General features: G+C 42.7%; 1 protein-coding gene across 3 annotated transcripts; it reads left to right on the top strand.

Annotated features, from left to right (window-relative positions):
- Nucleotides 1–19,068: 19,068 nt before the first annotated feature.
- LOC127417339 (liprin-beta-2-like) lies at nucleotides 19,069–51,897 on the top strand. Of its 3 annotated transcripts, none has more exons than XM_051657307.1 (4): nucleotides 19,069–19,160; nucleotides 43,428–43,539; nucleotides 50,772–50,960; nucleotides 51,415–51,897. In XM_051657307.1, the coding sequence occupies exons 2-4, from the start codon at nucleotides 43,468–43,470 to the stop codon at nucleotides 51,613–51,615; spliced, it is 462 nt and encodes a 153-aa protein (XP_051513267.1). In that variant the 5' UTR covers nucleotides 19,069–19,160; nucleotides 43,428–43,467; the 3' UTR covers nucleotides 51,616–51,897. The 3 variants fall into 3 exon arrangements, with proteins under 3 accessions (XP_051513267.1, XP_051513265.1, XP_051513268.1); XM_051657305.1 differs by having other exon boundaries at nucleotides 19,075–19,240; XM_051657308.1 differs by lacking the exon at nucleotides 43,428–43,539 and having other exon boundaries at nucleotides 19,075–19,240.
- The last annotated feature ends 20,192 nt before the right edge of the window (nucleotides 51,898–72,089 follow it).

The raw sequence follows: 72,089 nt of genomic DNA, 5'->3' as shown, positions 1-72,089 counted from the left end.
TTAAGTGAGCAGTCTCATAATGTTTGCACTTTTGTGAGCATTATTATGTTTGCACTGAAGTGAGCAGTCTAATAATGTTTACAATTTTGTGAGCATTCTTGTGTTTGCACTTATTAAGTGAGCAGTCTCATAATGTTTGCACTTTTGTGAGCATTCTCATGTTTGCACAAATTAAGTGAGCAGTCTCATAATGTTTGCAATTTAGTGAGCATTCTCATGTTCGCACTTATTAAGTGAGCAGTCTCATAATGTTTGCACTTTTGTGAGCATTATTATGTTTGCACTGAAGTGAGCAGTCTAATAATGTTTACAATTTTGTGAGCATTCTTGTGTTTGCACTTATTAAGTGAGCAGTCTCATAATGTTTGCACTTTTGTGAGCATTCTCATGTTTGCACTAATTAAGTGAGCAGTCTCAATGTTTGCACTTTTGTGAGCATTCTCGTGTTTGCACTTTGTAAAAGACCTTCACAGCAGGAGGACACAGGAGAGTGGTTTCCTCACAAGTAAGGCTTTAATTAACATACTCCAGTGCTTTACAGCTTCACAATAACTCAGCAGCTTCACAATAATAACTCTTCAGCTTCACAATAATAATTCATCAGTTTCACAACAATAGCTCATCAGCTCCACAATAAGGTTTCTTGCCCCTGACTCTCTCTCCCCAGACGGATGCTCGACCACGCCCCCGCTGCCACATATCCCCACCGCCCAACTCAGGCCGGGGAGCCATCCAGCCTGTCTACCACTCCCCCACCATTTCTGGAAAGGAAGTCGCGACAGCCATCTGCGCCCCCAGTCTGTGGACCACCTTGAATTTAAAGGGCTGGAGAGCCAGATACCACTGGATGATCCGCGCATTGGTATCCTTCCTGCGGTGGAGCCATTGGAGTGGGGCGTGATCTAAGCAGAGGGTGAAGGCCTGCCCCAGCAGGTAGTAATGGAGAGTGAGGACCCCCCACTTGATGGCTAGACACTCCTTCTCCACGGTGCTGTACTTTGTTTCCCTCAAGGAGAGCTTGTGGCTGATGTACAGCACCAGGTGCTCCTCTACCTCCACCACCTGCGAGAGCACGGCCCCTAGCCCCCTGTCTGTAGCATCCGTCTGCAATACAAAAAGGAGAGAAAATTAGGTGCATGTAAAAGCGGCCACCCACAAAGTGCGGCTTTAACCTGCGTAAATGCCTGTTGGCACTGCTCCGTCCACTGGTCTGGGTCTGGAGCTCCCTTTTTAGTGAGATCAGTCAGCGGGCTGGTGACGTCCGAATAGTTAGACACAAATCTCCTATAATAGCCAACCAGCCCCAGGAACTGTTTCACCCCCTTTTTGGTCTTGGGTCTCGGGCAGGTCGCAATCACTGCCATCTTGTCAATTTGGGGACGCACCTGCCCGTGGCCCAAGTGGAACCCCAGATACCATACCTCCACCCGCCCAATCGCACACTTCTTAGGGTTTGCTGTGAGCCCCGCCCATCACAGCGACTTCAGAACCGCCCTCAGATACTGCATATGCCGCTGCCAATCATTGCTATAAATGATGATGACATCCAAATAGGCAGCGGCGTAAGCCAAATGCGGTCTGAAGATTTGGTCCATGAGGTGCTGAAACGTGGCCGGAACCCCAAAAAAGCCGAACAGAAGTGTCACAAATTGGTGTAATTCGAACAGTGTGGAGAAAGCCGTTTTTTCACGGAAAATTGGTGTCAAGGGGATCTGCCAATAACCCTTTATCAAATCCAGTGTCGAGTAAAAATGAGCAGTGCCTAACCGATCGAGCAACTCATCAATACGAGGCATTGGGTAGGCATCAAATTCAGACACTGCATTGACTTTTCTATAATCCACACAGAACTGTACAGACCCGTCACTCTTAGGCACCAGAACAACCAGGCTGGACCAGTCGCTGTGGGATTCCTCTATTACTCCCATATGGATTCCATTTTTTTTTTAATGTTCGGGCAATCAATAGGGACGGGTACATACCACCACCCCGGCTCAGTCTCGATGTGGTGCTGGATGAGGTTCGTGCGAACCGGTAGAGGGCAAAACACGTCTGCGAATTCTTGTTATAATTTGGCAACCTCTGCGAGTTTGTACGGTGAGTGGGGGTCTCCGCAAGTGACCGGGGTGACGTGATTGTGTTTTGGGTATACCTCCGGCCTGAGCTCTGCCCTCTCCGGAACTACCGTAGCCAACATCACAGGGGCCACAATTTCAGGAGGTTGAGGTGACAAATTTGACGCGTGCCCCCTCTATCGGTTCGCTTTACCTCATAATCGAGTTCCCCCACTCGACGACCATTTCCCGGTGGCTCCGCAGTATTAAGAGCTGGGTTGTATCTTCCTTAGTTTGAGAATCCTGCATTACTTGTTTATAATTGTGAAATAGGGATATGAAAGTGCGACATTCGGCTGGAGTTGTTGACCATCGATCACTCTCACTTGGTCGAAGGCGTGCTTGAGGGTTTTGTCTTGTGACTGCTCCAAAGGGAAATCCCCTTCGGGAAATCCCCCAAGGATGGGAGGGGCTGCAGCCTCTCCCCCCCCTCACGTCATCTTGACGTGAAGCTGATGAAGATGGCCCCGGCTCCGCCTCTCCTGCCAGAGCATCGCACATTTCACATCCCGTCGCTTTTGTGCAGGACCCATCCGCGAATATTCTCTTTAATACATTTCTGAACTCAATTAGTCCCCAAAATCAGCGGATGGGTGAGGCGGGAACTAACTGTGGCCTCCACTCTATGCTTTGTTCCCTGAAATTTAATAATGAGGGTCACCACAGGGTAGTTGTGAATATCCCCATGTAAACATTTCATCCTCACCCTTTTAGTTGTGCCCAAAGCCTCATGTTGAACCAAGCATTGGTGGATAGTGGTCTGGTTACAACTCGTGTCCAGCAAGGCTTGGTGTATACTCCCCTTGACTCTTACCAGTATCCTGTACCCTCCAGCCTGATCGGGGGCAGCCTGTGGTGCGTCGGGGATCTGGACTACAGTTCCCAGCTCCATCACAGGACACTGATCCCAGAAGTGTTCCGGATCCCCGCAATGCCAGCAGGCCGGCCCAGGCGCTACGCCCGCACTTGAAGGGGCAGGTACATCCACCTGAAGGGGAGAGCGGGAAGGCACTGAAGTCGCTGGGAAAGGGATAAACCGGCGCAAGCAAGGAGCCGGCTTCGGCGGCGGGTTTCCACGCCTCCGGGGTGCAAGAACAGGGCCTGGAGAGAGGACAGAGTGAGAGGGGAGGGGGGAGTGGGAAGAGATGGGAGGAAACACAGGGGGAGGAGAGAGAGAGAGGGAGAGGGCTCTTCCGCCCTTGGGCACGCCACCATATTGGTCCTCCGCCAGCTGGACTGCTTCCTCCAGCAACGCTGGGTGATGGCACTGGACCAATTTCGCCATCCCTTCTGGAAGCCGATGGATCAGCTGTTCCAGCACCACTTGGTCGACCACTCCCTCGACGTCACGGTCCCCAACCAGCAGCCATTTCCGGCAGGCATCATGGAGCCACTGAGAGAAGGCGAACGGTGGCCGGCTCCTTCCAGCTTCATCGTGCAGAACAGTTGTCGGTATTGCTCTGGGCTCCGGCTGACCCGCTGCAGAATGGTCTTCTTCAGGTCGCTGTAGACCAGAAGATTAGCCACCGGCAGTTGTTGTGCTGTAAGCTGAGCTTCCCTGGACAGCAAATGGATGAGCCGGGCCGCCCACTGAGCATGCGGCCAGCCCCAGATTTCAGTGGTGTGCTCGAACAAGTCGAGGAAGGCTTCCGGGTCATCTTCTGCCCCCATCTTCATCAGCATGGGCGGAGGCAGGGGGCTGCTGTTGTCTGGGGTCCCTGCCGGGGGTTTCTCCTGGTTGAGAAGGCTCAGAATGGCCTGCCGGTCCTCTGCCTGAGCTCTAAGGACCTCATGGAAGCGGCGTTCCTGATCTTGGTGGAGCTTGTTGGACAGCGGGAAGGACTCCATGGGGCGTGTGGTCTTTAAACCAATTCCCGGGTTGCGGCACAAGCGTAAAAGATCTTCACAGCAGGAGGACACAGGAGACCGGTTTCCTCACAAGTAAGGCTTTAATTAATATACTCCAGCGCTTTACAGCTTCACAGTGACTCAGCAGCTTCACAATAATAACACTTCAGCTTCACAATAATAATTCATCAGTTTCACAACAATAGCTCATTGGCTCCATAATAAGGTTTCTTGCCCCTGACTCTCTCTCCCCGGACGGACGCTCGACCATGCCCCCGCTGCCACACATTTATTAAGTGAGCAGTCTCAATGTTTGCACTTTTGTGAGCATTATCATGTTTGCACTGAAGTGAGCAGTCTCATAATGTTTGCAATTTTGTGAACATTTTCATGTTTGCACTTGAGCAGTCGTGATAAGGTTCTAAAATCTTGTATGCTCATTCACATTTTATAGGCAGTCTCATGTTTGTACTTACTTTTTTAATGTCTTGTATACTCATGATCATAATTTATTGCCAGTGTCATGTTGGCACTTACTACAGCAAATACATGTGTTTTGTAGTAGCATTGTTATTACATTCAAAGAAATTATTATATACTCAGATATTTCTGCTATGGGAACTGTTTTGCTCTATGTTGAAAACAGATAGTCAAAGAAGAACATTGGCTTGTCTTTTAAATTGCTCATATACACTGCAGGTTTGAACAAAACTTAACACCTGTCACAAATACACCAGGCTCCCCAGTCATCCAATCACAGCACTCGAACTCACCAGAGTACTAATCACTCGCACCTGCAGCCAATTCAAGATACCAATCAGCACCACTATAAGAAGCACACAAAACCCTCACTCTTGGTCTGGTCACCAACATGTTCACAGACTCTAACTCCTGTTCCAGTAAGCTTCCATGGAATATCTAGCTGTGCTCCAAGCGATCTCCTGTGGATTACTCACCCATTCTCCAATGTCCTCCTGTGGGTCACTTGTCAAAGCTCTGGTGCTCACCTGTGATACACTCACCTGTGGATTCACTCTCGCCAAGTGAACACCTCCCGTGACATCAGCTCACCTGTGTATTTGGCTTACCATTCACCCTCCATCTCCACCAAGAAAGGTACTTCACCTGTCTGCCTTCATTTGTACACTTTTTGTAAATAAACACCCCTGTGTGGGTTCAAAACTCCATCTTGTGTCCGTGGTTACATAACACCTAGGCCTGCATAGCATATTTTAACACCACTAAAGTAGGTTGAATTTTAAGCTACATTAAAAGGTGTTTTTTTTTTTTTTTTTTTTTTTTTTTTTTTGGGGGGGGGAAATGTAGTTGTGTGGAAGTTTTCCTTAATTTTAAGTTCAGTGAACTGTTGAGGGTGGTCCTATAAGAGTCCATGGAGTTGACTTGCACCCTTGTGTTATCTCTGTTCCTGAGCCAGAGATGACTGAAACCCGTTCTCCCATGACCCCACAATCGAGGGCAGAATCCTTTTTGAGTAGGTTGTGCATTCTGGTTGTGTTAGAGGTCTCCCATCCTAGTCTGCAAGAGACCAAGAATGTGAATGCTGAAAACCTTGTGTCAGCCACTAATGCCCTTTTATGTGAACCAGTATTGATTTCAGGAAACATTGAACAGCAAGGTTTGATACCAGAGAGAGTTGAGTCTAGCAATGACCGCTCCTAGAGTGTCTGGTCCAGAGAGAGTTGAGCTTTGACACTGGCACGGCTCCTAGAGTGTATGAACCAGAGATGAAGCCTGTACCAGCACCAAGAACTAAAAGAACCAATGCTGGCATACACAAACCCTTTTAATGAGCCAAAAACAGCATGCAGTGCTGTTTCACTCAGTCCTGAAGTCTTCTCTCAAATGTTAACAAGACTGGGTAGTGTTCTTTAGAGAAGCTGTTAAAGAAGTGAAAAATATGTATTAAGTCATCGGGGACAATGACTTTTAACAGGGGAGAATGTAGCCAAGTGGATAAATTTAATGTAATTTAACTCTGGTTCTTAAAGGGGCCTTGTCCAATTTATGACTAGAGTTTTGCGACACCTGCTTTCCGGCACTCTCTCGTGTTAGAAATGTGAGAACATGCGTTGGGCAAGAGAGCTCCCAGTTTTATTCATCGGTTGATAAATCTCATTTCACACAAGATGCTTATAAATTGCATTAAATATGTGTTCAGAAGAGTATGTTAAAATTGAATATTTGTTATGGATCATTTTGAAGGATGCATATGGATTGCGTGTGGAGTTTGACCACGTTTTGGTGCACATGCGAGGACTGGGTATGTCAATTTAGTATTAATCATATCTCACTTTAATGACTTATAGCTCATAGCATTTTCTGGTTTAGTGCGTAAGTGTAATACGTGTTATGTGATAGTATGAGGATTATATTGTTTTAAACTGTTATGCATGTCCTTTAAATTAGCCTCTTTCATTTTCATTTTTGAATCTCATTCTACCATATTTTAGTTTCTGTATTTTTATTTATTTTTAAATACAAATACATCGACCACTGCTTTTTTCCCTTAAATGTCATTAGATAAAAAATAAAAAAAAAAAATAGTCTTGTGTCCTGTGTGGTTATTTTGCAGTCTACCGTCTACATTATAATGTGATGGTTTTTTTTGTGCTTTTGCTTCAGCGTCATCTTTCTTTATACATTTGCAACTGTACTGATGAGGTGATGCTGAAAGCCCTTATGTAAATATGGTTTGGAAATATTTTATTCAAATTGCTAATTTTTTTTTTTTTTGCGCACACTCCATTTAGAATAATCCAGATTCAATACCATCAGAACCAGGATAAGAACAAATTCATGTGCATCTGTACCTGTTGTTTATCTTGTGGAATTTTTTCATAAACTTTTCTGTGTAAATGTATGCAAAATGCATGCAATTAGTGACTGAGGCCCCTTTTTTTTTTTTTTTTTTTTTTTTTTAAGATTCTGCTTTCATTGCAGGTTCTGTTTGTGTCTCATTTCATTCTTGAAGAGGTTTGTGTTTCTCACGTGTGTTGCAGATAGTATACTCTTAACTCTTTATTAGTGTGGTGTTTTTTTGTTTTTTTTTTGTCATGGCAAAATTATGCCACATTGTTCCTCCATGGCTTGACATTCTGTCTATTATAGAGTGCCCCCTGATGAATTCATACCACGTGAAGGCTATTGTCAACAGCCACTGTTACATATATAATGCAGTCCAGGCAGGCAGGTACCGCCATATGATCTCAAATGGATGCTGCGGCCTCTCTAAGAGGGGCTCTGCTCCACTGTGGTGCCCACTTCATACACTTTCTCTGTATGTGTTTGAGAATGTTTCCCCTACAGAAAGCCCCTAAACATAGCACTTGTTAATAAGAGAAGTGAGGGTGAGGATAAGTTTAGAAACAAGAAGAAAAATGGTTTGGCAGAGGAAAAAAGGGAGGAGGAGAGTATAGGGGGAATATATAAGGAAGAAAATGACAAAAAAGAGCAGCTGGCAGGAGTGAAGCCTATTGCAGAGCACTGCTCCAAACATGCTCAGGAGCCTGAAACAAAGACTAAACTCAGAGAAAAAGAGAGGGTGTGTTCTTGATTGAAGATTGGGAAGAAAAGTATTATCACTTTGTATTTCTGATCTAGCAGTTGTGAAATGATCAGACTGAGGGGTGTTATAATGGCACTGCAGAATGGAATGGGATGTTGATATTTACAAACATTTTGCATGGCTTAAAAAGGTAAGCATATATATTCCTGGTGTATCTGCTCTTCTACTTTTTTCCCCTTTCTTTGCTCTTTGTCATTAATTTGTTTTGTTGACTTTGTTGGTTATTTTTCAATTTAACGCAAAGACCGTCAAATACTGTAAACCCTAAAAAGCTCTATATACTTCAGTAATGAGTGGATTTTGTGGTTAGATCAAAAAAGTTGTTTCAAATAGAGCGTAAACTCTGATACACTATTAATTGTATAGTTATAAGAACAATTACTGTTCTTCTGCAAACTTAAAGTAAACTTACTTTAATCGTCAGTGTACAAATTATACATCAACAGAGACACTATTCATCAAAATGGTCACTTAAAAAGACAACTGGAAGAAAACAATATCGACACTTAATAAATTGGATACCTCGATTTGATTCTTAATTACAACTATTTACATGTCTCCATGTTTAAATGGTAACATTTACTGTCCAGTAAACTGGACTGGTCAGATTCAGTCGGAATGTGTTCTCAACTCACACGTGTTTGGCCAATTAACTAATAAGACGCATGGCAAACAGTACACTCCTACAAAATATTTTGTTTGTTCAGCTCACAAAAATGAGTGTCTGTATTTTTAAACTACACAGTATTCAATAATTGTCTTCAGTAGGTGGTGAGAACTAATCACATCCTGTATTTTAAAAAGTAAATAAAACAATATTCTTATAAGTAAATCACAGATTACAGTGGAATGCTTTATTATAAAAATAAATGAATACAGTACCTTCACACTCTAAACCTTAAGTTGAGTTTACTCAAACCAAATTAATTGTTTAATGGTGTCTCTCAAAACAGGTGTCTTTAAGTTTACCTAATGTGGTATTCACATAGAGCAGGGGTGTCCAAACTTTTTCAGTCGGGGGCCAAATGCAAAAAAAAAAAGTTGCCACAGGCCACATCACTGTAATAATTTTAAAAATGGTAGAAGCTGGTAGAAGCTACTAGATTGCCACTATACATAATCTTAATATTATACACTTAAAATTATACAAGTTTTAATCATAATTTGTGCTCTATGGTATGCTTGTGTAGGCTCTACATGTAAATAAAGGATAGGGTATTTCACTCACAAAGAACTCTTATAATGGAACAGTGATGCGTCTTATACAAAATATTATACTCATTTATTCACATTTTTATCATTTTGACATCCATTCAGTGGCACTGCAAAGAAAATATAGATCTGCTACTGAGTGTTGGGTGTGACCCATCACAATAATAAGAATCGGATTACATTTTATCACTTTAAGTGATGCAAGGAATTACTCTTTATAGCTATTGTAAGGCTGGCACCGGGATGTCTACACTCAAAAGGCGCCATTTCCGGTAAAAGTCAAAGAACTCTGCGAGAATCAACATCATAGAACTCTCTCACAAAAGCTGAAATCTACACCTGAATATCACCACGTGTGATAAATTGCAAATCACCTCGCTGCCCCCTCTTCCCTCTCCCCTTCAACAGCTCTGGACCAACACAGACACAAGATTTATATGTAAAATATAACAAATACCATGACAACAAAGAATGCAACTATGTGTTTGATATCATTTAAGAGGTCTCTGTGCGACTGGTATAGTGGTCTCTTTCCCATGTTGATAAAACTAATGGTAAAAAAGTTATAAGGTCTTTGCCAAATACTGCATAATTCTGGAGGTCTATCCCCCTCCTTGGTCTACAATTGAAATGATCTCCTGTATGTTAACAAGGTTAAACCCCAGGAAGTCAAGAACCCATTCACCCCCAAATTCTCATTGTATACCAAATGGTATTATCCTTTGAAAAATGTTTATTCTGTCTGGGTATTTAAGGAAAGTTGGCAAGAAGCTCGGGGAATCTGTAGACAGATCTCCCGCATGATCACTGTGTGTAGTTTTCATTGCCAGGTAAATATTCTTAAATTCCTTGATCTCTGAATTGTTGATATTGTATGTGATTGGCTAATGATTTTATTCTTTGGATTTTGAATTATTTTGTTACCTGGTTAATAAATTATGTTTCAAATTATTCTAATTGACCTTGTGTTATTAACTCTAGTAGATTACGTTAAGTCCATAACACCACAAATCTACGCTCAGGTTAGTAATGGACTAAAATACAGCTACGGTGGAGCAGAGGGGCACACAGACTGATGTTTTAGAGCTCCGGCTAACACATTGGCATTAGTCATGTATACTTAGACTGTAGAGGCTAATAATGGGTTTTTCCGTTTAGAACAACGTGTTGTCAAACCAATCTAAATAGAGGTGAATCTCAACCTCTGATTATTGTAATATTTTAACTAAGTGAATGTGGGAAACCATGGCATGATTATACAAAGTTACCATTAGAAGAAGTTAAGTTGGTCAGCTTAGTTCTATGGTAATGGTCATGACCTCTGGTTAGATATAGTCTTACCTTAATTAAGTGTGTTCAGATCAATGGGGACTAGATAATATATTCTAGAATGAGCAAAGTGGAGTATGGCCGTCTAGGATATTAGTCACTCGCCTCTGTCTAATGACCAAGACTGACGAATTTGTGATTATGAGATCGTATACCCGGCCGGTGCGAGACTCAAAGTGTTGTAGGAATCCGGATGAATGAGTGTAGAATGTAAAGTAAAGTGTTAAATAGAATAATCAAACATTCACCTAAATTTAATGATTAACAAACATAATTTAAACCTTTTTTCATTATTGGAGTCAGATGAAATAAAGTAATACATATAAGGAAATGTATTTAATTTAATCTTGTGGTGTTGCTCAAAAGGAAAACAGTAACACACAGATACCCTTCTACCGTGCAATTTGCTGCCGTCCTTGGACCAGTGGGCAGACCTTACACTATACAATTATAACTTCTGTCCTGTTGTTACTTGCTTTACAAATAAGGTTTTAATTTGATCAAAATTATCGTGCTTCATTTTATTTTGTAGACGTGCATGTGCAAGCTGAGCGTGCATCAGGCACAGATGTGCAAATGTTTTAAGCGCTCTCTTCTACAGTCTAGTATGTCCTTACTCAAATGGTTCTGGGAAGCCCGTGAATCATTTTTCTTGTTTCAACAAAACATCAAAACGAACCAGTTAAAACAGTGTACTTCCCAGTGCTACAGAGGACGTTGTAGAACAGTATGCTTGGTTTGCGTGTCTCTGTGCACGCTCAAACTCTGTTCAGCCACTCGCACAACAGCTCTACTCAGTTGTATGATGTGAGGTATCGGGACATTTTAACAAGAACAAGTACATGAGTAAAGTATCTAACCTGATGTCAATCCTTTAATAAATGCATCATTCTTTCTGCGGGGCACTTCATCCTTTGAAATAAGGAGTATTCAAATCTCCTGTTGAACTCTGCCAGTGGATGAAGCTCGTGACAACAGAACGCACTAGCAGAGATGATGCGCTGTGAATAGCGGCTGCACGTGATAGCAACATCCAGTGCCCAGAATATGAATTTCATATAATTTCTCCATAGCAGGCCTAATTCTGTTCTATTTCTAAAGTCCCTCACGGGCCGCATTGTAACAGTCGGAGGGCTGCAGATGGCCAGCGGGCCAGAATTTGGACACCCCTGACAAAGAGTGAACTTAAGCATTTAAGTTAACTAGATGCAAGTAGACTTAAACTCCAGATTTGCAATTGAAAAAGAACTGTTTCTACTTGTTTCTAATTCAATTGAATTGACCGATTCAAGGTTTAAAATTACAAAAACTTCCCCACAGAAATGCAAATAAATCTGGACCTCCGTTATGCAAAGGCAAAGGTGTAAGGAGAACTGAATACTCTTTCTAAAATGTATTCAGTAATGTATTCTGAATTCATCACATAAACAAAGTATTCAGAATACAAGAATACATTTAAAGTACATCATTATAAAGGCAAGGCACAATTGGAAGAATTATGTGTGATGTCATTATCTAATCTGAACCGCTACATCTCCACTATTGACATGTAAGTTAGGGGTTACATTTTAGGTCATGGGTCTGATTGGACCAAGCGACATTGCTTGGGGGCGGAAGTTTATATTTATAAATTATATATACTGTGTGTATGTATATATCATCCCGCGCCCCGGAGATGACTCCTTGGTTAGCCAGATCCGGCCTGCGGGCCATATGTTTGACACTCCTGATCTAAATGAATCTGAGCTAGCTAGCTATTTGTCAGCAAATTTTATGAACTTAGCACTATCTTGTGATAATTCTTTAAACTAGATGTGGAGTTGGATGCTGATGTTTTTTCTTTCTAGAATACAGGCAGTTTGTGGTCAACTATCTCATCCAAATTCAAACATGCTGCCTGTATCTCCTAGACCCAAAAGCCCCCATAGCTGTGACATTGTAGCTACCAAGCAGGGTTGTTTATGAATGTTTAGAATGGCCTTTTTTTTTTAATTGTATTTAAATTTCTTTTTAACCCATTATTTGATTGAACTGAAAAATATTAATACATTTTTACAACAAATTATTTACTAAATGCATATTAACAATATTTTCCAGATGATAACTGGATGCTACTTAAACATGCAACATAGAGGTCCTGTGACAACAATGTAGTATATGAATGCTTTTAACTAGTCTTGCTTCCATAATTAGGCCTATTTATTTTATTTTATTTTTTTTTGTGAATAACTTAATGATGTTAAATACATGTATTTACACAGCAATTACGATTGCGAGAAACCATGTTAAAAAGTAAAAAAAAAACATGTTAATTATTTTGAATATTTTTCAACATTAACACATCTGCTGGTCAATTCACTTCATTTTAATTTAAATTTTATATTTTTTGTCATTACTGTACAATACGGTTCTATTCATTAACATTAGTAACTGCATTCCTATATATTTACTGTGAATTTTCACATTGAGAATAAATATATTAATGTAAAAACTGAAAAATGTTGCTTTCAGAGGCTTTCTATGGAGTTAGGATGAAAATAAGGTGCATTTCTAACTGTACTGAGACCAGTGCAGACAGACAGCCCACTGGAGGTTAAGTCATTCACTAAATGGGGAGCAAGGGTGCATCCTATAGCTTTCTATGCAGCTAAGTGCGTTCACTCCTAAAATCCAATCAAAAGTTCAGTTTCAGGCAGCAGATGATGTTTGGACCACTCAACATGTTTGGCAGACATGTGACATTGATAATCAGTACATGGATTCAGAATTTATAATGCAATATTTTTTAACATGGATGGTAGTGATTTGATGATGCTAGGCCATTACTTTTAATAATAATTATTAATTCAGCTTTATAGAAAATCAGCTTTAATGTCTATAATGTCTCAAACACGAATAACCAACTCTCCTGGACACATAATAAACTATTTGATGATAAAAAAAAAATCTGCCTTTCTGTAAGTTGGTATTACTTAAAATTTGTGGACATTAACTTTTAGGAAAACGATTTGCTCTAAATTTAAATTTTTTTGTATTAGGTCCTACTAACTACAAATCAAAGGGATAATGAAAAATGCACACAGCAGTCACGCGAGGGACTCAGGATGTGTGCGGTGTGTGCTTCTGTGCTGTTCTGAAAAACAATCAAGTTTTCTCACTTGATTTGGAATTTTTTTTTTTTTTTTTTTTTTTTTTTTCAGCCTTGTTTTGTGATCATCATGAGAGAAGTATTCTAAAAGTATTCTAACAAAATTCACAATGCTTCATGGGATTGTAGTTCATGGCCTCCTTAAAGATGTTAAGATCACAGTCTTGTACCTTTTGACTTTTGTTTGATTTTCAAAATCTTTTTTGCTTAAAATCAAAGTTTGTAATGTTGTGATTCACCTCGGTGCTGATTGGTTTGGTCCATAGCTTAGAACTCTTTTGTAAAATCCTTCATAAAACTCTATGAAGAAATAAATGGGAAAATTCTTCCAGAACCAAGACTGCTAATAAAGTGGGTGGGCAATGCTATTTTGAAGAATTGCAGTCCTGTATAACGCGCACACACACATGTTGGGTTTTCATGTTTTATGAGGACTCTACATAGACATAATGGTTTTTATACTCTACAGACTTTATATTCTATCCCCTACCCCTAAACCTAACCCTCACAGAAAACTTTCTGCATTTTTGCTTTTTACATTTTCCAAAAACATTTAGTATGATTTATAAGCTGTTTTCCTCATGGGGACCAACTGATTGTCCCCACAACGTCAAACATTTCAGGTTTTACTATCCTTGTGGGGACATTTGGTCCCCACAATGTAGGGAATAGCTGGATAAACACGCACACACACCAGTGTTATTATAGTTAACTAAAACGAAAACTATCTGAAATCATTTTTGTTAACTAGAATAAAAATAAAAACTTAAATTATTGGAAAAAACTGAAAGTGGGAAACTATTTTAAATTTAAATGAATTATGATCCAAATGCCACACAACATTATACACTACCATTCAAAAGTTTGGGGTCACTAGCCTGAAATGTTTCTCATGATCTTAAAAACCTTTTGATCTGAAGGCGTATGCTTAAATGTTTGAAATTAGTTTTGTAGACAAAAATATAATTGTGCCAACATATTAATTTAATTACAAAACTAAAATTGTATTAAAAAATAAAGGTTTTTGAAATGGATGACTTGGACTGAATAATTAGATGGAAACTCCTTCAATACTGTTTAAAAAGCATCCCAGGGTGATACCTCAAGAAGTTGGTTGAGAAAATGTCAAGAGTACATGTCTGCAAATTCTAGGCAAAGTGTGGCCACTTTGAAGATGCTAAAATATAACATAGTTTTGATTTATTTTGGATTTTTTTTAGTCACAACATAATTCCCATATTTTCGTTTCTATTATTCCATAGTTGTAATGACTACTATTATTCTAAAATATGAAAAATGAGTAAGTGACCCTAAACTTTTGAACGATAGTGTTTTTTTTTTTGTTTGTTTTTTTTGAAGAAATCTTATATGGTCTTCTTAGTCAAAAGCAAAAATGACATTTTCAATATTGGGAAGTAGAACCTTTTGAAGACCCTCTTTTAACCAAATCCCAGATTTTTTTAAGGAGTACTGAGTAATATATTTTTACATTTTCTTTTACACTTTCACATCATAACATTAAAGGTGCTATATGTAATATTTTTACTGTACTAAATCATAAAATGACCATAATGTGTCATTAGAGAATTAGGAAACATGCTAAGTTGAAATACTGGCTTCTCCTATAACAATGCTACAGCCAGTATATTCTACTTTGAAGTTTCCATTCCTGGCCGGAATTTCTGTTTATGTTTTGGCCTGTGTGATCCCGCCCACTGCCCACTCACCAATAGTATTTTGACAGCGCCGGGTTGCCAGATTTGAACAAGTTTATAGGCAAACAACACTGCGTGCAGCAGCCATGGAAGCCAGCAAATGAACTGGATCAGAGATAACAGATTCCACCCGACCTAAAAAACCTTGCCATCCGTCTAAAAACCACCATGACCAGAGGCGTAGTAAAACAAGGATAAATACTGAAGATGGAGATAGCTTAAAGCCCAGAAATCCTTTTAAACCGATGCTGAGTTGGCTAATTCTGGAAACCTACATGAGCTTCGAGTCTGGGGCAGGGCAGACAATTCTCCAATACTTAGAATTTGGACTGCAGTACCCATTTCAAACGCTTGTTGTCAATCTTACATATAGCACCTTTAAGTTAATTTTTACTTAACAAGATTCAACTCAAATTTCTGCCATTTTCTTTACCATTGCTTTTCCCACCAGTGGTCATGAAATGAGCTCTGCCACACATCCCAAAGTAAAATCGTCAATTTAAAACCTCAAAAAGATAAAGGGATAGTTCACCCAAAAATTAAATTCTCTCATCATATACTCACCCTCATGCCATCTCAGATGTGTATGACTTTCTTTCTTCCGCAGAACACAAACAAAATTTTAGAGGAATATTTCAGCTCTGTAGGTCCAGTGCAAAAAAAAAAAAAAAGCACATAAGGTGGGATAAAAGTAATCCATAAGTGGTTTAACCCATGTCTTCTGAAGTGATCTAACCTGTTTTGGGTGAGAAATGACCAAAATGTAACTCCTTTTACAGTGTACATCTTGCAATTGCAGTCTACAGGAACTATCATGATATCAAGATTGATTACACTTACTAGTAGAGTTCACAGAGTGCTAGATGGTGCTGGGAAATATAATCGATCTTGAAATCATGATTGCCAGGGAGATTGCTGATGTCAAGAGTTACAGTAAAAAGGACTTAAATAATGATCTGTTTCTCACCCACACCTATCATATTGCTTCTAAAGACATGGATTAAACCACTGGAGTTGTATTACTTTTATGCTGCATTTATGTGCTGTTTGGAGCTTTAAAGTTTTGGCCCCTACTGACTTGCATTGTATGGACCTACAGAGCTGAAATATTCTTCTACAAATCTTCGTTTGAGTTCAGCAGATGAAAGATGGCATGATGGTGAATAAATGATTTGAGAACTTACATTTTTGGGTGAACTATTTGTGACGAGGAGGAGGGCGTAGCCGGGCCGTGAGAGTGCACAATCAGCGGGAGAGAGATAAGAGGAGGAGTTGGGGATGCCAGTGTGAGAGAGAGAGAGACACACACGGAGTTGTGTGTGTGTGTGTCGTCGACATTTGTTATTATGTTCCAGTTCAGATTGATGTTAAGTTATAATTCAAGTCTTGTTGAATGTTGATCCGGTTCCTGCCTCCTCCTTTCCCGAACCCCATTACACTGGTGCTGAAACCCGGAACTGGAGGAGGATGTGCCGTCGGAGAACCCTCACCGCTTACGGGGAATCGCGACGCCGAGGAGGTGTGATGTGGTGGTGCTAGAACGGATCACCCGAAGACAGAGGAGCCACTGTCGTCCACCAGGGGGCAGGGAAGCTCGCTGCTGTCCACCAGGAAGTGGAGAAGCCGCTACTGTCCACCAGGGGGCGGGGGAGCTCGCAACCATCAGCCGAGAGGTGGAGCAATCACTGACGTCTGCCGGGAGGCAGGGGAGCTCGACGTCATCCGCCAGGAGGCGAGGCCTATTGCCATCACCCAGTGTCATGGAGGACCACTGCCCAGCTGGCCGAGGACCGAATGGTGCTCTGGTCGGGAACCAGAGTTTTTTTTTTTTTTTCTCTCTACCTCTCTCTCTCTCTCCCACCCTCTTTTCCTCTCCCCTCCCCTCATCCTGATTCTCCCCACCCAGGAGGCTTGGCGAATCAGCCGGCGAGGACAGGGCCATGAGGGTGCACTCCTGGTGCTGAGTGGCTCAATCAGCGGGAGAGAGATAAGGGGAGGAAACTGGGATGCCAGTGAGAGAGAGACACACACGGAGTTGTGTGTGTGTATGTGTCATCAACATTTGTTATGTTCCAGTCCAGTTTGATGTTAAGTTATAATTAAAGTCTTGTTGAATGTTGATCCGGTTCCCGCCGCCTCCTTTCCTGAACCCCGTTACACAATTCCTTTTATTGTTTACTCTCCAGTGATTAGTTTAGTTATGATTTATAATCATTTTAAGAAAATATATATGGATACAATGTGGATCAAGCTTAAATGTCCTTTGTCACTTTACCCATATTATAAAATTTGCAACATTTACAATCCACTGACACACACATTTATGCATTTGGCAGATGCTTTTATCCAAAGCAACTTATAGTGCCCTTATCACAGGGACAGTCCCCCTGGAGTTAAGTGCCTTGCTCAAGGACATGGTGGTGGCTGTGGGGATTGAACTAACAACCTTCTACTTACCAATTCAGTGCTTTAGTCCACTATGCCACAACAGACAGATAAATGTTCTTACTGACACAGAGCATTCACTGTGCCTTAGATTACATTGAGCAGAAATTCAGCCTAAAATCTTTAGTACATTTGCAGTATTTCATACATTACCAGCCAAAAGATTAGCCACACCAACTCATTCTTTATTATTACTATTTTCCACATTTTAGAATAAAAGTAAAGTCATCAAATCTACAGTATGAAATAAATGGAACAAAAATGGAAGTATGAGAATTGTGTAGTGACCAAGGAAAGGTTAAGACATCAAATATCACATGAGCTTCTTTAAAGTGACCACCCATAAATTCAGTCAAATGAGTCCAGTCATTTGGCTAGTAGTATTTTCCACAAAATCTGTTGAAGCCTACTGCACAGAGATCGTGCATCAAAACCCGATTAGAAAAGTAACCCTCTTAAGAATTTCCTTTCTAACACAGTACACTGTTACATATCCTGCAGAAATAGTCATTCATACGGGAGATTTTTTTAGAAGGTGCAAGCGGCCAGAAGTCCGTCTCTTCCAGTTACTGTTTGGGCATCTGTAACAGTGGCTGTGGGCCTCGCGCTTCACAGTTTACAGGGTTTGTTCTCCTCTCTGCTGATTGTAAACGCAACTCTAAACATGTGTGAACTGCAGATCAATGTAAAAAGCCCAGGCAACGGCAAGATCTATCAGGAGTGACTGTCTCGTCTAGAGGGGGATAAAGAGTCTCTTGCGTTACAGGTAAAACATGCAGGCAATCTGTAACAATTTCTTTTCTAATATGGATCCTAATTCCTTGCCTTTGATCTCTTTTTTTTTTTTTTTTTTTTTTTTTTTTTATTTTATTTTTCCTGCCTTTAAGAAATGTTTTAGACGTCAGTATTGTTTAGGCTGTATCACAAATGTTTTAGCCAGCTTCACAACCTGCTACCATTTGTATAAAAAAACACAAAGTTCATAAATTCTGTCTGTACATAATTAAAATTTATTGTACCAATTATTTCACAGATAAAAATGGAAAAAAAAAACAAGTGGAATATAATTCTGGTCATTGATATCTAGTTTACTTGTTACAATTAAAACAAAGAGAGCTCACTAATGTCACCAGTTCTGTTGTATTTGCCTGATATTCCAATATATTTCCTCTAATCTCAGATACAGTTTATGTCTGCTTGCTTAATCAGCACATCTATGCATTTTTTGATGGGTCGGTTACATGTAACAGTAATGCGTAAACGCATTAGACATGTCACCCATTTGTAAAGACATACTAGAAACAGTCTTGGTTTGTAGGTTAAGATAACTCAACAAAGCCTTTGTGCTATAAGTGTACAAAGAGTTCCTAGCCAGGCCAGAACAGATGGCTGTGGTGTTTCATGGGAACTGACAGCGCTTTACACATTATTCCTGTCCTGGCTTGTTGGGTTTTTTGATAGTAAATCCATGTGCTGCTGTCTAAGTATGAGCACTTATATGCTTATTCCTGATAGACTGGACTGACGACAATATCCTAGACTGGAGTATACTGTCTCAGTGGTTTATTTATTTAACCCACTGGTGTCATCATTCTGAGTAATAGTGTAGTACAGTACAGTAATGAGCATGTCAAGATGTATTTCAAATTTTTCTCTTAGACCTGGAAGCATGTTTAAAAGGAGGACAATGGACAGAGATGTACTCATCTAACTTGAACCTGTCTCTCAGTTGAGTGTGTTGGCGGATCAGGTTGAAGCTCAAGGTGAGAAGATCAGAGATTTGCAGAGTTCTCTTGAGGAATATCAACACAAGCTCAACTCCACTGAGGAGATGTTTCAACCGGTACTGTCAATATTTATTTCAATTGATAACAAAAGTTTCTTTGACTTTGTTCAGACTGGCGTTTTGTCTGGGGGGAAAAAAACCCCACATGAAATCTGCATTTTTACATAAATGTTTACAAACCAGATCATAAACAATCCATATGTGCTTTGAAATCTGAGTCTGAAAATTTAAGTCTAATTAACACTGTCTGAACAAATCCAATTTCATTATCCAATATTTATTACTTGCAAAAAGATAGTCAGTCCGAAAGATCAGATTTGAAAAACAAATCAAAATTGGGTGCAGTGTGAACGAACACAGAATTGTTTCTAAGCATACAGTCTCCATTCATGCTTAATAATGAAAAACAAGAGTTTTATTGGTTCAGCCAGTAAAAGCACTTTTTTTTATTGTTGGTCTTATTGTTAAATATAATGGATTCTGTGCACAGCGCTGCAGTCTAATGTAATTAAAAATAAATTAGACAGTCAGAGGTGAAACCTCATAAACAGTGAGGCAGTGCTTAATTTGTCAATTCTGAGGTCCTGGAGAAAAGAACGGTGATAATTCTTGTTGGTGAGTGAAGTTGTGTGTTTAACACCCAGTTGACACTTTGGAATCTCAAGACAACAGTACATAATTCCCAGTACAATAACACTACAGTGCGAGCAGTGTAGACAGCGTTGTTGATGGTCAGCAATAGTTTTGTTGTGCATCACACTCACTTGCAGTTTACAATACAATTGTAGTGAGTTCCCTAAGAACTTGCTAAATTAACTTATGAATAAATAAAATAAATGTATAAAGAATGATTATGTTCCAAGGAAGGAAATCATCCATGAATTAAAAAAAAAAATAAATAATAATAAATAATAAAAATTAAAAAAAGACACTGGTTGAGATCAACTTAGCAGAACTCAACATTTTAAGTTAAACAAATCAACAGTATTTTTGTGCCATGATAAGATGTGAAAGACTACCCATTAATAAAATAAATAAATAAATAAATTAAAAAAAAAAAACTGCATCTCTTTTGTTTTATGAGGATGTTTCAGTGGGGAATTATTTGCCATATGATTAGTAGTAAACTTTATTTTTCATGAAACATGTTCAGGTCATACCTCAAATTACATTAAGAGGTGTATTAGGTGTCTGACCCACTAAAATAGGTGTCAGATCCAATTCCAGAGGTCCAGGATCCAAATATGTTTTGTTCAGGGTGATCTGAAAAACTTTTATCTGTAGGCTAATCAGCTTGCTCACATGTGATATGTCAAGCCAATCTGCTCACATGGTGGAAGCTGATTGGTCCTTTGAAGTGTAATCAGGTAGCCAATCAACTTGCCTACTCTCTCTTTGTCTAACATTTACAGGTGCATCTCAATAAATTAGAATGTCGTGGAAAAGTTCATTTATTTCAGTAATTCAACTCAAATTGTGAAACTCATGTATTAAATAAATTCAATGCACACAGACTGAAGTAGTTTAAGTCTTTGGTTCTTTTAATTGTGATGATTTTGGCTCACATTTAACAAAAACCCACCAATTCACTATCTCAAAAAATTAGAATATGGTGACATGCCAATCAGCTAATCAACTCAAAACACCTGCAAAGGTTTCCTGAGCCTTCAAAATGGTCTCTCAGTTTGGTTCACTAGGCTACACAATCATGGGGAAGACTGCGGATCTGACAGTTGTCCAGAAGACAATCATGTAAGCCACAAACTTTCATTGCCAAAGACGCTGGCTGTTCACAGAGTGCTGTATCCAAGCATGTTAACAGAAAGTTGAGTGGAAGGAAAAAGTGTGGAAGAAAAAGATGCACAACCAACCGAGAGAACCGCAGCCTTATGAGGATTGTCAAGCAAAATCGATTCAAGAATTTGGGTGAACTTCACAAGGAATGGACTGAGGCTGGGGTCAAGGCATCAAGACCACACACAGACGTGTCAAGGAATTTGGCTACAGTTGTCGTATTCCTCTTGTTAAGCCACTCCTGAACCACAGACAATGTCAGAGGCGTCTTACCTGGGCTAAGGAGAAGAACTGGACTGTTGCCCAGTGGTTCAAAGTCCTCTTTTCAGATGAGAGCAAGTTTTGTATTTCATTTGGAAACCAAGGTCCTAGAGTCTGGAGGAAGGGTGGAGAAGCTCATAGCCCAAGTTGCTTGAAGTCCAGTGTTAAGTTTCCACAGTCTGTGATGATTTGGGGTGCAATGTCATCTGCTGGTGTTGGTCCATTTTGTTTTTTGAAAACCAAAGTCACTGCACCCGTTTACCAATAACTTTTGGAGCACTTCATGCTTCCTTCTGCTGACCAGCTTTTTAAAGATGCTGATTTCATTTTCCAGCAGGATTTGGCACCTGCCCACACTGCCAAAAGCACCAAAAGTTGGTTAAATGACCATGGTGTTGGTGTGCTTGACTGGCCAGCAAACTCACCAGACCTGAACCCCATAGAGAATCAAGAGGAAAATGAGAAACAAGAGACCAAAAAATGCAGATGAGCTGAAGGCCACTGTCAAAGAAACCTGGGCTTCCATTCCACCTCAGCAGTGCCACAAACTGATCACCTCCATGCCATGCCGAATTGAGGCAGTAATTAAAGCAAAAGGAGCCCCTACCAAGTATTGAGTACATATACAGTAAATGAACATACTTTCCAGAAGGCCAACAATTCACTAAAAATGTTTTTTTTATTGGTCTTATGATGTATTCTAATTTTTTGAGATAGTGAATTGGTGGGTTTTTGTTAAATGTGAGCCAAAATCATCACAATTAAAAGAACCAAAGACTTGAACTACTTCAGTCTGTGTGCATTGAATTTATTTAATACACGAGTTTCACAATTTGAGTTGAATTACTGAAATAAATGAACTTTTCCATGACATTCTAATTTATTGAGATGCACCTGTATATTGTTCAGTTTGCAAGTAAGCCATTTCACTGCAGCGCACTTCAAGAGTTTTCTCTGAAAGCCTCATCCTCCCCAGCTCCAAACGTCTAGATCTGCTACAGGGGGATTGAATTGATGTCAATTGTGCAGCAGCATGTGATGCATGCTTGATGCAGCATGTCCTTGTGTTTTTTTTTTTTTTTTTTTTTTTTTAATTGTGCAGCAGCAGCATGTCCCCATGCTTAAATGAGTATGTCTGTGTATATTCTAACAGTAACAAGTCTCTGTACTTGCTCTGCAGCAGCAGCGTTGCAGATCTAGTCCGCCAAGCCCAATATCTTATCAATATGTCATATCCACATTAACATGCTAAATCATTCAGGGAGTTGTCATGACTGAACTACTTTTAAGTCCATGTGAAATCAAAATTCACTCAATTTACTTTCTTAATGCATATTCCTGGTCTTAGTGCAAATGATTTATCGATGCATGTTATTTCAAAGAAAAGCACAGGGTTTTTTTGTGATCTTTAATCAAAATCTAAAATGACTCTTTTCCCCACTGCTGGCTGTTAACAATTGTTTAGCAAATTCACCTTCAGTCTGGTTCTATCCTGGTATGAAACGCCCACTTTTCATGATCCTATCAAATCAGGGGGCAGTGGTGGCTCAGTGGTTAAGGCTCTGGGTTACTGATCAGAAGATTGGGGGTCCAAGGCCCAGCACTGCCAAGATGCCACCGTTGGGCCCTTGAGCAAGGTCCTTGACCCTGTCTGCTCCAGGAGCACCGTATCATGGCTGACCCTGCACTCTGACCCCAGCTTAGCTGGGATATGTGAAAAAAAAAAAAAAAGAATTTCACTGTATATGTGCAAATGAATAATGTGTGATAAATAAAATTACAAATAAAAAAAAATTAAATTCCTGACAGATAAAATCATACCCCTCCCAATTTTTTTTTTCTCAAGATTAATATCCTGTTTCACATGGAAGTACATGACATTACAGAAAACAAGCCATTTGTTTAAGGATGGTAAGTGTTGGGCCTCATGTATTCAGATAGAAGACAAAGGCAGGCCTAATACAGTCGTAAAAACCTAACTCAAGCCCCCACCTTCCAAGTCGTAAATCTTACTGATAAAAATCACACCAAAATCAAACAAAGGGAGTCCAAAACAGACTACAAATCCACGAAGCCTTGCTCACTAAAGGATCGAACTCTCAACTCCTATTGGATGAGGCACACAACAGAACGTCCCTCAAACATGACATCATCAGGAGTTGAAATACCTCTGAAATGCTTCCAGAATTCGCTTCCAGCGACTTTGTTTGCAGCGTGTGGACGCAGCTCTTTGCTGCTCTCAGGTGCAACCTCGTGGCACAAGGAAGTAACGTCCGACTTGAAACTGTGGCCATACAATCTCCATCTCGCTGGACGTGTTGAGATTACTCTGTGTTCAACCGAACACTCTAACGGATCCGAAGGAAATCGCCGAGCAATTCGCATCTTCATCCATTTGCCTACAGAAGTGAAGAGATTAAAGATTTCTCTTCCATCTTCAATCAAGTCTACATTTCTGAGTTCTCCACCAGCCCGCCGAGAATCAACAGCCCTACCACCCGCTGACAGAGCGAGGAAACGGCCTCCCGTCATCACCTGAGCCTCAAGGAAACGTGTCAGAGTTAAAGGACGGAGGAAAACACATTCTACCTGTGTCCTCATGCGATTCAAGTAAGAGGTTTACGTCTGGGCAGAGATAGAATATTATAATGTGTTATTCTTGTGTTTCAAGGTTTTTGCTTGTACAGTTTACGGACCGCCATGTCCGCTCATTATTAATACTCGGGGTATTAATTATCATGAATTTGTTTTGCTGTATTGTGGTCCAACCAAATTGGACTGTTGTGCAATTTCGCCATCGCTGGGGTGAGACAGCAACTGAGTTCATCCATTAAAGAGTCAAATAACGCGGGACTTTTATGAGCCCTGCTCGTAAAACCGCGTTTCTGAGTGATAAACTGAGAGCTGCTTTCTCTCCCACTATCGCGAAATCGGCTTTAGGGCTGTCACTTCTCCCTCTCTCTCTCTCGTAATAACCACGCTGACACACACTGTCACACACACACCTTATGTGTTATAGGATTATTTTATTTCCATATCTAATCATATCACTGTTTAGTTTGTAGTTGTAAATCGGAAGTTTATTGACTGCATTGTATTAATTATTAATTGATATTACTGCATAAATAAACTTTGTTTATATTACAAAGAAGTGTTTTGGTTTGTTTTCCATACGCCTGTGTCATGCTGATGGGATGTCAGTGCTCGGATTCAAACCTTCATTCATTGTTTTTTTTCCCCGAAAATCGATATTCTTCGGATGTCGATTTTCCTAAGAAAACAATATAATATTGAGACTGTTTTACTATCTGGTTATTAGTCCCTGATTTCAGGGTGGTGCCCCGTCAATGTTAATCCTTATTAATATTCTATTGATTTTTGATAATTGATAATTATCTTTGATGATTGAATTTGAATGATCAATAAGCTAGTGTTAATTTTAATTAATGTTTCATCGATGTTAACAATTAACGATTATCTTTGATAATTGTTGATTTAAATGATTTGAAAAAGCTAACATTGATTCTCATCAGTGTTCTATTGATTTTAATAATTATCTTTGATAATTATTAATTATTGCTAATAACCAAACTTGCTCCTAAACATAGCACACTACATTTACTGGAGCCCCATATGAGGTTTTAATGAGTTAGATTCAATTGATTAATTTAGATATTAATTAATAACTACAGAAATAATTATTAATTATTAATTATTTCTGATAGTAACACTGATCTAAACAACCAGTAAAGCCCTACATAAGCAGCTGGCACACTCTGTTTAATGCAGTGCAGATCACAAAGGAAACTGTTTGTCTGAAAGAATACATAATTCACAGAGGTAATATTAGAGTTTCGGCTAATGTATAGACATATATTCACTAGCCATACTCATGAAGGATACATGATTATATGAATCAAATGTTTTTGCCTGTAATGAAAAGGCATATGAGGTAGGGCAATGTAGAAAAAAAAAATCTGCATGACCCTGATGCACGCTTGTTGTGAGTAGCACATCCTGCGAGGTTGGTTAGAGTTTGAGAACAGTCACCCTGCCTTGAAATAAAATGTTTTAACTTATAACTTTGTTTGTGTTTGATCATTCTCTCTGTTTATTGTGCTCAGATGAAATGCACTTGGGTGTAAAAAAAACTACTAAGAAATTATACTTCAAGTATAGTTACTATGTTAAAAGTATTTTGTCTGAAGAATGCTCAGTGCCTTAAAAGCAGAGACTCTTTAACTTGAGATGGAGCGCTCCTATTAAAGTGAATGGGTTAGCGTTAGGCTTAGGGTTAGGAAAACACATCCTAACTCTAACACAGGATGCGTTCCCAAGATGGCCACTGAGTGAACTGACTTGCCTTGAAAGGAACTTAAAAGTCAAATTATCTTGTCAAAAATAAAAAATAAAAATAAAATAAATAGAATAAAATAAATTAAATTAAATACTTGAGCAAAAGTAAAAAAAAATAAAAAAAGAACTAGAGAAGATGTTCCTTTTGAAAGTAACTTTAATAATAGTAATAAATTTTTTTATAGCACTTTTCATTTGCATAGCAATCTCATTGCACTGGTCAAAAGAAAACCATGAAGCCCAAAACTTTATAAAGCAACCAGTTTATTCGCAATTTTCTAAGTGTCTTGACTAGGTAAGGCTCGAGGACACATGAGAAAATCAGGTTGATTGTTTGGTCTGTGACAGGAATGAATGTGTCCTGAAAGGCACAGCATGTCATATTTTCTGAAAATATTTATAGTAATTACATTTCTATAGTTCTGACCTAACCTTAACAGTACTGAGAGCAAAACTGCATTCTTTCGCTTACTACTTTGCAAATGTAGTATTTCCCTAGCTGATAAAGGATATAATGTGCAGGCAATTTTTGGGGCATGACAATTCACTGCATGGTGGAGTTTATGCTTAATTCAGAACATTGAGTCCGAAATTGGAATGAAAAAAAGTAATAATTCTGAGCCAAAACACCGATTTCCTGTGTGATTACCGGATGTCCTAGATATATTTTGAAACATGTTACCTGAAATTGTTAAACGTAAAATTCGGACACAGCTGACTTGATAGTTGAATATAATTGTTCATGGACTGATCACCAGTGTTGGGTGAGTTATTTAAAAAAGTAATCTACAACAAATTATGTATTACTTGTTTTGTAATCAGAATACTGATTGTCAACGAAAAGTAATCACATTACTAATTAGTTTACTATTTAAGTTGGTTTCTAAAACGCTTTTCAGAAATGTTTTTGCTCAACAAATTCAAAATAATGGCTATATTTCCTGTAGAACCCTTCATCTTTCACAGAAGCACAAACAGACATGCATATGAATTCATATTTTAAATATATTATACATACACTGTAAAAAATGTCTGTAATTTTAGCGGTAAAAGTCTGTAAAAATGCTACAGAAACAAGTGTTAATTGATTAACGAGTATTAACTGTAAAATATACAGTAAAAATTGCCATATATTTTAAAAGACATTACATAGTTTTTACAATAAAATGTTTTTAGATGTAAGAAGTATGATTTTCCTGAATAATTAATGGTAAAAATGTACATTTTGTTTAACAAGATAGTACATGTACTTTTTACAGTAAATTATTGTTAAAATTACAGTGAAAAACAATAATCAAGTGTCAATAATGTGAGTGACACTGAGCACTGTCTCTACATGTTTATTGGTCATTGCTACTGGAAGGGCCACTATTGGTGAACTTCATGTCATCATGTGTTCTTCTGTAATTTTTACAGTGATTAACAATACCTTATAAAGTAAAAAGCAGATTTTTACAGTTTCAGAAGGTTAATATCAAGTTTGTTAATTTTTTTATTTATTTTTATTTTTTTTTATTTTACAGGGACAGCGTGGTCATGTAAACTACAACAGTTAAACTGTAAAATTTACAGGTTGTTCTGTAAAGTTGTTTTTAAAATTTGTACTGTATTTTTTACATAATTATTCTGGCAACCACAGCTTTTTAGTTTTTAGTTTTTAGTTTTACAGTGTACATGATGTTATTTTAGAAATACAGTATGTATTATGCAAGTAATTTACTTAAAGGTAAGTCAGTAACTGTAACCTGAATACAAACATTTTAAATGTAATGCGTTTCACTAAATTTGACTTAAAAAGTAAAAAATAACCATTATTTATTCATTTGTAATCAGAGTTCACCCAAATCTGCTATTCACCAATCATGCAATGATCATAGCCACATTTCACATCGAAATTGATCTCTCTTCTTTACAAGAATTTTTTTTTTTTTTTAGAATTCATGGAAAAGTGACTTAGATCAGTAAGACAGACGTAAATGTATATTTCTATTAAGGGGATGAATTTAAGCCATTATTACTTTAAGTATGTTCTGAGTATTTATTTATTTTTTTCATAGAAATGTTATTGTCTAAAATGTATGCAGTTTCAGTATTATGAAAATCTGAATTAAGTAATGAAGTGCAACTAAAAAGTTCTTTAACAACAAAACAATGGGCATGTTGTTGTGAAGTGTTGAATGAGTGTTTTTTTTTCTTTATTTTTTTTCTTGGTAAACATTGTGTCATCACAGGGTGTGAGGCAAAGGACAGGAAATGGAGAACTGGGAATTTTTTGCAATTTAAATTGTGCAAATCTTGAACTTTCTCAAATTTCAGAGGCTCATACAAGGGTACATAAAATACAAGAATAAGCTAAATTAACACTCAAAGTTTCAAATGCAAGTGAAAATGGTTTCTGCAAGAAAATAAAACTTGATGACTGGTTCCTGGGTCTGGAGCGCCGCTCATGGCCAAGCCCCGCCCCGGTTCCATTCTTCCCGGAGGTGCATGAGGAACTCACGAAGTCATGGCGGGCACCGTTTACTGCCCGGACCCGACTTCTGGGTTAATCCGCTCTCACTACCCTCGACGGTGGGACAGCCAGGGGGTACACGGAGATTCCTCAGGTGGACAAGGCGGTTAGGGTGCACTTGTGCCTACAAAACGCCACCACCTGGAGGAATCACCCGAGACTCCCGTCCAAGGCTTGTAAGTCTGCGTCGTTTCTGAGAGCCAAGGCTTACAGTGCCGCTGGACAGGCCGCTTCCGCCCTGCATGCCATGGCCCTCCTGCAAGTACACCAGGCCAAGGCATTAAAAGAGCTGCCCAAGGGTAGTCCTGACCTGGGAGTGATGCAGGAGCTGCGCTTGGTGACCGATCTCGCCCTACGGGCAACAAAGGTCACGACGCGGGCTCTCGGGCAGGCGATGTCCACCATGCTGGTTCAGGAGCGCCACCTATGGCTTAACCTGGTTGAGATGAAGGACGCCAACAAGGTTCGCTTTCTCGACGCCCCCATCTCCCAGACTGGCCTGTTTGACGACACCGTTGAGGACTTTGCCCAGCAGTTTTCAGCGGTGAAGAAGCAGACGGAGGCCATTCAACATATCCTGCCTCGGCACGGTTCAAGGTCCCGCACCCTGTCCCCCTGAGGCAGCAACTCAGGTGGCTCTGCTGCAGCCCGAGCCAACCGCTTGGCCCCAGCGTAGAGCCCTCCATAGGAAGCTGACACCCCCTGTCTCACAATCCAGCACTAAGAGCCCCAGGAAGGCCTCCAAGCGCCCCTGAGACGGACGACCCACGGATGAGGAGACCCGCCGGAAGCCCGGAGGTGGTGCACAGACCACTCCATACCCTGGTGGAGGGCCAGGAGGAGAATCCCGCATTGATTTTGCCGCATGTCCAAGGGGCTGCGGCACCCACATTAAAAAAAGAGTGGTTTCCTCACTCCCTGGGTCATACACTCGGTGTTTACGGCCATCGTTGTCACGATCATCATACATCGAACATTCGCGGCCAGGGCTCTACGAAGCCCCACCCCACTTTGCTCCCCACCTTCGCACCCGGCCGTGGCACACACACCCATGGTCAGGTGGTTGTGACGAGCTGTGAGGGCACCCAGCCTCCTCCCCTGTTGCTGACCGGTCCTATGGTGGGTATGCGGAGGGAGGTAAGTGCTTTGACATTTCCCTCAGCACAGCCATGAGTTCGGGACACGAGGCTCCTAGACGTGGCAGTTCCTGCTCCTCCCTGCCGTGAGGACCCACCCACAGGTATGTCAAATGTGATCGTCCACTTGGTGCCCCTCGCGGCATGGCTAGCCCTCTCCAACCCGTCGCGCTGGTTGGCCAGGACAATCCAACTCGGCTATGCAATTCAGTTCGCCAGGCACCCGCCCGGGTTCAGCTGCGTCCGTTTCACCTCGGTGAGGGGCGAGAACACCGCTGCCCTGTGTGCAAAACTCCCTCTAGCCGAGATGAAGGGGTTCTACAGCCCCTACTTCATGCCAAAGAAAGGCGGTGGGTTGCAGCCAATTTTGGACATGCGAGTGCTGAACTGGGCCCTGCACAGACTCCCGTTCAAGATGCTGACTCGGAAGCACGTTCTGTCACGCGTCCAGCATCAAGATTGGTTCGCGGCGGTAGACCTGAAGGACGTGTACTTCCATGTCTCGGTTTAACCTTGGCACAGACCCTTTCTTCGGATCGTTTTCGAGGGCCGGGCATATCAGTACAAGGTCCTCCCCTTCAGTCTGTCCCTGTCGCATCGCATCTTTACGAAAGGCAGCCCTTGCCCCGCTAAAGGAGGTAGGCATCCGCATCCTCAATTATCTCGATGACTGGCTGATTTTAGCTCACTCTCGAGATCTGTTGTGTGCGCACAGGGAACTGGTGCTCAGACACCTTAGCCGGTTGGGGCTTCGAGTCAACTGGGAAAAGAGCAAGCATCTCGGGATGGAGTTTGACTCGGTCACTATGATAGCGCACTTCACGAACGAGCGCACGCAGTCGGTGCTGAACTGCCTGAAGTCATTCAGGTGGAGAACAGCGGTCCCACTGAAACAATTTCAGAGGCTCCTGGGGCATATGGCATCCTCAGGTTGATGCACATGAGACTGCTTCAGACTCGAGTCCTGAGACGGGCATGGTGCCACGGCATGCATCGCATGGCTATCACGCCAATCTGCTGCCCCATGTTCAGCCCTTGGACGGACCTTGCATTTCTGCGGGCAGGGGTTCCCTTAGAGCAAGTGTCCAGGCGTGTCGTTGTTATGACAGACGCCTCCAAGTTAGGCTGGGGGACTGTGTGCAACGGGCACGCAGCCGCGGGTTCCTGGACAGGACCGCGACTGCATTGGCATATCAACTGCCTTAAGTTGCTGGCGGTATTGCTGGCCCTGTAGAGGCTTCGGCCGTTTATTCAGGGCAAGCATGTGTTGGTCCAAGGCTATTTACGCTCCCATCACTTGTCGCAACTCGCCCGCTGCCGCCGCCTCTGGAGTCAGCAGCGACTGAAGTCATTACGGGCCACTCACATCCCAGGTGACCTCAACTGCGCTTCTGAGTCAGACCTCTGGAATCTCCACGTCTGGCGCCTGGACGGGAAACAGAAGACCTAAGTGGCCTACCACTGGTGGTGGTAGACACTATCACTTGGGCCAGGGCTCCCTCTACGAGGCAGTTGTATGCCTTGAATTGGCGTTTGTTCGCAAATTGGTGTTCTTCCCGAGGTGAAGACCACCAGAGATGCACAGTCGGGTCGGTGCTTTCCTTCCTCCAGGAGAGGCTGGAGGGGTGGCTGTCCCCCTCAACCTTGAAGATGTATGTGGACAGTAAGTCCCTGGGGACAGTAAGTCCCTTAGAGGTGCTAGAAGGTTGAATCCTCCTGTGCCGCACCTCGTTCCCTCGTGGGATCTCACTGTGGTCCTGCTGGGCCTGCATAGAGCCCCGTTTGAGGCTTTGGAGTCAGTTGAGTTCATTCGAAGCTGGGCCCAGTACGTGGGGTAGGTGCTCCACATGTGCTGGTTACCTGTGGTAACTCCTTGTGATGTATTTTCCACAGTACAGTTTCCCTGAGGGCAAATCCGTGTCTCCCTTCGGCAGGGCCCCCCCTGCCACCGGCAACCGTGCTGTAGAGTTCCTCTCCTCTGGGTAGGACTTGCCACGGGGCTTCTTCCACATGCAGCTGGTAAGTGTGACGTATTCGCCACATGTTAACCTCCCCTTCGGCAGGATGTGGTCTCTGTGGTGTCCTTCCCCGATGTGAATACATATGGCCCCAGCTGAATAAATGTCATTTTTGTGGGAGAAAAAAAAACAAAGAGAAAAGGTCGCGGCAGGCGCGGCCTGCTCTCATTGTAAATACGTCTTGCCCCCCCCCCCATGCAGCAGCTTGCCTGCACCTGCACCACCAGTCCATGTAACACAGTTCAGCTGATTGTGGCATTTTGTATAGGGACCCCTATTGTCCCTACATCGACACAACGTTGAGTGAGTGACAGATAGGGAACGTCTTGGTTACTGTTGTAATATCCGTTCCATGATGGAGGGAACGAGATGTTGTGTCCCTCTTGCCACAATGCTGAACTATCCCCTGAAATGGCCAAGAACTTGTCTCGGCTCCTCAGCGCAAAACCTGAATGAGTGGTTTCGAGCCAGCTCTTTTTATACCCTTATGTCCGGGGGAGTGGCATGCAAATTCCACTCGCCAATTCCCATTGGCCTTTTCTCAAAGATCAGAGGTGTTTGGGGCTCCCAAGAGTGACCCCTAGTGTCACTATATCGACAAAACATCTCGTTCCCTCCAACAGGGAACAGAGGTTACGACAGTAACCAAGACAAACTTTATACAAACAGGTTTCTAATGTTGGCAACTCCTAAATGAATCCTTATTATGTGTCCACTTTGCATTAAGGTACATTTTTATTGATTACTAGTGTTGAAAAAGAATTAAGCATTTATAACCTGTAAAATGGCTCACTATTTACCAAATTATATGAAAGTCTATATTTGTATTCATGTTGTTACAAAAGCATTTCAATTATTATGCATTTGTTAATGTCTTATTAGTCATTAATGAACTCCCTTTATAAACACTAAACAAATGGAAAAGCCTAACCCCCAAATTCCGAAAATTCCATTCTGTGCCAGAATATGATATTCAAATCAAAATTCATATTATATTCATATAACATTACACACCTGAACTGTATATACCATATTGAAGAGAAGAACTGGGGCTTTCAAATGATATAAATATATGTATGATTATTTAAGGCTAATCATCTTTTATCAATAAGATTTCACACAGCAATTTTTACAAAAATCTTCTCCAGCCACCATACTTCATCAGACAACTGCATTTTCAACCATTTTAATTATAAGCTAGAGGGAAACTTAGAGTGTATGAAATATACATAATTTTGTGGGCAATGTAGAATAGCAGACAGATTAGAAATATAATCTATTGCTTAAAAGTTATGACCATTCTATTGATTAGTGGGAAAACTGAAAAAAAAAGAAAAAACAAAAAAGAAAAAAAAAAACATTTAGAATGTTAAGATACATTTCACATGACCACTAATCAAATACTCCTTTTGAGCAACTGTAATAATAAATTGAGATTGCATCTGAAATTGAAGGACACAAACACTGAAATATACATTTTATGTGTTCAATAAAACACACACTTTATTTAATTTGAACATTAGAATTACACACAAATTATACAGCAAAACATACAAAATCAAACTTTCGAGCTATCTACAGTAAATACATTTTGAATAAAGAGTGCAGGAACAGAATATATAAAATTAATTAATACTCAACAACTGCAATACCTGTGGAGAGAAGAGAGGGAGAAATGAGGGGAGGGGCAGGACAATACCAGTAAACACAACCCAACCTAGGCCTCTTCGTGAACCTGGTCACACTCAGCTGAGTGCCAAGACTGAAAACAGTTCTTATCGTGAACCAAGCAAAGTCTTTTGCCATTACATTCCGGCACGCAACAAGCTACTTTAGTTTTATTTTCAGTCCTACTTTTCCGATAGCATAGTCAACATCTGTCCGAATATGATGGACAGTTTAGGACGAGCTCCCACCCCTGACGTTTTGTAAAGCTGCATATCTTAGCAACTACAACCTGAGTAAAAAACAGCATGAAAATGTCAATTTCTCGCAACATCATATTGGAGGTTGACCGCACAACCTGATGTACGCTACTTAAGTCAATACCGAATGGATGGCTAGGCTTAAATGGGAGAAGTTTTGGTGCCTGTGAATCGATGTCAGAGTACGAGGGATAAGAAACAGAGTCAGGGAAGCGTTTACGCTTTCTAGCTGACTTGGGACCTGTGCGACAATGGCTAGCCATACCCAAAATAATAAGAGTAACAGTGTTGGTGTTACTGTGAGTATCAGTCATATGATAAATAGAAACAAACAATACATACACATTCATACATACCCAGTTGATGGTCTTGGCTGGGGATGAGGTTCCATCTCATCCTCCATCTCCTCGTGGTCTGGGTCTTCCTGCAGTATTTCCTGGTCCAGCAGATCTTCCTCCTGTGTGCTCATGCCCTCAAAAGCAGGGAGCTATAGTCTCTATCCACCTCTACAACAGAAAAAAAGTACACAATTGGTAGCCAGCAGTGTGTTCTTCACAAATCCATACACTGAATAGTCACCAAAGGCTTGCAGACTAAGCAGAATGTCCAACTGCAGACAGCCCTCTCACACTTTCCTTGTGAACAGGAAGCTACACACAATCTAAAATCATGTCTGTGTGATGGATGGGTAACGCTATCTGCTAAATTATAGAAAGATATCTACCATTTTTTAAAATTATTATTACATAGGAAAATCAACAAGCTAGATAACTTATCTAACTAGCAGGCCAGTTTCCAGGCAGGTCTGAACAGCATAAAAAAAAAAAAAAACATCTGAACAGTGTCTGCTCTCTGCCTCACATTACTTCAGGTGGATTTTTCACAAGCGACAAAATTGGCAAAAAAAGTTATTGGTATTTAGTTAAAAAGGTACATAGTATTGCTAGTTAATGTTTATTTAGCAAGTTTCGCAGAAACTGCCAAAAATACGTTTATATAAAAAGAAGAGGCTCGCCGACGACGGTCACATTTTTTTCCAGAAAAAAAAAAAGTTAGCGCTACTACAAATAAATGCTTCGTAACTAAAAAGGTTTGACCATCTTCCACAAAATTGGCCAAAGTTATTGATATTTAGCTAAAAATGTACATAGTATTGCAAGCTAATTTTTATTTAGCAAGTTTCACAGAAATTTGCTTAAAAATAGAGGCTAGCTGCCTGTCCGATGAACGCCGACGGTCATGTCATTTTTTCCAGAAATAACTAGTGTTACTCCTACAAATAAATGCTTCGTAACTCAAACATTTTGACTTTCAATAGACAATATTGACAACACGTTAAATAACTTGTCTTACCTCGAAAGATCACCTCAGTTTTCAATTTGAAGCAGTAAATCCAACACTGGAGGTAGTCTCCCGGCGTATCCTCTCTGGCTCCGCCCAGGCAAATGGAGGATGACGATGATGATGATACATTTATTATTCCCGCCCAGTAACCCCTTAACCAATCATATGTGTTTTTAGCTTATATTCTCATGAGTATCTGGCAGTTTTCAGAAATAAAATCGGTGATTGGACGGCGAAGATACTGAGACAGGAACCATGGGAATAATTTTTCCTAAATTTGAACGCTCCAGCTGGAAAAGGTTAATGTAAAGTTTTACTAATAAATCCATTGAAATGAGGCAAATAAATATACAAGTTAACTTTAGACCCTGACCACATCTATCCAGACAAGACTGCTGCATTAAACATGTAAAATGAGGAAATGTTTAGAATTTTACAAACATTTGTTGACACTATTACATGTTTTAAGTGTTACCTATCAAAGTGGCTTGTGGAATATCATGCCTGTGTTTTATTGTGGACATGTCAACAGATTTGGCAAATTTGAGTCTTTTAAATGACTGTGGGCTATGTTCATGTACTTTGTTCAGAGAGACTGTTATATAGAGAACTGTGTTGGCTGATGCCTCTGGATTTACAGTGTGCTGGCATGAGTTATCTGTGTTTGTGCGGTTATGTTGTACCTCTTATTTAAAAATACTAAGGGAACATAGACGTTTTAAAAGTGTGAAGGCCGTTTTTGTCACATGACATTTAGTCCTAAGAGAGATCTAGAAGCCGAGTGTAACTGACAAATAGCCAGAGACGTCTTAACATGAAAGATATTAAAAACGAGCTCAGCATGAGTTATGACAATTCCTGGACTCCACACAGAGAAAGAATGACACCAATCTGCTCGTGAGAATTCCACCAGCATGCCATGCAATCTATCTGTCTCTCTCTCTCTCTCTCTCTCTCTCTCTCTCTGTTTCTCTCTTATGGGGTCTCACTCTTCTCTCTGCTACACATAGACCAGCCATCTAGTTTCCATGTTGTTGGTTTCTTGTGGCATCTCACATGAAAGTTTGTACGTCCATGTGCTGGACACAGTACACAAATGTTTACTCCGTGACAATGCAATTTCATTAGTGTTCATAGGTACTCATACACGGTGTGTGGTTTTGGTGGGGATTTAGCACATGTACAGTTCTGTATGTGCAGGGCCGGAGTGGCAATCGGGAAGATCGGGAGAATTCCTGCTGGGCTGGTCAAAAATTGGGCCGCTTAGGTCCGCATGTTGATTGACAAACTTTCATCATATGTTGCATAACAATTGGCAACAGTCCGTAACATCCTGTATTTAAAGGATCAGAGTTGCGTTCCGTATTATAGAGAACGCAGTCTGTATTTTATCATCTCACACCCAAACAAATGAGAGAGTAGCCTGTGAGAGCAAAACTGATGTTGCGCCGCTTCACTTGACAGCGCGGGAAGGATCACAGAAGATCCACCGAGAACAGATAGGCTACTAATAGCTGAATGGATGAACGTGCTTCAGGTAGCCTACAACATCATCACAAGTTTAATACTGACTGCAGTCTCACAATCTCAATCAATTAATCTCTGAAATCCTCTTCCCTAGCAATGCAGAATGATAATAGCAAAATTATTTTTTGTCACAAAATAACAGAATACGTAAAGTAAATGAATACAGATGCAACAGCACGACACAGTACGAAAATAATGGGACTTTACAGCTCTCAAAAGATTAAACTCAATGAAACAAACTGCACAGAGTGCCTTCAATGTTGTATCATGCGATTAAAATCCTCTTAAAGAGACAGTAACCATTTTGCCTTTGTCCTGAACATTTACATTCCAAGTAGAAGAAAAGTACAAATGTCTTTTATTTCACTCTTATCGTTGTAAAATGACACGTTTTTGAATGGCATGTAAAAACAATCACTCAACCTTAATTGTTTCACTGGATCTGTTGCTATTTTAATTACCTAAAATACAAAGCACTGACCATTTAAAGTGTGAACCTGCACATCTTGAAAGAGTTATAAACATTTACAGTTCTACAGTGTTATTATGTGCCTAGATAGTCTTTAAAATAAATTTAGTTTACCCAAAAATGAAATTTCTCTCATCATTTACACACCCTCATGCCATCCCAGATGTGTATGACTTTTTGTCTTCTACTGAACAAAAATTAAGCTTTTTAGAAGAATTTCTCAGTTCTGTTGGTCCTTTCAATGCAAGTGAATGGTGATCAGAACTCAGAAGGTACAAAAATCACATAAATGCAGCATAAAAGTAATCCATACAACTCCAGTGGTTTAATCTATGTCTCAGAAGTGATATGATAGGGGTGGGTGAGAAACAGATCAATATTTACATTTTTTCCCCCCCCTATAAATTCTCCTCCCTGCCCAGTAGGAGGCGATATACTTATGTAAATCACCAAAAACAGAAGAAGAACTCTTTAGAGAGAAGAGCGCTTCTGAAAGTGAAAGTGGAGATTTATAGTAAAAAATTATTTAATTATTGATCGGTTTCTCACCGCTTCTCATTTACTTGCATTGAATGGACCAACAGTTCTTCTAAACATCTTCATTCATGTTCTGCAAAAGAAAGTCATACACATCTGGGATGGCATGAGGGTGAGGAAATGATCAAATATCCCTTTAACATTCACTTATTTTTACAACACATACAATGATGTCTTATGACAAAGTGAAAATCTTAGTGAATGCCATACGTGGTATAATGACATGGAGAGCTTAAATAATTTTCAAGTAATTACATATATTGCATATTTTTGATGTGATCTTGTTTTATTGTTATCACCTTCACCTCCAACCCCCCTTTTGGGTGTGGGCTGACTTGGACATGACATCCTGGGATGAATATGAATCCCACTCCGGCCCTGTGTATGTGTCACATATTTTTTCATTACTTCAAGGGTTAATTATAATCAAAGCTCAACAAGTAACTTGCTTGATGAGCTTTGATGGTAATTAACCCTTAAATGCATACCTCAGATGTTAAGTGTCCCAGGACCTCTTTCCACCCCCTGTATCTCATCCAAGTTTTTGGATTTATGCCCCCATGTCTTTAGTTTTCTTTAAATGTTCTCTTATGAATAAAAATAAATAAAAAATTTGAATTGCTTAATAAAAAGTGTACACGGTCCCGAGATATGTAATGGTATCAAAATATATTTGCACTTCCAAAAGTTCACTATCAAATTATATCTATTTCTTTGTTTATTACAAGACAAATAAGTACTATACTCATGCAATATGTATACCAGTATTTGGGACAAATTAAAGGGAGCACACACACACACTGCTCTTGACACTTTAGCTGTAATAAGCCCCTTTAAGCTGAACATTACACAAAGAAAGGTCAAAAAAATTGTTCAGATACATTTAATTACTGGTGTGCTTCTCAATAAAAATGCCACAGCATCAAATGTGAAGCCTATTAATACATCAAATATAATAATCATTCACCTGAGAAATCCACTTTTTATTTCTTATATTTTTCCTTGCATCTGTCTTGCCATGTCTTGCATCTTGCCATGAAAGGGTAAAAATTAACTGGGTTGCCCTATGACAGTGCCGCTGACAGATCCTATAACTGTATGTGAGAGACTGCGACTGCCGTATAGTGCCGCTGGACCTTACAGGCTGAGTGTTTTACACCCCTGATGTAGAGTGTAAACAGTAGGTGAGGATATTTGGCAGATGCTGTCAGTGGTTGGCCACAATTTCTTGTGCTGTGGAGGTTAAGCACCAGCAAACCCCAGAAGTGACTGTATTCTGGAAATAATCCCAAAATACGCAAAGTAACTGTTTATAAATTCTGGCGGGGTGAGCAAGAGACATTTATTGAAAATAATAATAAACATAAAATGTCCAAAAATGGGGAAAATAGCGTCCAAGGGGGAAAGTGTCCAAAATAAAGGGGAATCTGGCGTCCTCATGGTGAAAGGGGGCATCGTGTAGGATGGGAAGTGTCCAGAGGAGGATCCAGGATGTACGCGTGCTCCAATCCCCCGGTGTTCCCGGGGGTGCGGGTTCAGTGCGCATCTAACTCGGCCAGACCTTCCCCACTCTGCTCCTGGATCTGCAAGGAATCCAGTGTGTTCACACAAGGAGATAGAAGCCAGCTCCCCAAGAAAAGGCACACTCTGCATTTATATGTCACATCAGGTGTGACTGGTTCAACACCTGCTGCCCAAATGAGGCTTATTAACTATGCACCTCTTCTCTCTCCTCCCCACTCCCATCATGAGCCTCACTAAAGGACAGCCCTCAGAGGCGGGGCGATGATGACGGGGCGATGATGACTGGGGGTTGGGAGTCATTCTGCTACAAAGTGGATATGGCAACACTTCCTGGGTGGGCCTGAATGCATAATGGGTGGCCTTGCACACCCAGCCCACCCCATGGTAACACCAGTGCTTCATGTACAAATACCTAAGAATATGAATGAGGTCACCCTGGCCTAGAACACAGTCGTCTTAGCTCTGAGGGATGCTACTGGAAGTTGTAGTTTAAGTTTAAAGCTTTATTGACAGTCTAAGTCAAATTTAAACAAAATGTACTCAAATTACTTTTTTAAATACACATTCCTGTTCTTGTGCATGTTATTCCATTAAGCCATCTTATGAACCCCTCCTTTTCAAGAGCCTCGCTCCATTATGGTATGGAAGACCCACTTTTTTTACAATACAATCAATGCCTAATAGATACAATCAAGTATTGCAATGAATATTTTTTTCTTATGTTGACTGTAGATGCTTAAATTTGATACATTTTAACTTAACTTGAAAGTAACAATTATTTCTGTCACTGCTTTTGGTGACACACTAAAATATTATTGAGCTATTACAGAATATTAAGCTATTATGGTACACACAGGAAAGCCAAGTTCCCCAGCTGACGACAGCTTTATGCTTGAAATTATATGTTAACTTGACATGTTTTCAAAAATTAGTAACCAGACGATGATGTTATTTCAAACAATACATTGGGAGCTGGTTTGTGTTCAAATTCTGATTGCCCACACTCTGTATCCTGGAAAAGAAATCCAGTCACTTGGCTCTTTAACAAAGACTCTTATATTGGAGTCCTTGGCTTGTTTGAAATGGGTCAGCGAGATATTTACTCTAAAGTAGATGTGGAAAAGATATTTCAAAATACTACACAAATATCAGTTTTCATATTTTGAAGCATATATTTTCCCAAATACTAGTGAAACTTGTGGAATGTATGTATAAACTATTATTATTATATAAACTATAATTCTGTACATACTGTATACTCATAAATGGCCATATCACATTTATTTGTGGGTTTTAAAATATTATTAAGGTACACAGAGCCAGACTTTTTTGTCATCTGTCTAAAAAAAAAAACCCGGCTTTTTATGTCACTTTCATCACACTACATCAGCAGTATTTTTCCCATTCATTTTGTCCATAGGGATTTAAATGAAAATGTATTTATATATATAAATAAATAATGAACTATTAGAAGTAGCACATTTAAGTAGTTTGAAAGTGTAGGGAGATTAACTTGATTACATCATTCAAAGTGCTTCATGGAAATGGGCTGTCACTGCTGAACTCTTTTGGTGGTTCTTGTTTCCATGGTAACTGGAACTTCTCTGATTGGTGGATCTCTCTTTAGCATTACGGGTAGTGTAGTTCTTAGTGTTGGGCCTCATGTATTCAGACAGAAGACAAAGGCAGGCCTAACACTGTCGTAAAAACCAAACTCAAGCCCCCACATTCCAAGTCGTAAATTATACTGATAAAAATCGCGCCAAAATCAAACAAAGGGAGTCCAAAAAAGACTACAAATCCCATGAAGCCTTGCTCACTAAAGGATCGAACTCTCAACTCCTATTGGATGAAGCACACAACAGAACGTCCCTCAAACATGACATCATCAGGATTTGAAATACCTCTGAAATGCTTTTGGGATTTGCTTCCAGCAACTTTGTTTGCAGCGTGTGGACGCAGCTCTTCGCTGCTCTCAGGTGCAACCTCGTGGCACAAGGAAGTAACGTCCGACTTGAAACTGTGGCCATACAATCTCCATCTCGCTGGACGAGTTGAGATTACTCTGTGTTCAACCGAACACTCTAACGGATCCGAAGGAGACCGCCAAGCAATTCGCATCTTCATCCGTTTGCCTACAGAAGTGAAGAGATTAAAGATTTCTCTTCTATCTTTAATCAAGTCGACATTTCTGAGTTCTCCGCCAGCCCACCGAGAATCAACAGCCATACCGCCCGCCGACAGAGCGAGGAAACGGCCTCCCGTCATCACCCGAGCCTCAAGGAACTGGGTCAGAGTTAAAGGAAGAAGGAAAACACATTCTACCTGTGTCCTCATGCAATTCAAGTAAGAGGTTTATGTCTGGTCAGAGATAGAATATTATAGTGTGCTATTCTTGTGTTTCAAGGTTTTTGCTTGTACAGTTTACGGACTGCCATGTCCGCTCATTATTAATACTCAGGGTATTAATTATCACGATTTTGTTTTGCTGTATTGTGGTCCAACCAAATTGGACTGTTGTGCAATTTCGCCATCGCGGGTGAGACAGGTAAACTGAGTTCATCCATTAAATAGTCAAAGTACGCGGGACTGTTTACGAGCCGTCCACCGCGTCTCTGAGTGATGAACTAACAGCTGCTTTCTCTCCCACGATCGCGAAATCGGCTTTAAGGCTGTCACTTCTCTCTCTCTCTCGTACTAACCACACACACACACACGCAGGCACGCGACCCCTCACAAACATTCTGGCACACATTTTGGCTCATAGTTAGCTTAAATGCTAAAGCCCAGCTTTGTCCCTAAGCTATCGTACAAGCGGATACACGCAGTAACTGGTAGACGCCAGTCACCATTGACTGGTTTCTCTCCGCCCCCATTCGTGGTCATATTCCCTGGCCGGAAGTCTCGCGTGACATACACTCCACGAGAGTCACGTCCGCCATTTTGTGCGTGTCCCTCCTTACACACACACACACACACTGTCACACACACACCTTATGTGTTATAGGATTCTTTTTATTTCCATTTCTAATCATATCACTGTTTAGTTTGTAGTTGTAAGTCGGAAGTTTATTGACTGCATTGTATTAATTATTAATTGATATTACTGCATAAATAAACTTTGTTTATATTACAAAGAGAAGTGTTTTGGTTTGTTTTGTATACGCCTGTGTCATGCTGACGGGATGTCAGTGCTCGGATTCAAACCTTCATTCATTGTTTTTTTTCCCCGAAAATCGATATTAGATGTCGATTTTCCTAAGAAGACAATCTAATATTGAGACTGTTTTACTATCTGGTTATTAGTCCCTGATTTCAGGGTGGTGCCCCGTCAATGTTAATCCTTATTAATATTCTATTGATTTTTGATAATTGATAATTATCTTTGATGATTGAATTTGAATGATCAATAAGCTAGTGTTAATTTTAATTAATGTTTCATCAATGTTAACAATTAACGATTATCTTTGATAATTGTTGATTTAAAGGATTTAAAAAAGCTAACATTGATTCTCATCAATGTTCTATTTTTTTTAATAATTAATAATTATCTTTGATAATTATTAATTATTGCTAATAACCAAATTTGCTCCTAAACGTAGCACACTACATTTACTGGAGCCCCATATGAGGTTTTAATGAGTTAGATTCAATTGATTAATTTAAATATTAATTAATAACAACAGAAATAATTATTAATTATTTCTGATAGTAACACTGATCTAAACAACCAGTAAAGCCCTACATTAGGGTGGATACTGTTACTAAAAATGAAGGTAAAATCACACTGATTCTACAGAAGCCTATCTCATTAACAACCTTAACAATCTCAGAGTTTATGTTAGGTCAAGAAAGGTTTATACGTTATTGTTAAAAATGCATTCCTCTATGGAAGAAATAAATGGGATTTTTAATTTCAAAATGCACTACAGTATATCGAGACATCTAGCAAACCCCCCCCACCTTGAGGAACACATAGAAAGCAGACCAATGCATGCCTGCTTCTATCTTTTCCACTTTCTCTTCCCTCTTTTCATCTGTCCTGTCTCTGTGCTTCCTCTCCTTCATACTTCTCCTCTCCGACAGAGTGTAGTGAACCTGATTAGCGAGCTGCAGGATCAGATGTGCAGGATTTGACAACAGATCTCTAGTAAGATCCCTGAGAAGCTAGCAGAGATGGACCCAGAGGAGGGTTCTGCCCGTGAGCCAGCGCAGGCTTATTTGACTGATCCAAAGCCAGCAGTGGGTCAGAAATCTGCAGGTTTAGACTCAAACACTACCAGTGTGGAAGAAAAGTGTAGACACCGCATGAATCTCACAGGCTTAAAGTCGCAGTCTTTGTTTTTGTGGTTAGGCCAAACACTTCAATCGATTTATCGAGCAGGGATGGGCTTTAATCATAACATTATTCCAAAAACATTATTCCTGCTCAAAGCTGTTTGTTTTGGCACCAACTTTATTTCCTGCCAGTTGCTGGTTGCACCTTTAAAATTTGTCAGGTTGATGCAGTGACATTGCCCTAATATCAAATGATGTATTACTTAGATAATATTTATAACTGTTAAGCATTTGCTTAGTTTTTGCTATTTGCCTCAAGTAAACATAATTTGAATGGCTTTGGCTATATTACCCAAGGGCGTAGATTTGGCTTGAACATTGGGGAGGTTGCAATGACATGCTTCCAGTACGATCATCTCTGAAATTTTTATGAATGTTCACACTGCTTATTTTAATACACAAAGCATACATTCACCAGGGCTGTAAAAAAAACAAACATAAAAAGACACCATAGCACCCTATTAGTATCATTAGTGTAATCCATACGACTCTCTCACACACAGGCAGAGATCATGAGTTTACAGCAGTTGTTGAGCTGTAAGAATGCTGAGATCGAGAATTTACAGGCTCAGCTGCTCTGCAGAACTCCAGTGTCTGTGGACAGTACAGAGAGAGGTACACTTACACTCTCACATCACAACATCTTTACTCATTCACTCGAGACTAATGAAACCAGCAGTTCAGCTTTGTTTTTCACTGTTGTCTAAAAACTGATGAGTTTGAACTAGTGGTAGACCCATATGTGGCTGATCAGTGCTTGTTCCTCTTGTGCCAGTTCGAAAATCTGTCATTGGATAATGCACATTGTTCATTTAATTTCATCATATTTGTCTATAACTCATTTGCTTTCTTTACGTGCACAGTAAAATGTGTGTTTATGTTGTTCGGCGTAGATGCAGCATCACACAAAAATAACTGTTACCATTTCTACTACAACGGTAGAATGGGTTTTTAATGGTCAGTGCTGACATGATATCAAGCAAACAGGGTTGCTGATGGCCAGTCTAAAGTTGATAGAATTTAAAGGTATTACTCAATAGTTGTTTGTTTGTTTGTTTTTTAATAAACAAACTGGTAATAGTAGAATAGTATTTTTGAAAATTATTTAAAAAATAATGTACTGTACACTCACATGAGATGAAGACTCTAGTCAAATCAGTCTTTGAGAAAAAGCTGCTTCCCTATCTGTCACTCACTCGACGTTGTGTCGATGTAGTGACACTAGGGGTCACACTTGGGAGCCCGAAACACCTCTGGTCTTTGATAAAAGGCCAATGAAAATTGGCGAGTGGTATTTGCATACCACTCCCCCGGACGTACGGATATAAAAGGAGCTGGTATGCAACCATTCATTCAGATTTTCTCTTCGGAGTCGAACGGTCGATGATCACTGAGCTGAATTCCCACGGCTGTTCATTCACCTCTGCTGGATCTGATGGTGCATTTCAGCGGCTTCAACCCCCTCTGCACTGGTGCAATGCAGAGAACGCCCCTGGGCACTTCGACAGAAATAAAAGAGTATATTTCTCTAAAAGAGCGGCACACACGGAACGTCTTTATAAAGATGCGTCTTTTTAAAGATGCCTTTCAGTTTGTGTGTTATTCCTGGTTGCAGTCGTTATCTCTTGCCTTCTTACGGCCACGATCACTGTCTTTCGTGTCTGGGCGCTGCCCACACGGGAGACAGCATTTGTGGTTGGGTCATGTACTCTTTGCGAGAACATGTCCATGGCAACGATGCGGTCGCGGCTTGCCTTCGTAAGAAAGCAAGCCACCCCAGAGGCTCCCCACCTCGGTCCTTCTACCCACGGGTATGAGGCCAGCGCGGCTAGCACTGGGGGTGATTTGGGGACCCCAATAGGACCACCTCTGCCGGGTATCCCCCCACGGACCTCCCATTCCCCAGCACGCTCATCTGCCCCGATCGGGCTTCCGGATGAGTCTGCTGGCTCGTCTCACAGCGAGTTCGACCTCTTATTCAGAGCCCGCGAAGGTGATGAGCTCTTGAGTGCAGCATCGGAGAGCGGGCTCCTCCAGTCTGGCGCGGAAGCCTCAGCAAGTCTCCTCCCTTCGGGTGCGGTCACCCAGTCCCAGGCTGACGCAGAGATGATGGACATGCTTTTCCGGGTAGCCGCTAGCGTCAGGCTAGAGTGGAAACCTCCGCTCTCCCCTGAACCCTTGCGGCTCGATGATTGGTTCCTGGGCTCGTGGCGCCACTCACAGCCATGCCCCGCCCCAGTTCTTTTCTTCCCGGAAGTGCACGAGGAGTTGATAAGGTCGTGGGAGGCACCTTTTACTGCCCAGTCCCGATCTTTCAGCTCCCCTGTCCTCACTACCCTCGATGGTGGGGCAGCCAAGGGCTATTCGGCATTCCCCCTGGTGGATAAGGCGCACCTATGCTCGCAGAGTGCCGCCACCTGGCGTGGGCGCCCAAAGCTCCTGTCCAAGGCCTGTAGGTTTATGTCATCCCTGACAGCCAAAGCCTACGGTGCCGCTGGACAAGCCGCCTCAGCCCTGCATGCCATGGCTGCCAAGGCGCTAAAGGAACTGCACGAGGGTAGTTCCGCCCGGGATTGATGCAGGAGCTGCGCTCGGTGACCGACCTCGCTCTCCGGGTGATGAAGGTCACGGCAAGGTCTCTCAGGTGGGCGATGCCCACCTTGGTGGTCCAGGAGTGCCACTTTTGGCTCAACCTGGTCAAAATGGGAGAGGCCGACAAGGCACGGTTCCTTGCTGCCCCCTTGCATTTTTCCTTGCTGCCCCTTTTGTTACCTTTGCATTTCATTGTGCCGCATGCCCAAGTGGCTGCGGTACCCAAGAGTTTAGCAAGAGCGGTTTCCTTGTTCCCTGGGTCACATACCTGGTGTGCACGGCCATCATCACGACCACTGTCCACCATTCCATTTTTGCAGGTTCGGCGCTCCAGCGGCGGTCTCCCCGCCCCTGCGTGCCCAGCTGTGGCACAAATCTGCCCCCAATGTGACAGTATCCACGGGTCACGAGGACAGGCCTCTTCCTCCCCCATCCCAGGCTGTTCTGGGGGTGGTCACATGGAGCCAGGTAAATGCTTCGATGTCCCTGAACTCAGCATGGCCATGACACGGCATGGCACCTCAGGCCCCGCCCCGTCGCGAGGCCCCACCCGCCGGTACGTCTGACGAGATTGTCCCCTTGGTCCCCCTTGCCCGGAGCTTGGACACGTGGCTTACACTTTCCAACCCGTCGCGATGGCTGGTCCGGACCGTCCGACTCGGCTACGCGATTCAGTTTGCCAGGTGTCCGCCCAGGTTCAGTGTTGTCCACTTCACCTCGGTGAAGGGTGAAAACGCCGCTAACTCGCTACCCTCCTACGGAAGGATGTGATAGAGCCTGCCCCTCCGGCTGAGATGAAGAAGGGGTTTTACAACACCTACTTCATTATACCGAAGAAAGGCAGTGGGTTGCGGCCAATCTTGGACCTGCGAGTACTGAACCGGGCTTTACACAGACTCCCGTTCAAGATGCTGACGCAAAAGCGCATTCTAGCGAGAGTCCGGCATCAAGATTGGTTCGCGGCGGTACACCTGAAGGACGCATACTTCCACGTCTCGATTCTACCTCGACACAGACCCACTGTGTGCCTCGTCGGTATTGGCTAATCCTAGCTCACTCTCGGGATGTGCTGTGTGCACACAGGGACCTGGTGCTCTCACACCTTAGCTGGTTCAGAGCATCTCTTTTCTCGGCTTGGAGTTGGACTCAATCTTGTTGACGGCGCACCTCACGGACGAGCATGCACAGTCAGTGCTGACCTATTTGAAGGTGTTCAGACAGAAGACAGCAGTTCCACTGAAACTGTTTCAGAGGCTCATAGGGCATATGGCATCCTCAGTGGTGGCCACCCCGCTTGTGTTGATGCATATGAGACCGCTTCAGCACTGGCTTCAGACTCAAGTCCCAAGATGAGCATGGCACCGCGGGACACATTGTGTGGTCATCACGCCCGTCTGTCACCATCTTTTCAGCCCCAGGACCGACCTCTCGTTTCTACAGACAGGTGTTCCCCTAGAGCAGGTCTCCAGGTGCGTCGTGGTCGTGACAGATGTCTGAAAACAGGCTGGGGCGCTGTTTGCAACGGGCACGCAGCCACCGGCTTATGGTCGGGCCCGCGACTGCATTGGCACATCAACTGCTCGCCCTACGGAGGAGACGGCCGTTGATCCAGGGCAAGCATGTGTTAGTTCGGACAGACAACACAGCAACAGTAGCATATGTCAACCGCCAAGGCGGTCTGCGCTCTCATTGTATGTCACAACTCACCCGCCGTCTCCTCCTCTGGAGTCAGCAGCACTTCAAGTCGCTGCGATCCACTCACATCCCGGGCGATCTCAACATTACAGCGAATGCACTGTCACGGCAGGTTACCCTCAGGGGAGAGTGGAGACTCCACCCTCAGGTGGTCCAGCTGATTTGGAGTCGATTCGGACAGGCACAGGTAGATCTGATCACCTCCCAAGAATCCTCCCACTGCCTGCTCTGGTACGCCCTGACCGAGGCACCCATCGGCATAGATGCGCTGGCACACAGCTGGCCTCCTGGCCTACGCAAATATGCGTTTCCCCCAGTGAGCCTACTTGCACAGACTCTGTGCAAGGTCAGGGAGGATGAGGAGCAGGTCGTCCTGGTAGCACCCTACTCGCCCACTCAGACGTGGTTCTCGGACCTCACGTTCCTCGTGACAGCCCCTCCCGGCGAATTCCCCTGAGGAAGGACCTTCTTTCTCAGGGACGGGGCACCATCTGGCACCTGTGACCAGACCTCTGGAATCTCCGTGTCTGGCTCCTGGACCAGACGTGGAAGACCTAAGTGGTCTACCACCCGCGGTGGTAGACACGATCACTCAGGCTAGGGCCCCCTCTATGAGGCGCCTTTATGCCTTTAAGTGGCATCTGTTAGCTAAGTGGTGATCTTCCCGACAGGGAGACCCCCAGAGATGTGCAGTCAGATCGGTGCTTTCCTTCCTGCAGAAGAGGTTGGAAGGGCGGCTGTCCCCTTCCACCTTGAAGGTGTATAGCTATAGCAGCACACCACGACACAGTGGATGGTAAGTCCTTAGGGAAGCACGACCTGATCATCAGGTTCCTGAGAGACGCCAGGAGGCTGAATCCCTCCAGACCGTGCCTCGTTCCCTCATGGGACCTCTCTGTAGTTCTTCAGGATCTACAGAGAGCTCCTTTGAGCCTTTGCAGTCAGCTGAGCTTAAGGCACTCTCCTTGAAGACTGCCCTCCTGTCTGCGCTCACTTCCATCAAGAGGGTAGGAGACCTGCAAGTGTTCTCTGTCAGCGAAACATGCCTGGAGTTCGGTCCGGGCTACTCTCACGTGATCCTGAGACCCCGACCGGGCTATGTGCCCAAGGTTCCCATGACCCCTTTTAGGGACCAGGTGGTCCTGCGAGCGCTGCCCCAGGAGGAGGTAGACCCAGCCCTGTCATTGCTGTGTCCGGTGCGTGCTTTACGCATCTATTTGGATCGCATGCAGAGCTTTAGGATCTCTGAGCAGCTCTTTGTCTGCTTTGGTGCACAGCGGAAAGGAAGCACTGTCTCCAAGCAGAGGATCGCCCACTGGCTCATTGACGCCATAGCTATGTCATATCATGGCCAGGACGTGCTGCCCCCGGTAGGGCTATGAGCCCATTCTACCAGGGGTGTAGCGGCCTCCTGGGCCCTGGCCAGGGGTACCTCTCTAACAGACATTTGCAGAGCAGCAGGCTGGGCAACACCCAACACCTTTGCAAGGTTCTACAACCTCCAGGTGGAACCGGTTTCGTCCCAGGTAGTGGCACGCAATACAAGCGGATAACCCGGGATAGCCGGCCGGATGTATTGCTTGCACATAGCGCCTTTTACCTCCGCTGAGCTGAAGATGCACGCCATTAATTCCCAGTAGTGTTCACAAACTATGTTCCCTGGTTGACTTCCTCCGAGCCCTGTGGCAGTCGAGTTAGAGACTCACTGCCGGCCCAGTACACGTGCTAACTAAGAGCCCTGTTCTGGGTAGGTGCTCCGCATGTCGCGGTTCCCTGTAAGGTAACCCCATGTGATTTATATCTTCTGCTAATTTGTTTCCCTGTTGGCAAACTGCGTCTTCCTTGGGCTGAGCCCCCTCTGCCACAGTCTCCATGTTTGTAGCAACTCCTCCCCTGTTGGGTAGGATCTACCATGAGACTCTCCACATGATCGGAAAGACCATGTGACGTATTTTCCACTTAAATATCCCACCCTCTCTTTGGGCAAGGTGTGGTCTCCGCGGTGACCTCCCCTTGGGAGGGACACCCCCCGAATAGACCTGGCGGCCCAGTCGGATAATCCCCCTTCTTTTTTAGGGAGTGGAAAAAAGAAGGGGAAAAGAGGCCACGACTGGGTTAGCCTGTCTTTATCTTTTGGGTAGTCGACTTGTCCCCAAAGGGCCGTTCGACACTCATAACTATGTTGGGGAAGGTTACGTGTCGGCCTGGTGCGCTGGCTACGAGGCACACAGTGGTCTGCCCGTCACATACTGCCAGTTCATGTAACACAGTTCAGCCAGTTGCGGCGTTTTGTATAGGGACCCCTAGCATCGACACAACGTCGACTGAGTGACAGATAGGGAACATCCTGGTTACTTGCGTAAACTCCGTTCCCTGAAGGAGGTGAACGAGGTGTTGTGTCCCTCCTGCCACAATGCTGAACTACCCACTGAAATGGCCGGACCTTGTCTCGGCTCCTCAGCATAAAACCTGAATGAGTGGTTGCATCCCGTATGTCCGGGGGAGTGACATGCAAATACCACTCGCCAATTTTCATTGATCTTTTATCAAAGACCAGAGGTGTTTCAGGCTCCCAAGAGTGACCCCTAGTGTCACTACATAGACACAATGTCTCGTTCCCTCCATCAGGGAACAGAGGTTATGCAAGTAACCAGGACGTATTGCAATGCAATTCTGCTGCAGGTTGAGATAGAAAGTGAAGGGGAAAAAACACAGCAACAATTCTGGAATATCTAGAAATAAAGCAAAAAATAAACAGAGAAAAAAGTATTTCTCGAATATCATGTTTGTTACTTACACAAGCGTCACAGGAAAATTACGTTGCTGTGGAGAAAGCTGCTTACTGAATGAGCCACATGTATACTGGAGTAAAGAGAAAGCCGCTAATACAGCTCATGGGAACCCATACACTGATTTTGAGCCTTAAGCAGCTTTCTTGCAATAAATAGCTTTCTGGTGTCCATGTAAATATAGTTAGTTTGCAAAAATGTTGTTAAAGTAATGTACATTCTATGAGACTAGGTTGAATAATATTTAGATTTTTCATTACATTACGTTTTCTTAACAATAAACAATAACCAGTTACAATAACCAATTTGACTAATTCATTGAAAAGAACCAGCAAGAGTCATTTGTTCAAGAATTGGACAACACTGGTCACGCTGTGTTAGTTGTTGTGTGCAACCAGCAAAATGTTTGTAACAGACAGTGAGTTGACATCTCACAGTTTAGCTGTTGTGCTGCTGTTTTAGTTGTGCTGCAGTGTGACCGCTTTACAGTGATGCAAGAAACACTGTCAGAGTATTACAGTGCACTATTCAGTTCATGTCGGCATAAGAATGCAGATGTTCAAGAACTGTTAATGGAACCAGATGCCATGAAAAGTATTCGGTTTCAGTATTTTTTTTTATTTTTTTATGGAATTTATTCTTATTCAGAAACAGTTCCCGATTCTCAACCTTGATGTCAATGTGATGTAGAATATGTCCAATTAAACAAATTACTTTAGTTTCTGTTACATTACAGAGTGAAGAATTAATTAGTGTGTTTTTGCTCATTAGATCTTTGAGCCTTGCTTTAGCTCTGAGACATTGGCCATGCTCCTGAACATCCCTCCACAGAAGACCCTCCTCAGACGCCACCTTGCCACCAACTTCAGCACACTGGTGGGTCCGCAAGCACAACAGGAGAAACGGGAGTTTGCCAGTACCAACAGGCATGCAACCCTCACCATTACTGCCAAAGTCAGGGTATGATATACAAACAAAACCAGATAGACTTCACATTTATTGAGGTAATATCAGTGCTTTCAAGACAGCACTGAATTGATATTTCTCAAACATTCTAGTAAGAATTTGTTCAAAAGCCCGGAACCATAAGTATTAAATTAATTCATTCCAAATTTCTGCATCCCAATTCAGAAACTTGTGCACTATTCGACACCATTTTGTAGTGTAAGTAGCGTTTTCACACTGAACAATGGAACAAAGCATAGAGTACTACAAGTACCCAAATCAGAAGAGCAACTAGAATATATTCAACCTATATAAAGGGGGGCTGGAGAGGGGCATTGAATCATCAAAAAAGAGGGTGGTCAGATGACAAAATGTTCAAGCAAATCTTTTTTCTTTTATGCTATGTATCGAATCATGTTCAAGTTTTCTGTCATGTTGTTTAATGTACCCCTGTAATTCTCTCTCTTAGCCAAAGAAACTGGGCTTTACCCACTTCAGACAGCTAAGGAAGCTCAGGACAGTTGATTCAGCAGATTATATCTGCCCTATGGAGACAGGAACTCCAGTCCTGAGTGCAACACCAAAGCAGACCTACTCAGGCTTCAGGGGTATGAGCCCCGTTCTGGACAAAGACTCAGACAAACTGGAGCAAGTCGGGGCAAAGAGTTGATTCGCTGCATTTTCAACCAATCATAGCCAAACAACAGCAACTGCATGTTGAGGAAGCTAACAACATGCATCGAGAGAGGCTTGAATTGATTCTCAAGCATATCACCTGGATATGCTGCATATGACTTATGATTTCCATTCAGAAGTGATGGATATTATTATTGAATTGGCTTTGGAAAGCTGAAATGCCAAAATATATCCTGAAATACTTTATGTTTGTTGCTGTAATCTGCAATTCCAAATACATTATTTTATTACTTTTAACAAATAAATTATACCTATCTCTGGCACAAAGTTTTGAAATGTCCAATAAAATGTTTATTTCCCACTCTCTTTTATTGTATGAATTATATGATCATGCCTTCATAAAATGTTTTATTAAAAGGTAAACCATTATGAAAGTAAGCCATAATGAATTAGATGTATATACCACAGGGCATATGAAAATCCCATTCTATGCTGGAGTAACTGGGTGAATCTTTTCATTTCACAGAAATAATCAATTATATGTTCCTTATATTTTCCAAGAAAATTAAGTCTATTTGTAGGACCATGAAGATTTTTTGCATTCTGATACATTATATATATATTATATATATATAAAAAATGTATCAGAATGCAAAAAATCTTCATGGTCCTACAAATAGACTTAATTTTCTTTGTATGATGTTAATTGATTAAAGAAATCCTCACTTTGAAAGTTTTTCACAAGTGCCTAAAACATTTGCACAGTGCTGTGCAGAAAAAAGAGAGTATATTTCTCTAAAAGAGCGGCACACACGGAACGTCTTTTTTAAGATGCATCTTTTTTAAGATGCCTTTCCGTTTGTGTGTTATTCCTGGTTGCGGTCATTACCTCTCAACTTCAGACGGTCACGATCACGATCACTGTCTTTCGTGTCTGGGCGCGACCCATGTGGAGACAGCATTCGAGGATGGTTCAGGTACTCACTGTGAGAAAATGACCATGGCAACGTTGCGGTCTCGGCTTGCTTTCGTGAGAAAGCAAGCCATCCCAGCGGCTCCCCGCCTCGGTCCTTCTACCTACGGGAATGAGGCCAGCACGGCTAGCACTGGGGGCGATTTGGGGACCCCAATGGGACCGCCTGTGAAGGGTATCCCCCCGCGGACCTCCCATTCCCCAGCACGCTCGTCTGCCCCGATCGGGCTTCCGGATGAGTCCGCCGGCTCATCTCACAGCGAGTTCGACCTCTTGTTCGGAGCCCGCAAAGCTGATGAGCTCTCGAGCGCAGCATCGGAGAGCGGGCTTGTCCTGTCGGACGCAGAAGCCTCAGCTGGGCTCCCCCCTTCGGGGACGATTGCCCAGTCACAGGCTGATGCGGAAATGACGGACATGCTTTCCCGGGCGGCCGTGAGCGTCAGGCTAGAGTGGAACCCTCTGCTCTCCCCCGAACCCTCGCAGCTCAATGATTGGTTCCTGGCGCCACACAAAGCAGCCACATCCCGCTCCAGTGCCTTTCTTCCCGGAAGTGCATGAGGAGCTGACAAAATCGTGGGAGGCACCTTTTACTGTCCGGTCCTGATTTCTCAGTTCCCCCGCCCTCACTACCCTCAATGGCGGGGCAGCCAGGGGCTATACGGCGATTCCCCCAGTGGATAAGGTGCTCGCGGTGCACCTATGCCCGCAGAGCGCTGCCACCTGGTGCGGACGCCCAAAGCTCCCGTTCAAGCCCTGTAGGTTCACGTCGTCCCTGACGGCCAATGGAAGGGTGCGATAGAACCTGTCCCTCCGGCCGAGATGAAGAAGGGGTTTTACAGCCCCCTACTTCATCATACTGGAAAAAGGCGGTGGGTTGCGGCCAATCTTGGACCTGCGAGTACTGAACCGGGCTTTACACAGACTCCCGTTCAAGAAGCTGATGCAAAAACACATTCTGGCGAGAGTCCGGCATCAAGATTGGTTCGTGGCGGTAGACCTGAAGGACGCGTATTTTCACGTCTCGATTCTACCTCGACACAGACCCTTCCTGTGGTTTGCATTTGAGGGTCGGGCGTATCAGTACAAGGTCCTCCCTTTTGGTCTGTCCTTGTCCCCTCGCATCTTCACGAAGGTCGCAGAGGCAGCTCTTGCCCCGTTAAGGGAGGTGGGCATCCGCATTCTCAACTATCTCGATGATTGGCTAATCCTAGCTCACTCTCGGGACATGTTGTGTGCACACAGGGACTTGGTGCCCTCGCACCTCAGCCAATTAGGGCTTCGGGTCAACTGGGAAAAGAGTAAGCTCCTCCAGGTTCAGAGCATCTCTTTTCTCGGTTTGGAGTTGGACTCAGTCTCATTGACAGTGCGCCTCACAAACGAGTGCACACAGTCGGTGCTGGCCTATTTGAAGGTGTTCAAACAGAAAACAGCGGTTCCACTGAAACTCTTTCAGAGGCTCCTGAGGCATATGGCATCCTCAGCGGTTGCCACCCTGCTCGGGTTGATGCATATGTTACAGCTTCAGCACTGGCTTCAGACTTGAGTCCCGAGATGGGCATGGAGCCGCGGGACACATTGCATGGTCATCACAACAGTCTGTCACCGCCTCTTCAGCCCTTAGACCGACCTACGGCAGGCGTTCCCCTAAAGCAGGTCTCCAGGCGCATCGTGGTCATGACAGTCACCTCCAAAATGGGCTTGGGTACTGTTTGCAATGGGCACGCAGCAGCCGGCTTATGGATGGGTCCACGGCTGCATTGGCACATAAACTGCTTTGAGTTGCTGGCAATTCTGCTCACCCTGCGGATGTTCCAGCCGTTGATCCAGGGCAAGCACGTGTTAGTTCGGACAGACAACATGGCAATGGTAGCATATGTCAACCACCAAGGCGGTCTGCGCTCTCGTTGTATGTAACAACTCTCCTGCTGTCTCCTCCTCTGGAGTCAGCAGCACCTCAAGTCGCTGCGAGCCACTCACATCCCGGGCGACTTAAACACTGCAGTGGACACGCTGTCACAGCAGGTTACCCTCAGGGGAGAGTGGAGACTCCACCCTCAGGTGGTCCAGCTGATCTGGAGTCGATTCGGACAGGCACAGGTAGACCTGTTCGCCTCCCAAGAATCCTGCCACTGACCGCTCTGGTATGCCCTGACCGAGGCACCTCTCGGTATAGACGCGCTGGCACACAGCTGGCCACCTGGCCTGCGCAAATATGCATTTCCCCCAGTGAGCCTACTTGCACAGACTCTGTGCAAGGTCAGGGAGGATGAGGAGCGGGTCGTCCTGTTAGCACGCAACTGGCCCATCCAGACATGGTTCTCAGACTTCACGCTCCTCGCGACAGCCCCCCCCCCGGCAAATTCCCCTGAGGAAGGACCTTCTTTCTCAGGGACGGGGCACCATCTGGCACCCGCGACCAGACCTCTGGAATCTCCATGTCTGGCCCCTGAACGGGACGTGGAAGACCTAAGTGGTCTACCACCAGCGGTGATAGACACGATCACTCAGCCTAGGGCCCCCTCTATGTATGCCTTTAAGTGGCATCTGTTCGCTAAGTGGTGTTTTTCCCGACGGGAAGGCCCCAGAGATGTGCAAGTCGGATTGATGCTTTCCTTCCTGCAAGAGAGGTTGGAAGGGTGGCTGTCCCCTTCCACCTTAAACGTGTACATTGCTGCTATAGCAGCACACCATGACACAGTGGACGGTAAGTCCTTAGGGAAGCATGACCTGATCTTCAGGTTCCTAAGAGGCACCAGGAGGCTGAACCCCTCCAGACCGTGCCTCGTTCCCTCATGAGACCTCTCTGTAGTTCTTCAGGGTCTACAGAGAGCCCCCTTTGAGCTTTTGCAGTCAGCTGAGCTTAAGGCACTCTCTTTGAAGACTGCCCTCCTGACTGTGCTCACCTCCATCAAGAGGGTAAGAGACCTGCAAGCGTTCTCTGTCAGCAAAACGTGCCTGGAGTTTGGTCCGGGCTACTCTCACATGATCTTGAGACCCAGACCGGGCTATGTGCCCAAGGTCCCCACAACACCTTTTATGGACCAGGTGGTGAACCTGCGAGCGCTGCCCCAGGAGGAGGCAGACCCAACCCTGTTGTTGCTGTATACGATGCACGCTTTACGCATCTATTTGGATCGCACACAGAGCTTTAGGATCTCTGAGCAGCTCTTTGTCTGCTTTGGTGCACAGTGGAAAGGAAGTGCTGCCTCCAAGCAGATGATCGCCCACTGGCTCATTGATGCCATAGCTATGGCATATCACGCTCAGGACGTGCCGCCCCCGGTAGTGCTACGAGCCCATTCTACCAGGGGTGTAGTGGCCTCCTGGGCCCTGGCCAGGGGTGCCTCTCTAACAGACATTTGCAGAGCAGCAGGCTGGGCAACACCCAACACCTTTGCGAGGTTCTACAACCTCCAGGTGGAACCAGTTTCGTCCTGGGTAGTGGCACGCAATACAAGCGGATAAGCCCATTGATAGCCGGCCAGGTGTATTGCTTGCACATAGCGCCTTTCACCTCCTCTGAGCAGAAGATGTGCGCCATTAACTCCCAGTAGTTTTCACAAACTATGTTCCCTGGTTGACTTCCTCCGAGCCCTGTGGCAGTCGAGTTTTCAGAGAGACTCGCTGCCAGCCCAGTACACGTGCTAACTAAGAGCCCTGTTCTGGGGTAGGTGCTCCGCATGTGGCGGTTCCCTGTAGGCAACCCCATGCGATGTATATCTTCCGCTAATTTGTTTCTCTGTTGGCAAACTGCATCTTCCTTGGGCAGAGGGCCCTCTGCCACAGTCTCCATGTTTGTAGTAACTCCTCCCCCATTGGGTAGGACCTACCATGAGACTTCTCCACATGACATACTTCCGACATAGTTCGGCAAGACCATGTGATGTATTTTCCACTTAAATATCCCCCCTCTCTCTGGACGAGGTGTGGTCTCCGTGGTGTCCTCCACTTGGGAGGGACACCCCCCGACAAGACCTGGTCGGCCCAGTCAGATATTCCCCCTTTTTTTTAAGGGAGTGGAAAAAAGTAACGGAAAAAGAGGCCACGACTGGGCTAGCCTGTCTCTATCTTTTGGGTAGTCGACTTGTCCCCAAACGGGCGTTCGACACTCATAACTATGTTGGGGGAGGTTATGTGTTGGCCTGGTGCACTGGCTACGAGGCACACAGTGGTCTGCCCGTCACACACTGCCAGTTCACGTAACACAGTTCAGCCTATTGCGGCGTTTTGTATAGGGACCCCTAGTGTCACTACATCGACACAATGTCGAGTGAGTGACAGATAGGGAATGTCATGGTTACTTGTGTAACCTCCGTTCCCTGATGGAGGGAACGAGACGTTGTGTCCCTCCTGCCACAATGCTGAACTACCCGTTGAATTGGCCGGACCTAGTCTCAGCTCCTCAGCATAAAACCTGAATGAGTGGTTGCATACCAGCTCCTTTTATACCCGTATGCCCGGGGGAGTGGCATACAAATACCACTCACCATTTTTCATTGGCCTTTTATCATTTATATGTATGCATTTGGCAGATGCTTTTATCCAAAGCAACTTACAGTGCACTTATTACAGGGACAATTCCCCCAGAGCAACCTGGAGTTAAGTGCCTTGCTCAAGGACACAATGGTGGTGGCTGTGGGGATCAAACCAGCAAACTTCTGATTACCAGTTATGTGCTTTAGCCCACTACACCACACCACTTTTATCAAAGACCAGAGGTGTCTTGGGCTCCCAAGAGCGACCTCTAGTGTCACTACATCGACACAACGTCTCGTTCCTTCCATCAGGGAACGGAGGTTACACAAGTAACCATGAAGATATAAATAACCATCTTAAGACAAATGTTTTTGTAAAACATCTTATGTGCCTAAGACTTTTGCACAGTACTGTATATATATATATATATATATATATATATATATATATATATATATATATATATATATATATATATATATATATATATATATGCTTAAAGCTGCTTTCTGGATTGATGGATATTTCATAGCAATTTTCAGTTTCTCTAAAATTATATTTTATCGAATTATCTTCAAATAAATCTTACAATTCTAACTGGAAACACTCTCCTGCCCACACATGAGGCAGACATGTTTGTAAGTTTCTTTAGTGAAGATGTTTAAATGTCCAAATCGAAACTTTATTAGGGAAACCAGTCACATGGGCTATATCTCAGTAACTTTTTTGTGATTAACATTTTTATTAATTTTTCAAAACAAAGAAAAACAAAACATATATACAATGACTCAACATTAACTCCCACAACTTCCCCTCCCCAATCAAGAACCCCACCCGACCCCAAATGAACATCCCAGTGGTCTTACATAAGTACACACATATACTGAGAACATAAGTACACACATATACAGAGAATATATAAACATATACATACATACATACATACACTTATAATAAACATACAACTCTAAACTATACCTCTCTCTCCACAGACCCACTGCGAGAGCCCCCCAAAAACATCAAATATCAACCCCATTTCCCAATAAAAGAATCCCATATCCCCAGCCTTCTACATGTTACCTCTTCGAAGGCTGCCACCCTTCCCATCTCCTCGCACCACTCCCGAATTGAGGGTGCTCCCACCGACTTCCAACCCCTTAAAAAAATCTGCCTGCCTATCATCGCACTGGTGAGGACCCAATTGTTTATGTATTTGTCACCTACGTCGATGACCACCCCATCACCCAAAACACAGAGTCTGGGGCAAAACGAAATCCGAATGCCCAACACGTCACACAGAACACTCTGTACCTTCAACCAAAATTCCTGAATCTCAACGCACCACCAAAAAACGTGGGCTATGTCTCCATCCTCTGATTGGCATTGCCAGCAGGTGGGTGTGCCAGAGGTAAAAATTTCACCACCAGCAGATTTCACTGAAGGAATGGTAGAAAAAGACTCTCTCTGCTTTATTTATCTAGCCAAAAGCTTCCCTGCTTTGTCCCCCGACTCAAAGTATGACTGTCTTGCCCTGAATAACCAAAACTCCACTTTCTGCGACAAAATAGTATTATATCTATATTTCAATCGGGTCAATTCTCTGAGACCATCAGACGACATTCAGCGCTTCAGCTCTGCCTCAGCACTTTTAACAATTCCTTCCAACTCCACAAGTTCTCATGCTTTGGATTTTTTGGTGAATGAGGCATACTGTATGATCCGACCCCTAAGAACCACCTTAATTGTCTCCCAAGCCAAGCCCTCAGAAGATACTGAGGACCAGTTGGTCTCCATATAAACATTGATTTCAGTCTTTAACATCTGTTGGAAATCAGGATTTTGCAAAAGGGATACATTAAAGCGCCAACTATATGATTTCTTTTTCTCTGTATGTGGCAAGCTCTCTAAGTTCACCAGGGCGTGATCTGAGACTAAAATGTTTCCAATTGAGCAATCCACAACAGATGAAATGAGGGACTTAGATATATATTTAAAAAAAAAAAATCTATTCTAGAGTAAATCTTATGAACTGATGAAAAAAATTTATAATCCCTACCAGATGGGTTCAAAAGTCGCCAGATATCTGCAAGACCAAGCGTCATTGTTGCTCTAGGGGGCTTACACACTTTTGCTTCACTATGATCAAGGAGTGAGTCCATCAAAAGATTAAAGTCTCCTCCCAATATTATGTCATGAGAGATGCCAGCAGCTTGCAACATCCCATCAAGATCTATAAAAAAGCCATGATCATCAACGTTAGGTGCGTAAATATTAGCCAAAATCAACCCACAAATTTTGTGAGGCAAAATTACATAACAGAAAATACTTTGTAAAACAGACCCCAGCCAACAGGCAGAATAACAGAAAAAACATGTAGATTCATTCACAGAACTGTCTCGAAGGTGTGTTTCTCCACAAAATAAACTCCAGCTGATATAAAGCCATTCAGTTTCCTCTGACAGACAAACAATTGTTCAGTGAGCCGGCTGTTATGAGTGCAGCAGATGAGGTAATCATTCTACTAGGAGGCATAAGCACAAAGAACGAACAGATTTAACCACAACTGTTCTGAAGTAGTGTAATTCCACAAAACAAGCTCGAGCCGCTAGGCGGAGCCAGCACGAAAAACAAAACCGGCATCCCAGTTCTTCGAATGATCAAGAGCCAAACTAACTCAGAGGCCGCGCAAAAAAAAAAAAAAAAAAACCCACCATAACTTACTCAGCCTGTCAACTTTATAAAAGACGTCCTTTATGTGAGCATGTAGATATTTTGCAGTCATCCATAGTGTCCATTCTCGGTCTGGCCGGGAACTTCAGTGTAAAAAAAATCTTCCGTCAATGCGGAAAAAAGTTTCTTGGAGTTATGCCATAAAACAAACTCCAGCCGCTAGGCGGAGCCAGCGCAAAAAGAAACAAAAATGGCACCCAGCTTTCTCAGATAATAGAGTTTCTCAACCGTGAGGCAGTCCACTAATATATGAAACATCAAATGGCTTACTTCAATGTATTTATGAAGGAGAGTGCCTGTTTTGGACTTGTAAATACTTTGCGACCATTCTTCGTTTCTGTTCTCAGTTTGGCCGGGAACATCATTGCAAAAGCTATAATGAGTTGGTGTAAGAGTTTCTTGCATTCCCTGAACTGATTGCGTTTCTCTCTTGTCGAATTCGCAAAGTCCGGGAACAAGAAAATATTATGGTTCTTCCAAGAAAGCCTCCCTTTACTCCTCGCCTGGCACAACACGAGATCTTTATCGGATGATTTCAGAAATTTGGCCAGAATGGATCGAGGCCTATCTCCCTCAGCAGATCTTCGAGCCGGGACTCTGTGAGCTCGCTCACTCATTATGTCGAGCAGACTCGGGAAGAGCTCGTCAAGGAATTTCACCATATCTTTGCCCTCTTCATGCTCAGGAATTCCAACAATTCGTATGTTATTCCTTCGGCTCATATTTTCGAAGTATTCCAGTTTTTCCGAAATTAATTCCAAATCTGTTTTGGATGTGGGCGGATTAGCGGATAATTCCCTTTCCGATGACTCAAGATAATCGATTCATTTTTCAACTTCTGTCACTTTTGTAAACAACTCAGAGAATTTTGTTTCCATCGCCGTAATCGATCGACGTATTACAGCGAGATCCTCCAAGTCAGCAACAACCTTTGTCAGCATCACTGAGATGTTGGACAGTTGACGCTGGATTTCATCTCCTGACGCGCCATCTAAATCGAGTCCCCAGCTCGCAGTGCCGTCAGAGGCCTCAGCTTGTGTCTTTTAATGTCTCCAGAGTCTGAGGATTTTGATTTCGTTGCCATATTTACCTCAAAGAGCAAGTATGTAACTGGCTGTATCGTATCTCATCGGATCACAACATGAAAATAATTAAAATACTAGCAAAGTTCGCAGAGCTCGTGTCTCACACATCTGCCCCTCGCATGGCGTCACGTGAATCCATATCTCAGTAACTTTAAGGTTCTGAGTCAAAAGTCCATTTGCAAAATTAATTCAAAACTGTTGGCCAAAACAATAGTTGGATATTTTTTGCATTACATTTGGCTGCTTCATTAATCATATTGAGAATTTTATGTGCTGAAAAGCCATTAAATAGCATTTATCAGCCTCTTTCATGGCCAGTTTCTATTGTTACAACTTACATATAACTTATGCCCCATTAATGATACTATTATCAATCTCTCATATGTTCTCATATTTTCTTCCTGCAATAACGGTGGAGATGTTCAGTAGTTATTTTTGTTGTGACGACATTAAGTTGTGTGGCTATACAGAAATTGACTTTCAAAAATAAACCCATCTTAAGAGATATTCACTAGACTATAAAGTGACAACTAGCCCCACTCTGCCCTAAAGTAACTATGAAGTATTTTTAAGCTCACAGACACATTGTTAATGCAAATTCTTTCATTTGTGCTGTATGTATAGTGCAGGGAAACAACACTCTGATCTGGATGATGCATCATTGACAGTGGAAGTATCACCATTTGAGGTGCATCCAACAGGACCTCTTAGAAGTGGCCGAACTCATTCATGTCTTCATCTGTGATGAAATGCTGCCTCCAACTGGGGGAAAATTACATTTCTCAATGTTTCTCCTGAATCTTCTTGGGAAGTTTTTCCTTGCTATTACATATAGTTCTACCCTTAAAATAGGGATTTTGGCCTGTTCCACCACAGAGGTCTTTACCTTCTTGACCGCATCCAACAATTAAAATCAAACATTGTCATCATTTTCTATAACATATTCTATTGAACTGACATTAAATTACAGTAAAAAATGTAATGTGAGTAATTACTATGAAATATTACCAAAAATGTTATATTTAGCTGTGTTCCACATTTTGAGTGCAAGTTCCCTGCTTTTACCAGTATTACAAAAAAACAAACAAAAAAAACAACAACATTTCTTAAAATTGTGACATCCATGAAATAACAATTTATCAGCTCTTTATGTAGCATGATGGAAAGACAAGCAGATCATTTCAAATAATTTTGCAAACATGTTGTCTTTCTATTGCACTTTCTATCAAAATTGGTCTGTAAACATGAACATATATAAGCTATCTGTCTTTATATCTTAGAAAGGCGTTCCCTCACAAGGGAAACATCATATTTTGGGGTCCTTGGCATTACAGAATTGTTATTGATTTATTAATACATATTATTGGTGCACTGCACAACTGTTCATAGTTAAAAAAATAAAAAATAATTATTATTATTGTTGAGAAATAAGATTTAATTTTCTTTGCAGCAGTGTGTAATGCATTATACCATGAACTAGATGAATGATTAGCAATAAATAAGGTTGATAACCAATACAAAGTAAAGGTCAAAGAGTATTTGTTACCCAAAATACATCCTAGTATTTAAACAATTAGTCTAATAAATATAATTATACAGTTTCCACTTATATTTACAGCACACGACTCATTGTGAGTGTTATTTTATACCACATCATGCATATATCATATTCTCAATTTTAATGATGGGTGCCAATAATTTTCAAGTTGGCTGTCCTCTTCTTCTTTGTCCCTTCAGGATTAGCCCAGCATCAGCATTAGCTGGAAATAATGATCCGAAATGAAAGCTAATATACTAGTTTGTCATGTTTGAGTTTAGCAGGTCAGCAGATTGCCACAAAGAGCTGAAAACATGGTCTGAATTTGCTTTCATTTAAGCACTATAGATGCTCAAATCATTCTCAAACAACCACTGTATTACAAAACTGCAAAAGTGGAACAATTTTCTGTTGTCAAACTTTTGGATCCCACTGTATAAATACAGTATCTGATCCTACTGAAAAGAATCATTGTGTTAAAAAGGTGGCGCTGTTGTCCATGCTAAAACTAGTCAGTACAGTGAGCTTGTTAGATGAAGGGCTGGGCTATATACTTTTATAAGGTATTTATATTCAAAACAGTACAGATTATTTTTGCTGAAAAATTGATCTTTTTGAAAAGTGCTGCTGTCCATCTCATGGCTTTATAGTTTTTAGTGTGTTTTTAAACATCCACACCGTAGCTATGACAGATGGAAGATGTTAAGGCAAGGTTCCTTCAGCACATACAATGTCTTATACCAAAGAGTGAATGTGTTTGGTATCAGCAGTGAAACATGATTTTGGAAACTTTACTCTCCTAAAATAGTCCATAGTCAAATTTTTGAACAGTTTTCTTTTTTTTTTTTTTTTTTTTACTTGGGTCCATGGACACCCAGGTGTGAGAGAGAAAATAAAAGATTTAACAAATGTATTTTCAGTACTGTCAAAGTAAATCATGTTAACTAAAGATATTAATGAATGTGTTTAACACAATGGGTGATTCTCAAGAAATCTGTCAAGAAATGTCCTGGTCCTATTTCACTCCAAAATCCAAAGAAACAAGTAAGACAGTATATTTTTAATGAAGCCTAGGAGTGGCACGGTGGCTCGGTGGGTAGCACTGTCGAAGATCCCGGGTTCAAGTCCCAGCTCAACTGGAGTTTGCTTGTTTTCCCTGTGTTTGTGTGGGTTTCCTCCAGGTGCTCTGGCTTCCCGTGCTTATATGTCCTGAAAATATTCTCACAATCCAAATTTTTTTATGGTCCTTAAGGTAGGCTGCTTCATATTCTTTATACAAAACATATTCAGTATATACATTACAGTATGTAAATATATATACGGCGACTAGCCACAACATTAAAACCACCTGCCTAATACTGTGTAGGCCGCCCTCGTGCCGACAAATCAGTGCCAACCCGCATCTCAGAATAGCATCCTAAAATGATATTCTTCTCAGCACAATTGTACAGAGCGGTTATCTGAGTTACCGTAGACTTTGTCAGTTCAAACCAGTCTGGCCATTCTCTGTTGACCTCTCTCATCAACAAGGCGTTTCCATCCGCAGAACTGCCACTCACTGGATGTTTTTGGTTTTATGCACCATTTGGAGTAAATTCTAGAGACTGTTGTGCGTGAAAATCCCAGGAGATTAGCAGTAACAGAAATACTCAAACCAGCTCATCTGGCACCAGCAACCATGCCACGGTCCAAATCACTGAGATCACATTTTTCCCCATTCTAATGGTTGATGTGAACATTAACTGAAGCTCCTGACCTGTATCTGCATGATTTTATGCACTGCAATGCTGCCACACGATTGGCTGATTAGATAATTGCATGGATGATTGTTGGTGCCAGACGGGCTGGCTTGAGTATTTCTGTAACTGCTGATCTCCTGGGACGGTAACTCAAATAACCGCTCTGTACAATTGTGGTAAGAAGAATAGCATCTCAGAATGCTAAACACTGGTATTATCAGTGTTTAAATATCATAAGCATTTTCCCTGCAAATGACAACAAAGCATATCATTTTGTGAACTGCTGTGCATGACCATCAAGGAATATACAAAAAGACAACATAGCCAAAAAATAATTACAGGTTTTATTTATGTACTGATGTCATTGTAATGTCATTAATCACTTTTACTCTTAATTAATCCAGGCAATTTTTCTGGATTACTGAACTAAACAAGCGACATGCATCCTCTCTTTCAATCTGACATAATAAGATGCTGATCCTCACGTTCATGAATCTAATGAGTAAATGGGGCGTTTTCGTTCAGTGGGTCAAACCAATATATTTTCCTTCACAGTCCACACTCCAATGCTATTGGCTTGTACTTTAGTCAGTCTTTACAGGCAAGAAAAGCCACAAAAGTCAAAGTGCCTCATGCCTCAAACAAGTGCAGCGTTGCGGCTGCAGATGTTTAAAACTCTTATGTGCTGACTGCAAAGTCACAGATTTTTAGGGGGGCTGAGATTAATTTTAAGGGGACTGAAGTCCCATAAATAGGGTTTAGTTATGCCTATGAGGATCAGAATGTTTGGGGGTCAAAATGTTTGAAAACCCCTGTTCTAATCTATAGTGCTATGAATTGTCATCTTATGACTGCTCAGGTTTAAGGCAACATTTATGAGCTTTGCTGACCAGTCTCATCAGATTGTGCATTTGCCTGAGGTGCTAATATGAAAACCAGTGCCTTCTGTTTAATTTTTTTTGGTAATTTTTTTATTTATTTATTTTTTGCCACTGATTGGCATGGCATGTTCACTATTATTTTAAGTCATTGTGTCTCCTAGTATTCTTAACCTCCCAGCCCATAAAATGCTGGTCAGTCCTGTATACAGTAGTACGTGCTGGCTAATTTCAGTAATGCTGGTTTTGTGCCCGTTGCTAGGCATTTTAATGACTGTTATTTATGCCATCCTTGCACATAAGAGGCTGGTAGAAGTTGCAGTGTAAAGAGAAAGAGCTGTCTGAATGACACCACAGTTTGCTGTGTGATATCTAATGTTTTAATTAAATGAAAGCGATTGTGACATTTATTGGTTTCAGAGTTACTTGTTAATGGATACTGTAAGCACGGTGGAAAATATTACAAGTAAAACATTGCTGAAATTACATAAATAATTTGTAGATGCTTTGTTAATGAGTATACATTATTTCCCCCAGAGACTGTCCATTCCAGTTTAGTAATAACTCATTGAACATTATGGAATGGTCTAATGGGTGCCAAAATGACACCTCCCATTAATCAAAGCACTATTTTTTGAGGTGTTTTACAGCAGTGATTTTTAACTAGCTTTGCTTCCAGATTTTGTTTCAGACATCAAGTGGCAACCAAACATGGTGCCCAAATTGTATAGCTTACAAAAGGTAACCAAAACATCCTTAAAATCAAAATGAGGGATTCACTGCTGTATTGGTTGACAATATTTATTGGGCAATTATTGAAAATTTTTATCAACATGAAAAACGAAATATGAAAAAACGATGGTTTAGTAAACACATTATAAAAAAAACCCCATCTTGGTTACTGTTGTAACCTCCATTCCCTGATGGAGGGAACAAGACTTTGTGTCGATGTAGTGACACTAGGGTCGCCCTTGGGAGCCCCAAACACCTCTGATATTTGAGAAAAGGCCAATGAGAATTGGCGAGTGGAATTTGCATGCCACTCCCCCAGACAAACGGGTGTAAAAGGAGCCGGCTTGCAACCACTCATTCAGGTTTGTGCTGAGGAGCCGAGACAGAGTCCCGGCCATTTCAGGGGTAGTTCAGTGTTGTGGCAAGAGGGACACAACATCGCGTTCCCTCCATCAGTGAACGGAGGTTACAACAGTAACCAAGACGTTCCCATCTGTCACTCACTCGACGTTGGGTCGATGTAGTAACACTAGGGGTCCCTATACAAAACCCCACAACCAGCTGAACTGTGTTACATGGACTGGTGGTGCAGGTGCAGGCAGGCCACTGCGTGCCTAGTAGCAAGTGCACTCCTCCCCCACGTAACCTCCCCAACACCCCATGAACGTTGCAAGGTCCCTCGTACCCAAAAGGGGGGTGGGGGGACAGTACGTACTTACAATGGGAACAGGCCGCGGCAGCTGCTTCGGCCTTTTATCTTCTTTTTCTCCCACAGAAAAATCATTCAGCTGGGGCCAGATGTATTCGTGTCAGGGAAGGTGTTCTTTTTCCCAAGAGGAAAAGACACCACGGAGACCACATCCTGCCCGAAGGGGAGGTTAACATGTGGAGAATACATCACATGGACTTACCAACCGGTAGTACACATGTGGAAAGAAGCCCCCACGGTAGGTCCTACCCGGAGGGGGGAGCTCTACAAACGCAACGACTGGTGGCAGAGGAGGCTCTGCCCGAGGGAAGACATGGGTTTGCCGTCAGGGAAACCGTAGCATGGAAAAAACATCACATGGGGTTACCACAGGCAACCAGCACATGTGGAGCATCTATCAAAGTGCAGGGCACACTAACGCAAGTACTGGTCCTGGCATAAAATTTCTCTGCCGAATTCGCCTGCCGCAGGGCTGAGGAGGAATGACATCCAGGGTTCACCGGTCTCTGGGGGAAAAAGTGCACGTTTTCCCCTCGGGGAGGGGAAAGGTGCTGTGTGTAAGTGGTACACCCGGCCAGCTGCCCGCAAACTTACCTGTTTGTACCTGCCAACACACGGGACAAAACTGGCTCAACCCGGAGATCATAAAATCTCACAAAGGAATTGGGTGTCGCTCCACCCGCTGCTCTACAGATGTCTGCTAGAGAGGCACATTCACCAAGGCCCAGGAGGATGCCACACTCCTAGTGGAGTGTGCTCATACTCCCAGGGGGTACGGCACGCCCTGAGCCTGGTATGCCAAGGTGATGGCATCCACAATCCAGTGGGCCATTCTCTGTTTGGAGACAGCCTCCCCTTCTGCTGTCCCCCAAAACAGACAAAGAGCTGCTCGGAGCATCTAAAGCTCTCTGTGAGGTCCAAGTAGATACGCAAAGCACGTAATGGACACAGCAATGACAAGGCTGGGTCTGCCTCCTCCCGGGGCAGCACTTGCAGGCTCACCGCCTGGTCCCTAAAAGGGGTACATTTACATTTATTCATTTGGCAGACGCTTTTATCCAAAGCGACTTACAAAAGAGGAAAACATAAGCGAATCATCTTAAGGAGACAGTGGTACGAAATGTGCCGTATTGCAAAGTTTCACTAGCATCAGAATAGTATTCAAAACAGAATAAAGTGCATCTTTATTTTTTTTTTATAATGACTGGTTAAGTGCTCATGGAAAAGATGTGTTTTTAGTCGTTTTTTTGAAGACAGAGAGTGAGTCAGCTTCACGGATGGAGTTGGGAAGGTCGTTCCACCAACTTGGTATTATGAAGCCGAAATTCTGGGAAAGTGTTTTGTTGCCTCTTTGTGTTGGTACAACAAGGTGACATTCCTTAGCTGACCACAGGCTTCTAGTGGGCGCGTAGCTCTGCATAAATGATTTTAGGTTTGCTGGAGCAGACCCAGTGACTGTTCTGTATGCCAGCATCAGAGCCTTGAATTTGCATCAACTGGCAGCCAGTGGAGAGAGACAAAGAGTGGTGTATTATGTGCTGTCTTTGGTTCATTAAAGACCAGATGTACTGCTGCATTCTGGATCATTTGCAGGGGTCTAATTGCACATGCAGGGAGGCCTGCAATGAGAGCATTACAGTAGTCCAGTCTAGTTATGACAAGTGACTGGACAAGAAATTGTGTGGCATGTTCAGCGATGAAGGGTCTTATCTTCCTGATATTGTAGAGTGTAAATCTACATGATCTTGCAGTCTTTGAGATGTGGTCTGTGAAATTTAGTCTGTTATCGATGGTTACCCCTAGATTTCTGACCGATTTGGAAGGTGTTACTGTAGTTGCACCCAGATGCACGGTGATGTTGTGTTCAACAGCAGGGTTGGCTGGAAAGACAAGGAGTTCAGTCTTGGCTGGGCTGAGTTGCAGGTGGTGCTCCTTCATCCAGGTCGAGATGTCTGCCAGGCAGGCAGAAATTCGAGCAGTCACTGTGGTGTCGTTGGGCTGGAAAGACAAGTAGAGTTGCGTGTCATCAGCATAGCAGTGGTAAGAGAAACCATGTGTCTGAATGATGGGTCCCAGTGATGTTGTGTATATAGAGAAGAGAAGTAGCCCAAGCACTGATCCCTGAGGTACCCCAGTAAGTAGCTGATGTGGCTTGGATACCTCACCTCTCCAGGCTACCTTTAAGGACCTACCTGAGAGATAGGAGTTAAACCAGTCAAGCACAGTTCCTGTGATGCCCAGCGAGGAGAGGGTAGAGAGTAAGATCTGATGGTTGACTGTGTCAAAGGCTGCAGAAAGGTCCAGCAGAATCAGGACGGATGATCTGGATTCAGCTTTCACCCGTCTCAGCAACTCAGTGACAGACAGCAGGGCAGTCTCAGTGGAGTTTCCACTTTTGAAACCTGACTGATTGTCATCCAGCAGCTTGTTCTGTGAGAGATAGGCAGAGGTTTGATTGAAAACTGCCCTTTCAAGTGTTTTTGCCATGAATGGGATGAGAGAGACTGGTCTGTAGTGTTCTATTTGTGTGGGGTTATGTGCGGGTTTCTTCAGCAACGGGGTTACTCGAGCCTGCTTGAATGTAGTGCGAAAAGTGCCTGTAAGTAGAGATGTGTTAATTATGTGTGTGAGTGCAGGTAGGATGGATGGAGAAATGGCCTGGAGAAGGTGAGAAGGAATGGGGTCAAGGGAACAGGTGGTGGGGTGGTTGGAGAGGAGGAGTTTTGAGACCTCAGTGTCAGTCAGAGGAGAGAACATAGAGACAGAAGAGTTGCATACAGGAGACAGGTGTTTGACAGGGTGTGGTGCTGAGAATGTATTGCTGATGGTTGTAACCTTATTAGTAAAAAAATGTGGTGAAGACATCTGCTGTCAATGATGTGTCAGGTGGTGGAGGGGGAGGGCAGAGAAGTGTGTTGAATGTTCTAAACAAGCTGCGAGTGTCTGTGGTGCTGTTGATCTTGTTCTGGTAATAGGAGGTTTTTGCAGATTTAACGTTATCTGAAAAAGTTGCAAGCAGAGACTGATATTTACCTAGATCTGCTGGATCTTTAGATTTCCGCCATCTCCTCTCGGCTGCCCTGAGGTCAGTCCGATGTTCACGAAGGACGTCAGACAGCCAGGGGCTGGGTGGTGTAGCACGTGCTGGCCTAGAGGAGATAGGACAGATGTTGTCTAGACAGGTTGTTAAAGTAGAGCTTAGTGTGTCTGTGGCAGTGTTTACATTAAGCGTGGTAAATACATTTAGTGTGGGAAGAGAGGTAGAGACAGCAGTGGAAAGGCGTGAGGGTGAAAGAGAATGGAGGTTACGGCGAAAGGAAACCAAAGGTGGAGACTGTTTTAATGTAGATGGGAGAGTCGTGTTGAATTGAACAAAGTAGTGATCAGAGACATGTAAAGGAGTAACAAGAATATTTGAGTTGGTACAGTTACGTGTAAAAATGAGGTCCAGCTGGTTGCCCGATCTGTGAGTTGCTGTGGTGTGTAGTCTTTCCAAGTCAAATGAGGCCAGGAGAGTATTCAGTTCAGTGGCCTGGGGCTTGTCTTGGTGTATGTTTAAATCACCAAGAACCACAAGTGGCCTACCATCCTCCGGCAAGGAGGACAGCAGGACATCCAACTCCTCAAGAAAGTTTGTCAGCTGACCTGGTGGGCGATAGATGACAACAAAATGTATTTTTGTGGGTTGCATTGTAGTAATAGCATGGAATTCAAAATTATTATTGTTACATAGTGAAGAGTGTGGTGAAAAAGTCCAGTTGTTATGAATGAGCAAACCTGTTACCCCACCTCGTGTGTCGAGGGGTGTGAGAGAAGGAGAAGTTGTTGTAGAGAGCAGCAGGTGTTGCTGTATCCTCTGGACGTATCCATGTTTCTGTCAGTGCCAGGATGCTGAGGGTGGACTGTGTGGCAAAGGCTGGAATGAAGTCAACTTTGTTCACAGCTGACTGGCAGTTCCAGAGTCCCACTGAAAAAGAGAACAGAGCAGGTGCTGAAGTGCAAAGTGGCCGTAGGTTGTGTGGGTTGCATTTGGTCTTGTATCGATATTGTGTAAACGGTCTGTAACAGATAGCAGGGATGTGCTTGAAGGCATGTGTTATTCATGACATAGACATGTTAGTATATAGATGGAAAATAAGAAAAGAGATACAATAACAAGATACTTAAATGCTATGGTGAGTGGCGCCTTGTCGGTGTCCTTGCTCGGTGTACTCACACAGGTAGACTCGCTAGTCTTTACCCAAGTAGGTCTTTACACGAGGGCTACCACTTCCACTGCCTCTTCCGTGTCAGCATTCAAGTAAAATATATACACGATGATAATGAGCCATTCAATGAAATAAAGCAGGACACGCCTTAATGCTACTTAGCACAACAAAGCTAGTCACGTGGTCAACCAAAACTAAGGGTCGCACGAGGTGACAAGCGTGGGAACAAACGCGACTTCCGTACACCGCAAATAAATTATGCTACATTTTAGCAATAAATAATACTCTAAAACAAGTGAAGCACTGTTTATATACACTAAAAACCATGATAGTTTTACACACACTGGACAACCAATGCTAAATCTAGCAGTGAATACCCTGGGACAAGTCAAAACAATATAGCACACACACACACACCAACCCACATTTAAGCGACGTGAGTTCAAGACAGTAAACAAACAGCACAAGTTCAAGACAGTAAATAAACAGCACAAGTCTAGCAATGAATACCACTCTACTACAAAGTAAAACAATGAAATAAACACACCTACACACAATTGCAGACTCCTGTAGATAGATCGCTTCACCTGAATGACTATGGATCCAGCGGTTTAAATATCTTACCTGGTGCTGGACACGCCTTAATGCTACTTAGCACAATAAAGCTAGTCACGTGGTCAACCGAAACTAAGGGTCACGCGAGGTGACAAGCGTGGGAACAAATGCGACTTCCATACACCGCAAATAAATTATGCTGCACTTTAGCAATAAATAATACTCTAAAACAAGTGAAGCACTGTTTATAGACACTAAAAACCACTATAGTTTTACACACACTGGACAACCAACGCTAAATCTAGCAGTGAATACCCTGGGACAAGTCAAAACAATATAGCACACACCCACACCAACCCACGTTTAAGCGATGCGAGTTCAAGACAGTAAACAAACAGCACAAGTTCAAGACAGTAAACAAACAGCACAAGTCTAGCAATGAATACCACTCTACAACAAAGTAAAACAATGAAATAAACACACTTACACGCAACTGCAGACTCCTGTAGATAGATCTACAGGTGGGAACCTGAGCCTGGCCATGGTCTCACGTGAGAGCATGCCAGACCAGGCTCTATGCACGTATCGCCGACAGAGAACGCTTACAGGTCCCCAACCCTCTTGATGGAAGTGAGCGCAGTCAGGAGGGCCATCTTCAACGAGAGGGCCTTAAGCTCAACTGACTCCAGAGGCTCAAATGGGGCTCTCTGTAGGCCCAGCATAGAGTGATCCCACGAGGGAACGAGGTGCAGCCTAGGAGGATTCAACCTCCTAGCGCCTTTAAGGAACCTGATGATCAGGTTGTACTTCCCCAAGGACTTACTGTCCACCGCATCATGTTGTGCCGCTATAGCAGCCACATACACCTTCAAGGTGGAAGGGGACA

Source organism: Myxocyprinus asiaticus, chromosome 26 (assembly GCF_019703515.2).
Source record: "Myxocyprinus asiaticus isolate MX2 ecotype Aquarium Trade chromosome 26, UBuf_Myxa_2, whole genome shotgun sequence".
Classification (NCBI taxonomy): domain Eukaryota; kingdom Metazoa; phylum Chordata; class Actinopteri; order Cypriniformes; family Catostomidae; genus Myxocyprinus; species Myxocyprinus asiaticus.
Note: the sequence above shows the minus strand (reverse complement) of the source record. Positions and strands in the feature narration are given on the sequence as shown.

What these genes read in the sequence shown, in the direction of transcription:
- LOC127417339 (XM_051657307.1), top strand. Translation starts at nt 43,468, where the DNA reads ATGCTGAGATCGAGAATTTACAGGCTCAGCTGCTCTGCAGAACTCCAG. An exon ending in TGTGGACAGTACAGAGAGAG is followed by an intron (nt 43,540 to 50,771) that starts GTACACTTACAC and finishes TTTGCTCATTAG; the next exon opens with ATCTTTGAGCCTTGCTTTAG. An exon ending in CCATTACTGCCAAAGTCAGG is followed by an intron (nt 50,961 to 51,414) that starts GTATGATATACA and finishes TCTCTCTCTTAG; the next exon opens with CCAAAGAAACTGGGCTTTAC.